Below are 67,656 nucleotides of genomic sequence, written 5' to 3' on the forward strand. Positions count from 1 at the left end.
ATGCCAACTAAAATTATAGCTTTGTACACTTAATGCCTATGAGATTTTTTTTTAATTTAAAAGTCATTTAACTAGCCTAGTTTCAAAACTATAACTCTTATTTGAAAACAGCTGCCGCAGCTAATTACATCAAAACCTCTTAGCTTTGGAAATGAGAAATTGTGGGTCAGGCAAACAGTACTTGACTGTTTTTTGGTCCAATCTGGCAACAATCACTGATGGCTGCTTGAAGTCCTAAGTGACAAGTTTATGGGGACCTCTGTAATAGATCATTTGGTAACACCAAATTCCAGTGAATAATCTAAACATCACTAAATATGGGATACCTAGACATTATGTTGCTTCAAGTGTGATGCAATAGGAAGTACATACTACTGCCTATGAAATACTTTTGCCAAGATAATTGAACCTTAATCTAATTGTACTTCTAGATATAACTACCAGTTTACAAAAAATATGGAGGCTCATGGAACAAGAAAAACAATACTACGTGGATACAATCAGCTAAATCCAGAATGTGGGAAAATCTAGAGAACAAATGATTCAGTTTATTCACCCAAAATATAGTATAAAAAAGAGATGGGGAAGTGTTATAGACTAAAATAATCTTAAGAGACATATCAACCAAATAAGTGATATGGATGTCCTCTTCCTGAGTTCTTCAGGTACAGAATAAGGTGTAATATATGTGGTAATACTATCAGTTTCTAAAATGAGTGAACACCTTTGGAGTGAATTAAAGTTTTACTCAAAACATTCCCAAGGTGACTTTGTGCTCATTAAGTTAGAAGCTGTAGATACAAGTAACTGCATTTTTAAGAGATTCCAAGGAAATCATTCTAATCTATAAATTCTGGAGAGAAAAGAGTTAATTATTTTTATTACTTTACTTCAATTACTAGTAGACACTGTTTTCCTTCTCAAGTAGAATACATATCAATGAGTAGGAGTGTATTTTAACAGTCATTGTATTGCTCTGTAACCATAAAAACATACTGATCCATTTCCATTTGAGCACAGAAGCTAAATCAGGTCCAAGTGAAATACTAAGAAAGTCATCTCCAACTGGGATGCCAACTGAAGCTTCAGGTTTTCATGACAGATCTAAAGTTCCCCAAAATCCTGAGTAAACAGAACTTTGGAGTCAGGCATACCTGTAACTATTCCTAGTTCTGATATATGATAATTTGATGAATTTGGGCAGGTAACAATTTTTAAAAACAACTCTGTTGAATTTACAAGGTATCATTTACAAGTCTGAAATGTACAGTTTCATGATTTTAGTAAATTTATACCGTTGTGCAACCATCACCAAAGTCTAGTTTTAAATTTCCATCACTCAGCCTTCCCTGGTGGCACAGTGGTTAAGAATCCTCTTGCCAGTGCAGGGGACACGGGTTTGAGCCCTGGTCTGGGAAGATCCCACATGCCGTGGAGTAACGAAGCCTGTGCGCCACAACTACTGAGCCTGCGCTCTAGAACCCATGAGCCGCAACTGCTGAGCCCGCATGCCACAACTACTGAAGCCCACACACCTAGAGCCTGTGCTTGGCAACAAGAGAAGCTACCGCAATGAGAAGCCCGTGCACCGCAACGAAGAGTAGCCCCCGCTCGCCGCAACTAGAGAAAGCCCTGCTCAGCAGTGAAGACCCAATGCAGCCAAAAATAAATAAATAAATAAAATTTATTAAATTTCCATCACTCCATAAAAGTTCTCTCATGCCTATATTAAGCCAAACGTGGCTCCCAGCCCAAGCAATCATGGATGTGCTTTCCGTATCTACAAATCTACTTTTTCTAGAAATTTCATGTTAATGGGACCATACAATACATCATCTTTTGCAGCTGGTATGTTTTGAAGTTTCATCCATGTTATGGTATGTAGTTTCCTTTTTATTGCCAAACAGTGTTCCATTTTATGGATATACCACATAGTTTACTCATTCACAAATTGAAGGACATTTGGATTGTTTCTACTCTTCACCTATTATGAGTAATGCCACTATGAACATTTGTACGCAAGTCTGTGGATATATGCTCTCATTTCTCTTGGATATATACCTAGGAGTGGAACTGCTGGGTATGGTAATTTTATGTTTAACTTTTTGAAAAACTGCCAAACTGCTTTCCAAAGTTGCTGCAGCGCTGTACGTTCCTACCAGCAATGTATGAGGTTTCCAGTTTCTCCACATCTTTGCTAACATTTGCTATGTTTTCTTTCTGATTATAGGCATTCTGGTGAGTATGAAGTGATATCTCATTATGATTTTAATTTGCATTAAATGATCAATGATTAATGATGTTGAGCATATTTTCACGTGCTTATTAGCCATTCATAAATCTTCATTGGTGAAATGTCTATTCAAATCTTTTGCCCATTTTTTTTTTTTTTTTTTTTTTTTTTTTTTGTGGTATGCGGGCCTCCCTCTGTTGTGGCCTCTCCCGTTGCGGAGCACAGGCTCCGGACGCGCAGGCTCAGCGGCCATGGCTCACGGGCCCAGCCGTTCCGCGGCATGTGGGATCCTCCCAGACCGGGGCGCGAACCCGGTTCCCCTGCATCGGCAGGCGGACGCGCAACCACTGCGCCACCAGGGAAGCCCCTTTTGCCCATTTTTAAATTAGGTAATGTGTCTTCTTATTGTTATAATGTTCTTAATATTTTCTGGATACAAGTGCTTTGTTGGATATATGATTTGCAAATATTTTCTTCTAGTCCATGGCTTGTCTTTATCTTTTCTTCATACATGAATTAAAAGTTTTAAATTTCTATTAAGTATAATTTGTCAATTTTTTTCCTTTATGGATCATGACTCTGGTGTCATATCTTAGCAATCATTAACTCAACATCAAAAGATTTTTCTGTTTTCTTCCGGAATTTATAGACTTTTAGCTCTTTTACATTTAGGTCTATGATCCATTTGAATTAATTTTTATGTATAGTGTGAGGTAAGGGTCAAAATTCTCCCCACCACCACCACAGATATTCAATTATCCCAGCACTATTTGTGTTAAAAAAAAAATTTTACTCTTTCCCTTTTGAATTGTTTTAGCACATTTGTTGAAAATCAAATGACCATAAACGTAAACGTTTATTTCTGGGCTGTCTATTCTGTTCCATTGATCTATATGTCTATCCTTGTGGCAATACCACACTGTATTCATTAGTGTAGTAGCTTTTGTTTTGTTTTGTTTTGTTTTGCGTTACGCGGGCCTCTCACTGCTGTGGCCTCTCCCGTTGTGGAGCAGAGGCTCCGGACACGCAGGCTCAATGGCCATGGCTCACAGGCCCAGCCGCTCCGCGGCACATGGGATCCTCCCGGACTGGGGCACGAACCCGTGTCCCCTGCATCGGCAGGCGGACTCCCAACCTCTGCGCCACCAGGGAAGCCCAAGTGTAGTAGCTTTATAAGTTTTCAAATCGGGTAGCAGAAGTCTGTCACCTTTGCTTTTCTTTTTCAAAATTGCTTTGGCTATTCTGGTTCCTTTACATTTCCATATAAATTTTAGAATCAAACTTGTCAATTTCTAAAAAGAAAAAGGGATGCTGGGGTTTTGATAAGAGATTATATATATATTTTTTCAACATCTTTATTGGAGTATAATTGTTCTACAATGGTGCGTTAGCTTCTGCTGTATAACAAAGTGAATCAGCCACACATATCCACATATCCCCATATCCCCTCCCTCTTGTCTCCCTCCCACCCTCTCTATCCCACCCCTCTAGGTGGTCACAAAGCAGTGAGCTGATCTCCCTGTGCTATGCAGCTGCTTCCCACCAGCCATCCATTCTACACTTGGTATTGTATATATGTCCATGCCACTCTCACTTCACCCCAGCTTACCCTTCCCCCTCCCCATGTCCTCAAGTCCATTCTGATAGAGATTATATTGAATCTATAGATCAATTTGGAGAGAACTGTCAACTTAACAAGTGTTCAATCCATGATCATGGTATGTTTATTTACCTAGATCTTTGATTTCTCTCAGCAATGTTTTGTAGTTTTCAGGGTATAGGTCTTGCATTACTTTCATTACATTTATTTGGATTTTTCTGATACTCTTGTAAATGGAATTGTTTTCCTTACTTAATTTTCAGATTGTTAGCTGTTGGCATATATAAATATATTGATTTCTGCATGTAGATCTTGGTAGACGTAATTTTTTAAAGCCCCCATTTTGTCATGTGTAAAAAGGAAATAGCTGCCTAGCAAGCTTTTGTGCAGAATAATATACATAAAATTTCAGCAGAAGGCTAGAAATGAAGCCCTCCCACACACAAAAAAATTCAGTCACCTAAAATGTGAGGTCACATTATTTTGAGGAAAGGGAAATGACCAGGGTGAGCCTGGTGCAGAAGGCAGGAGCCAGTTGCCAACAGCATTATATCTGTATTTGCATAATCAAGGCATTTTGCTGCATTTTCATTAGTGTAGCAAATAGATGTTTGTTGATATTTTCTCTCATCTGCATGTGGTGATTTTATAATCAGAAGAAAACAAATGTTACTTCTTAAAAAGTAAAAATTAGTAATCCATTTAATTTCATAAAGAGGAAAAGTAAAAGGACACAGAAATGCTTGAATTCAATTTGCTGAGACCAATTAAATATAATTCCATGAAAACTACACAGTGCTAGGCACTGGGGCCAGAAAAGTAAGACATGTAATTTATGAACTACTGCAAAGTTCAGCAGGCTGAGGTACCTCAATGACTACTGAAGCAGATGCAGGGAAGACAGATTCCCCCGAGGCCTCCTACTCATCCTAACTTTTCAAACTTCCAATAACTATGGCAGCTTTATTTTGATCTTTCTTTTCTTTTCTTTTTTTTTAAATTTTGACTGTCTAGCTTGCGAGATCTCAGTTCCCCCACCAGGGATTGAACCCTGGGCCTTGGCAGTGAAAGCGAGGAATCCTAACCACTAGACCACCAGGGAACTCCCATACTTTGCTCTATTTTTATATGTTGGGTTTCCATATAAGATTAAAGTTGAATAAAGCATTCTATGCCTTTATAAGGTTTGAAAACCACTGTCTAATAAAAGAACAAAGTGAAACTGAGAAGCAGTCTGGTATAATATTGAACTGAGGGCTCACGTAGGGGGGGCCCAGATCACAGAATTCCTGAGTGGCAGGGCCATGTTTGAAACTGGGGTTGTCTGATTTCAAAGCACAGAGTCTGGGTTCAGATAGGTACATATACTGAAGAGGTGTGAAGCAACATCATGCTGCTGCAAGGCAAGTGGTGAGCAATGAGGCTGGAATCGTTAAGCACCTACTCTTGTTCACTCGACTAAAGGCAACCTGGGCAAAGACAGATTGGGCTGGAATTGGAGGAATCGGTATAAATGCACGATTTCATGTGTCTACCATCGCAGCTCTGTCCACTGAAAAGGCCTACAAGCAATGATACACCAAGCCTCATTCAATGGTGGGGTTAGCAAAGGTGTCTGCCGCCTCCCGCCCTCCCGGCAGGCTTTTCTGTCACATTCCATTGCGGTCTCGCCACAGACCAGATATCTTTCATCTGCCTCCGCCTCCTTCAGCCGGGTAAGCGGAGCCCCCAACTCCTGCCACGCCTTAAAGAGAAGACCGCAGCGGCCGCCACCTCGGCGGCCACCTACGCCCGGCGAAGCGCCGAGGACGAAACGCCGACAAGAAGAACCTGCATGGGCGGCAACCCTGAAGGCGGAGCTGGAACCGAAGCCGGAAACGGCGATGTGGGCGGGACCTCGGGCTCCTTTGTTTCTTATTGGAGCTCACCGCTGCCAGTCTCTTCCTCCTCCCTCCGGTCCTCACCTCTTCCGCACAGGCAGTCAGTAGGTGGCGGGCAGGGGCGGGTAGGGGCGGACGGCCACTTCCGGGTGGGGGAAAAAAGCTGGGCCGCGGGAGGGGCCGGGAAGAGGGAGGAGGAGGAAGAGGAACCGACGGACGGCGGCGGCTGTAGGTTGTTCGGTGGCGGCGGCTCCGGCTCTCTTACGGGCGTACTATGGACAGCCAGGGCCGGAAGGTGGTGGTGTGCGACAACGGCACCGGGGTAAGCGCTTCGCGGGGAGGCTGCAGCGGCTACAGGCTCGGGCAGGGGATGAGCGAGGGGCGCGCGGGCCCTTGGCGCCCGCGGCTGCACCCCTGGGCCCCCGGGGCCAAGGGGCCAGGGCCTCGCTTCCCGCCTCCGTGGGTGTGGCGCGCGAGTGGGTCGGGCCCCATAGTTTCCCCGACCCCGCCACTCCCGCAGCTCGGGGTCAGGACGGCGGGCGAGGCCGGCACTGGATGGGGTTCCCACCTGCTGCCCGGCCGGGGCCGGCCCCGCGCTGGAGCCGCGGGATTCTGGCTAAAGGGCCGGAGGGGTAAAACGCTGGGTTTGTGTGTTCCAAAAGGGCTCCATTCCCCGGGGTCGCCGGTGTGTAAAAGGAGAAAGATCAAGAGGCCTTTCTCTTCCTGTATAGTTGAAGATACAGAACGGGAGGCAGGAAACGGGTTTAAAGAAAAAAGGGAAGTGCTGTCATGCAGTGAACTTCAGTCCTTTCGCAGTGTTTGTTTTTTTTGTTTTCTTGTTTTTTGAGGGGAAGGGAGACCAGATCGGCAGCGCATCATTTACTTTTTGTTTTGCATGCTGGAAATTTGGCCCAGGTGCAGCCCCGCAGAGACCAGTGTGTTCCAGTGGTTGATCTTGCACCCTTGAAGGCCCAAGTGTTAATTCCACTAACCTTAGGGGAAGTTAATCAGTTTGGGTACCCCTCCTCCTTCTTTTCCTTACTTGCAGAATACAGGTAATGTTAGTATTTAAGATTCTAAAATGCAAATAATTTTTAAAATCTGAGTAAAACACTGATTTAGAAATAATTTGAAAGTTGTTTCTTTCAATCGCCCCCCCACCCCATTTTTAAAAATGTATTTTGGGCAGTAAAGTCAGCAAATTAGAAGACAGAAGTGTTACTTATTTTGGTTGAGTTCTGTAGTGATCACTTCCCCCTACATTACAATTCCTAACCATCTTGGAGCTGCAATATTTTGTGACTTTTATCACCTTCCTTCCATAAATGTGATAGATGAATTAAAATAGATTTTATTTGAACTTTAAAGCCCTTTGGAAACTGGATTGTTGAGGGGGAAAAAAGAGCTGATATTCACTGCTATAATGGTGCCCTTGATTGAATTTGTAGACTTTTACAAGCAATGATGATATTAGCTTTATCTGACCTAAGTTAAAAACGGATGAGAGTAAGAAGAGTGTTAATAATGGGACATCCATACAAAATGGAATAGTACTTAAAGAAAAAGAGGCAGGTCCACCACTATAGAAACATTTTTAAGATCTATTGTTAAGTTTAAAAAAAAGTTTTATAGCCATTCCATTTATGTGTGTGTTCTTTATTAAAGATATTTATGTGTCCACAAATGTATGTGTATATGAAAGTTTTGGCGGAATTCATAAGAAATGTATGTTCATAGTGGTTACCTGTGAGACTAGGGATAAGAGTGAGGTAAGGTGGGAAGGACTTCATCACCCTTCTGAATTATTGGAAAACTGTTCTTTGTTTTTTTAGCAAACCATGTATTGTTAAACTATCTTTAAATGAAATTAACTATAAACATGTATTACTTTTACAGTTAAAACTCAGTTAAAAGTGCTTTTAAAAAAATATTAGCCTGATTCCCACTGTAGTTTCAAATTGACCTCTAAATAAATGTAAATCTTTAAAAGTTGATGTTAAATATTTTGTTTGTGAATATGTCAGCTTTTTTCTTTAGAAATTGAAGTCAGTTACGTTTTAATGGATTCCTCCTCTTTGAAGGACAGTGAACCCTGTTTTTGTAGTATATGTTTTTTCATAATACTTAGGGTTTCTTTTTTTCTTCTTTTTTAAAAAAATTTTCTTTTTGGCTGCACCGCATGCAGGATCTTAGTTCCCCGACCAGGGATCGAACCTGCGCTCTCCGACGTGGAAGCGCAGAGTATTAACCACTGGACAACTGGGGAAGTCCCATAATATTTAGGTTTTTATGTTACTATTTCATTAGTTTATCTGTGTTAGAAAACTGATTGTATATTATTGATTAGTCTTATGTCTAATCCATAATTTAAGAATCTTGTTTCTTAAGACAAAAGATCAGTTACTATGACATAAATAGAAAAGTGTAGTTAATTCAAACAAAAACTTACATATTTAGTGTTATGTTTCTAGTTACTTTAAAATTTTTATCCAGATTTTCTATAGGACATGGTAGACTTCAAATGAAGAAACAGCTCTGATGTGGTAGGTAGTCATGAATGCTGTGATATTTCTGAAAATTTAGAGAATTAGGAACCACTTAGATTCTGTATTTCTTATGGTTATACTTCATAGTCATTTTGATTTTATTTAGGTACCTGAAGGTCTAATGATTCCTCTATGATTAAATAAAGAAGATATTAAAATTAAATTTTTAAAAACTTATGGGAATAGTCGTTACTCCAAAGCAATTTGCCCCTTACACATTTTAGGTGTTAAAATTATAGGTATTTGAGAACTTGATTTTTTTTTTTTTTTTAATTTATGGCTGCGTTGGGTCTTCGTTGCAGTGTGTGGGCTTCTCATTGCAGTGGCTTCTCTTGTTGCGGAGCACAGGCTCTAGGCGCGTGGGCTTCAGTAGTTGTGGCACGTGGGCTCTAGAGCGCAGGCTCAGTAGTGTGGCGCATGGGCTTAGTTGCTCCATGGCATGTGGGATCTTCCCGGACCAGGGCTCGAACACGTGTCCCCTGCATTGGCAGGCGGATTCTTAACCACTGCACCACCAGGGAAGTCCCAAGAACTTGATTTTTTAAGCCCCTCTGGCAGGCCCTAAATCGAAGCCCTAAGAGTAGGTGAGTTCTTGTGATCACATGCCAGATGTTGGCCCCGCTCTTCTTCCTCACTAGCTCCCAAGCTGACCACTGTCTCTTTTCCTCCTAGAGGAGGAAAAGCTCATCCATTTCCAGTACTTTATGCATTTCACCTTCATAACCATTCAAACCTAAAATGGAGCCTTCGTCCAAACCTGCACCTAAAATAGAGCTGTGGAAAGTGGCCAGATAGGTGGAAATGTGGAGATCTGCTTAGGCTTGGGTGCCTTTCAAGAGTTGGGCCTGGGCCCCTGGTGTTGTATATTCTTTTACCAAACTTGGGTGATTTCATCAACATTGAGTTGGTTCACCAACAGTGAAGACTTCTGGAGTGCCTACTTTGTGACTGGTATAATTTTTAGGGTCTAGTGATACAAAGTAGCTCATAGTGTTAGTAATTATACTTTTACAATTCACATTTGTAGTATTATGGCCTTTATCAGGCTTATACAGATTTATATGATGAATTTAGGAGTGTTTGAATTAGAAACAAATCAGAAACAGGTTTGGTTTCACCCTATAAAATGCTTTGGAATAAATATAATAAATATTTTGGTGGTCTAAGATCAGAATAATCACTGTGCAATTAAATTAATATGTCAATACCATCAATTTAAATTAATAAAGGAAAAATACAAATTAAATAAGCCCAAATGAGGCTTTATAAATCCCAGTTTATTTTTTGAGGGAGAAAGGTACTTTTAGAGCAAATGTAGATGAGCTTTTTTTTGTTGCTTGAAAGAACATTATATTGTTCATGTTCTTACCGTTTGATGACTCAGTAGGAAGTAAGGGAGCCAGTTTAAACCACAGTGCTATGAAGAGGAAACTATATATGGTAAAATCTATTTCTTAAACACAGCCTTACTGCACACAATGAGAGAACTAAGCCACCAAGTCTTAAAATGATTGGAGTGGGGGGAGGTATCTCCAGGATTAAAAATGATACCAAACAAATAATTTAGAAAAGAATATTTTCTTTGTAATTTATTACATCGTGGTTTAGACCTTTTAAAAAATACTTACTTTTTACAAGAAAGGAAATGCCAGGTTGTCTGTTGGTTATATGTTATTGAGAAATAGATCATTGTAATTATATTCTTGTTATTATAACTATTAATGCTTTCACATTTGAAATAATGTGAAATAGTGCAGCACTTGCCATTTTGACCAAACACTAGTACCCTGTAGTAATGCTAGCACTGGATTACTATGGCAGCATCTACTTCCAATAAACTACTGCTTAAGCAGAATAAATGATTTCATTAATAAGTGATTGGTATCTTTAATTTGAACTAAAAGCCAAATTTCCATTTTTTATAAAGCACAGGAATAGTAGTTTACAATTATTTTTATAGTTTCAGGAGTTCTTAATTTTTTGTCATCTTACCTCAGGCACTTGGCAAATATTTTGTCCTGTGAAGTATGCTCAGACAAGAATTTCAAGATGCAAACTACCCATCTATAATTGTTCAAATTATAATCAGTAAACATTGAGTGATGTGATTATGGATTTACTGTGTTGCACGTTTCCCAGTGTGTTTGGCTCAGAATGAGGGGAGGCACGTCAACCTTCGCAGACTCCTCCCTGCACCAGGACTTGGCTTACACCCCATCCCAGGCTCCTGCTCCCACCTTTACCTTATATTATGATTTCTCACTTAAATCATTTGTTTACATTTAATATGCTAAAAATGCCCTTACAAACTTGTAGGTTCTTTTTTCATTCATTCTGTCATTTTCTTTAAGAACATTTATACCCATGTGAGCATGTTCAGTCTGGTGAATGGACACTTTTGACCCACCCAGTGTCCTTATCTGTTCACTGTGTTAATACATAAGAATTTAATGTCTACATTGTATTTGGTTTCTATATTTGGAACATATGTATAAATTACAACTAAAGCTGGCGATCATGACAAATTTTATTTATGTAGAAATTTGGATATGGTGGGGTAATGAGAAGAGATTCTCTGGTTTTGCATCTGATTTCAGTTCACGTCAAGTGAGCTGGCTCTTGACTTAAGGACAAAAGCAAGTTTGATTTAGAAGAGAAGAGAGTGAGAGGTTTTTTCATTTTCTTTTAATTTGAATAGACTAGAAAATAACTAAGTATTATTCTTGTCCTCTGTGGCAATTGTCACTCCAACTCTTTCTGGGTCACATTGATAAATTATTTGGGAAGACATTGTGGAAAAATGGACTAGCATTTCTGTATTCTGTTGAACATTTTTTTAGGGTGGCAAGTGTATTGCTCTTTACTATCAACCACTATTCAAATGGAGAGAGAGGTATGAGCAAGCAGGTAATCTATTGCATATGTCATCATATCACAGTAACTTCTGCCTTGGAAGCTAATCCAGTAAGAATTGTATCATAGTTTTAGAAATGGTTATGTGGCTGAATGGTAAACTGAGCAGGACTAGGTTTTATGAGTTTGGAAGAAAACCTATCTGAGCAGTATGTTTTATGTAGGTTCTAAAATGTAAACGTGAACTGAGGAGATAACGAAATCAGGTGGTATTGGAAATATGCAATTTTTAAATTCTAGGCAGATTTTTCATACCAGTAGCTTTAGTCTGCTAAAGACATGACTTCAACATATTTTTAAGAGCTCTATTTATAAAAGACTTGAAATTATGCATGGCAGAATGTTCTAGACTATTTATAATTAAATGTGGTTCATCAACATCATTTCCAACAAGATTGTCTTTGCAGTAGAAAAATTTTATATTTTGGAGGGTTAGTCAGAAGTCAGTGAGTTTCAGGTAGTTGCTAACCTTTACCACTATCAAACAGAACAGTTCCTTGTATGTAACAGCTTTCTGTCCACTTTTGTTTTATTACTACCATGCGTCACATTCAGATACTGTTTTTCTCCTTAATTCTTCTAAGAGAATATGGTACCTGAAGCCATGGAACAATAGGCTTTCTCAATATTAAACATATTCTCTAGGTTAAAATAATCATAGTATCATACGAGTCAACAGCAAAACTTCTAATATTTATTGATCAGTTAAATAATATGCATTTAGTATGTGTCAGACACTGTTCTAGGTGCTTGGGATTCATCAGTAGACACGAAAATCCTTGCACAGTGTACCATACATTGAATAAAGGCTTGTTAAGGGAGAGGGTAGAGACTGATTGCATTTCCTTTCTTTTATAGCTTCTTCCTCCCACCCTGAAGTTTTAAACTGCCTTTTCCTTGTAATGGCTGCTCTTAAAAATAAGACTAAGCAGACTGTATTATTGGTATAAGAATTTGAAACCCTTGGTTCTATTTTCAGTTTTACTGTAGATTGTTAAATCTCCTAGTATATCAGTTTCTTATTCATAAAATGGAAGTATTATTAGAATCAGTGATATGTCCTCATTGGAGAAGTACACTATCTGACTATGAAATTATGTCATTTGGTATTACTGAATATGTTTGTCTAAATATAAAGATGTAAATAGCTCAAAATGCATAATAAATGTTTATTTTAACTTGATGCTAGTCCAGATGCCATTTGATTTTCCCATTTTCAAAAATGGGGTTGCTTAAGTGAACTGCCAGACATGAATGAAAAGCTGCTTTAGTTCTGTTCATTTCCTGACATTTCTCTTTTAAAAATCCTTAGCATTTGTTGAGTGAACTTGTCCCTTCCCCGCTGTGCATCAAGGCAGTGAGCTCCAGCATGAACTGCTCAGTTTAGCTCTCTGTGGTGGGGAGACCTAGGCACTAAATAAGCAGTTAACCAGTAAGGAAACAGGAACTCTGGTAGTAGTGCCATAAAGGAAATAAATGGAGGATATGATAGATGGGGTGACTACTTTGGGTAATTTGAAAGCAACAAAAGTTTAAAATATTGTATAAATGCAAAGCGGTACTTTTCAGATAGTTTTTAAAAGGATAATATCATTAATATCTTGACACTAACCCACTTTTACTGTTCTTTTCCAGTTTGTGAAGTGTGGATATGCAGGCTCTAACTTTCCAGAACACATCTTCCCAGCTTTGGTTGGAAGACCTATTATCAGATCAACCACCAAAGTGGGAAACATTGAAATCAAGGTAATATTTTATTTATTGATAAATGAGGAGCAAAACCTGTGAGGTGTTCTTTGAATTAAGTAGTTTTAAAATGTGATGCCTTGAAAAGCAAAGGAGGAGGGCCGAATTTCTTATATTTAAAATTTTTATCAACACCTGAAGAAAGGCACCAGAAACTGAAGTTAATTTCATCTGACTTTAAGTATAGCTTGATGCCATTACCCTCTGAATGAAGTAAAATATACTTAGTAAGATTTTTATGTTGATGTGAATACTGTATTAGTGACTTAAAGTCCTATTACCTAATATAATTTTTAAAAAGAAATCAGCCTGGTATTTTTATGTCTTTCAGTTCCATATATTTTTCTATGTTAGTGTCTCTTTGGGACCTAAGATTTTTCCTTCCTATGTTCTCATGGCCTGATCTCCCTACATTTTTATATAGCTAGTCAGGAAACACAGGATATAAATCTTATTGGTTCCTCTTTTCACCCGTGTAACTGATTTCCATAGTGTGCAGGAGGAAGCTGTGCAAGTCTTTATTTGGCCTTGTATTTATCTTAGCACGAGGAGAGGGGAGGGAATATTGTCATTGCCTACCTACTATACTTAATCTGAGAGACCGGATGTTAAGGGTGATAGATTTTTATCTTCTATTAAAGGGATTGGAAATCAGGTGGGAGTAACAATATTGTAGAAGAAAAAGAACAATCAAAAGTCAGTGGTCACCAATTGACTTAAATTTTTCAGGTGGCCTAGGGATCAGGTTATACAAAATGCAGTAGCATTTAGGGGCCCCTTTACTGAATCATTTGTGAACGGACTAGCAATGTTGGTCCTATCTGGACAGTCCTTGGCAAGACTTCACTGAATTGTTAGTGTGTGAGTTAGCGTGTGCCTCTCTGGGACGTTTATTTGAGATGTCTAGGAAGGCGGTAATAGGTGGTAGAGGTTTGCTACTTGGTGGCTCTCTGCTCTTAGGACTAGAGAATTGAATTACACAATGAATAAAAATACAAACTGAAACTTAGGTTCTGTGTTAATTTTTTAAAGACTTAAAAGAGTGAATGGGGGTTTCCCTGGTGGCGCAGTGGTTGAGAGTCCGCCTGCCGATGCAGGGGACACGGGTTCATGCCCCGGTCTGGGAAGATCCCACATACCGCGGAGCGGCTAGGCCCGTGAGCCATGGCCGCTGAGCCTGCGCATCCGGAGCCTGTGCTCCGCAACAGGAGAGGCCACAACAGAGTGAATGATTCTGGCCTCTGTTTTGTTATGTTACAATCAGTAGGGATACTCAGTATGAGAGGTTTTTTTTGTTTTTGTTTTGGGGGTTTTTTTAGGGTCTTTTGGGAATTTTATGGAATTCTGTATTCTCTTTTTGTGAACTTTCGTTCTGATTGAATTCAATCTTAAATGAACTCAACTTAAAATTTAGCTAATAATAGTGATAAGGATAAACTTTTTAATGATGTTGGAAGTCACACTTTTATTCAGTATCAGCCTTTTAAAGAAGAATGGCTTTTTTATATACTTTATGGCTAATAACATTTTTGAGGTATTAAGATGCATACCATATAGCTATTTTTATTGACCAGCATAGTCACAGTAATTACCACTTTCTTGCTTTTTAAGGCCAAGTGATAGAAATGAAACTAGATGATATTCTAATAAGACATTTTTGCTAAGGAATTCCCCAGTAGCATTTGCTTGTATGGTTTGTCAGTCTGTGTTCGGTTGGCTCACTTTTGTTCAATCTGCTTAATCTTTTAAGTCTTTCAAGTTAATTTGTTCTTCCAGTAGAAAACAGTGAAAGAAAACAGACGTGTGTCAAATTTAACTTGACTACTAGAGCTTGGAAAGTCAACTCTAAATACCCTTTACCTACTCAGCTAGACCTTTTCTGCTATTTATTTTCCTTAATTAAGGTTCTTAAATTCAGTAATGAATTAAAGAAATTTGACTTTTTTGGAATTCCTATGCCTAGTGGATTGATTTATACTTTTTGTGTCTTGTTAGCTAAAATGTGGTAGACTAAAAACTGGAAATTTAAATTGTTTAATGAGTTTATTTTCATTCAGGAGTAATAACTGTCCATGCTAATTCGGCCCTAATTGTTAACTCCGTAAACTGTAGTAGTACTGCATCTGACCTCGACCTAATTTGTCTCTATTGCTTGTATGTTTAAAAATTTCAGTGAGGATTTTATTTAGGCCTTTTCTGACTCTTACTTCTACCTTCTCTCTCTTCACCTTTCTTGACCTGTTGAAGTAGAATAACAAAAAGATGGTAAGTGAGGTTACACACATGCTCTCTGTTTGTTTTCCACTTTTGCTTGGTGGGACAGTAGTTGTTGTTTTTGTGTCCCTTTGGTATTGGGGAGGGGGGTAATTCCATATTTTAATTTTTAAGTACTTTGATTTTTAACCTTTTTCATTGCTTCAATTTGGTAGCAACTAATTAAGTCCTATACTTTCCTGATTGCATACAATGGACCAAATCAGAACTAATTACTAACATAATTTTGAATTGTTTTCCTTGTGTTTTTTGTAGATGAATGTTACGATTAAAATGGAATGTGGTGTGCATTATATTAGAAACCAAGTGGCTTTATTTAGGATATGTGTGATCCAGAAAATTGGGGTGAAGTTGTTGCATTTGGATAAATCCACTTTATTGACTATTGTTAAATTGAACACTGCCTGTCATAGCCTCTATATATATGTGTATATATTTGCATCCAGTACAGTATCATATGTGTATTTAATAAACTGAGTAAAATTTTAATGTGCCAGTGAACTATAAACAGTAAAGGGGGAGAAAAAGAGATTGACTTGTTTCCTATATTATCCTTATCGATGAGCACATTTAGCATTATCTGAGTATAAATAAGAAAAAGGTGGAAGTCTTGTAAGACTTTCGCATAGACAATAGATTCTTCTTCTAAATAAATACCATTGTGTGGCACCTTTTTCTTTTGAACTAGAACTAGGCGCATCCCAGGCAATTGACTCTTCTACCATATTTTTCTGTGATAGTCAAAGTGCTTTCTGTAGTAGATATTTTCAAGTTTGTTTGTTTTTAATATTATTTGTAAGCAGCTTTGACAGAGATTAATATCAGGCCTTTCTAGTGATATGTATTTTAACTAGTAACAGTAACTTTGTGAAGTTTTCTTTTGAATAAACAAAAGCATTTAAAAGTGGAAATTCCTACATTTATCCTAAATAAAAGATCATGCATTTGTCTAAAATCTGAAGGAGATTAAGAAAAAAGTGTACTTGTAGAGAACAGTGTAGGCTTAATTTAATGTTTTTTATGAAATTTTGTTCTAGGAATTTAATTGTGGTTTTAAAGTATATTTGCTCTACTTTTAATTAGAGGTGACATTGTTCAGAATGATTCTTGGCAAATCTCATCTACACTGCCTGCTTTTCATAAAATATAGATGCCTTTAAAACAGCATCTCAGACAGTTACTGTGATTTTTCATTCTTTCAGGTAATAGGTGATGGTTTAGGCTTGAGGTCCAATGATGAGGTGGATGGTAAAAAACTAAGGCCTCATCTGATGGCTCTTAACTTTGGTCTTGGAGATGCGGGCAAGTTACATAAAGCTTTTAGCATTTTGGGGTTTTGGAAGTTAAAATGTTCTAAGGAAAACTATATGTTTTAGGGTTTTTTTTAATAAAATTTTAGATATGGATACATTTTTAAATTAGGTAGCTTGAGTTAGTCAAGACTATTTTCACTAATTTGATAAGTTAATACTTGTTTTCTTCCATTTTAAATGTCCTCTTTGTTCAGAGGGATGGTAAGATACTCAATGCCAGATGTTTTTTTCAGTTAATTATTTATGGTATGTGTGCCCTAGAAGTAGATCCATGACGCTTTTATTTTGAGTTGGCATTAGATCAGACATATGTAAGCCCCTATTCTTGCATGGAATAAAAACTAAACAGTCTGGTGAAATCAGACCAGACTTACACTAAATTTGTTGAAATGTAGTTGTGAATATATATTGATGATATAAACCATCTAATTATCTGATCTGTTATAAAGATATATTCTAGAAGAAATTAACAAAATTGTATATTAAGTTACATTGATGGCCAAAAGTAATATATGTACTTGGAGGTATAAATTCCTCCCCCTAACATTTTATTAAGAAGTGTTTAGAATACACGGCAAAGTTGAAGGAATTTTGCAGTGAAACCCATACATCCACCACCTAGATTCTGATATTAATGTTTACTATACTGATATATCACATATCTATCCATTTATCCATCTGTCAGTCCATCAGTGTATCTTGTCTTTTGATGTATTTGAAATTTTCAGTATACTTCTCCATAAGTAATTCAACAAAGGCATGTCAGTTACTAGAGTTCACAAATACAGATTTTTACTTTTGCATTTTCCTATCAGATGATTCTAAATAGTTAATATTTAAGCAATTTGAGTAATAAGTTATGGTGAATTAACTTTATACAAAATTAGTTGCAACAGAAAAGTTTTAGTGAACATTTCTAGCATGTGCTTTAACTTTGTTTTTCCTTTTTGTTGTTGCTTTCAGTGGATTTTCCAGAAATCTGTTTGGTTTTTTTTTTTATTGTTGTTTTTAGAGTCTTCACCCTTGTTTATCTTGTCTCTTTTTATTTAGTTGTTATTTTAAAAAGTTTTAAAGTCATATATGTATTTAAACCTCTGTTTTAAAATGTCGTAAGGTCTTATAGCAAATAGTAGCTATTTCTGATACTAGGGTTTTTTTTTTAAATTGAATTCATCAGTATATGTAGAAATCAAGATTATTTAGTATTTTGACTAGCCGATTTCTAAAATAAGTTTAAATTCTGGGACATCATTAGCCTTATTATACACACAAAATTTGACTTTTGAAATGTGGGTCATCTTAAGTATGCTGTCATTGGAGACAACACTTGTGAGTATTCTGCTTCATGTGTAATAGCATAGTTTTCCAGTTTTATACTTTAAGATCGAAGATGTTGCTCATGAGATAATTTTAAAGAAGAATTGCTTCTCTTTGTCTTAATTTTTTGTATCTCTACAAATTATCATTCATCTGAGGCATATTGAAACTTAATTTCAATTCTAATTGAGGCATATATAGGTAGAAGTTTGTGAAATTTACAAGTTATGTGGTGCATATGTCCATTCTTATAGTGTAATAAAAAATCCTTTTATTTTTTGCTTCTCATTATGCTTTATAGTACTTACACTTATCATTTTGATATTTAGTACAAAGAAATGTGCTGCATGCATTGAGCATTTTTCTACAAGTTTTTTTTTTCCCTGATGTGCTATCTCACATATCACAGGCCTTATTTTTTGAACATTTGAGCAAAAGAAACAGATGAAACCTCATACAAAACCCTCCAATATATGAAAATGTGGGGTTTATTTGTGCTAATGCTCTTCTTTTGGAAACATATGTATTAAAGGTAAGGTCAATTTATTGATTTAAACCATGCTGTACATAAAAATTTATTATTCATGATTAAGATTTGCAAGGCATTGTTCATGCAAGAAAAGATCTTTTTTTATTTTATTTTATTTTTTTAAGAAAAGATCTTTTTAACTTGTGGAATGAAGAACTTTGTCTGAAAGTGCCAGAAAGATTAAAGTTAATTATTTCCAAGTTTTCCAAAATATTATGGGAGGATAATTTTCTGAAGGTATTTTATACAAAAATTTGGTCTAAAGCTTTGATATTATAATTTTCTAGGATCTTATGGTTGGTGATGAGGCAAGTGAATTACGCTCAATGTTAGAAGTTAATTACCCAATGGAAAATGGCATAGTACGAAATTGGGATGACATGAAACACCTGTGGGACTATACATTTGGACCAGAGAAACTTAACATAGATACTAGGAATTGTAAAATCTTGCTCACAGAACCTCCTATGAACCCAACCAAAAACAGAGAGAAGATTGTAGAGGTAAGTTTTTAGATGGGTTGCACATATATGTGTTTCTGTGATGTGATGTTAAAGCACATGTTTTTTCTTTTATCTTACCATTGTCCTTAAGAATAAAGGGAATAAGAATAATTATTTTCTCCCAGATCCTATTTATTGAGCACCTAACTATGTTAGTCATTACTTATAAGTAGAATATACCAGTAAACAAAGTGAAGTCCTGCTCCCATGGAGTGTATCCTCTAGCAGTGGAAAACAGACCGAAAGAGCAAAAAGTGAGTTAATTGAATGGTTTGTTAGAAGATAATAGATGCTAAAGGGAAAAAAAAGAGTAGGTTAAGTGGGATGGGGAATGTAGGGAGGCTGCGTTTTTCATAAATGTGGTAGTATGTGTCTGTAAGAAGGTGATATTTAAACAAAGGGAGTTAGCCAGAATATACTTGGGAAGAGCATTCCAGGCAAAGGGAGTAGCCAGTGTAAAGGTCTTGAAATGGTAGCAAGCCTGGCATATTAGAGAGTCAGCAAGGAAACCAGTGTGGGAGAGCAACAGGAGACAAGGTGGGAGAAGTAATGGGGCAATCTAGGGCCGTGTAGGCTCTAATAGGGAATTAGATTTAAACTCCAAGTGAAATGTAGAGCTATTACAAGGAAGGGACATGCTCAGATTTAGGTTCCTGTGGCTGCTGTGTTGAATGTAGATAGAACATAAGGAAGCAAGGGTACAAGAGAGACCAGTTGGAGACTTTTTCAGTTACCTGAGCACAAGATAATGATGGTTAGGATTAGGGGTAGTAGCAGAGAAGGTAATGAGAAATGGCCAGATTGTGGCTCTGTTTTGAAGGTAGGGCCAAAATATATTCTGATTTCTTAGATGTGGGTAATAGAGGGATAACTGCAAAGATTTCGCTTGAGTAACTGGAGGATGGGGAAAAACTGAGATAGTAGAACAGGATTTGGGAGGGAAATGGATCAGGAGTTCAGTTTTGGACATGTTAGGTCTTCATTAGACATCCAAGCAAAAATGTCAAGTAGATGGTTATTAAGATCAAGTTCAGGAGAGAAGTCTGGGACTGGAGATAAAAACTTGGGAGAGTCATGAGGATATAGATAATATGGTTCACCAAAGAAGTGATAGTAGACAGAGGTGAGAAAGCGAAGGGCCAAGGAGATAGGGGAGAGCTGGGAAAGGAGGTTGAAATGGCTAATGAGGTAGGCAATTACAGAGAGCAAAAAGTCTACATTCTTAATAGTTTAGATAGGTAACTTTTCAAGGTTGTCTTTCATTTTGTTATATATGAGATAGAAACTTTTAATTGCTTTGTATTTTAGTAGCTTTCCAGATACTACTTAATGTAAATATCTTGTTTTACTCAGTGGCTATGTTTAGATGTTGATGGAAATTTTGGAAGAGAATTAGAATTTTTATATTAAGTGTTTTAAAATTTTGAGATCATGGTTTTAGCTACAGAATCCATATCATTTCTTATGGTTCGTATTTTATTACTTTTTTCCCCTAGCCACCCCTAAAACTATGAAAGATGGGCTTTATTGTATTAGCTCATATTTTAATTGCATTTTGCACTTTCTGAATGGTTTACAATCACTAATACTTTGTGATGGATAAGTAGTCATTTGTAATTGCTATTTATTTTTAGTAGCTTATTACAAAATCAGAGTGCAGAGATATTTTTGCATTAAATCAAAAGGTTACTACACAAGGAAACCTCTTTCAGAAAGTAACACAATACCAGAATGAAAACCAAATTTTCTTTCAGATGAAAAGTTAGGGAGATGACAGGTATAGTGTCATCCACTAACTAGCTATTTGACTAGGACATATATTTTTTTAATCTGCAAAAATGACAAGAATTAGTCTTACTGCACTCTAAGTTCTCATCTTTAGTTTAATGCTCTTTTTTACTCACGAGTGCAAATTTGGCTATGACTGATAATGCCCTACTTTAATCTCATCCAGAAAGTTGTATTAGAACTACAAATACCTTTTAATGATCTTATAAGTAAAAACAAATTCTAACAGACTGTCAAGTTGATAAATGCAAATACAGTTGACCCTTGAACAACACAGGGTTAGGGGTGCCAACCCCCCTCGGTCAAACATTTGTGTATAACTTTACATTTGGCCCTCTTTATTCCAGTTCTGCATCACTGGATTCATCCATTCTCGGATCATGTTGTGGTATAGTATTTATTTACTGAAAAAAACCTGCAATTAAATGGACCTGCGCAGTTCAAACCTGTGTTTTCAAGGGTCAACTGTATAGCATTACTCTTCCATTTTCATCCCTGTGGTGGGGGAATAAAGGATGATGGAGTAGAATACTACTTAGAATATCTAGTTGCTTAATTGATGAGTATGTGTTTCAGAGATGTAAAATTTATTTATGTATGTATGTATTTATTTTAGAATTTTTTATTTTTTTAATTGAATTTTATTGAAGTATAGTTAATTTACAATGTTGTGTTAGTTTGAGGTGTACAGCACAGTGATTCAGTTTTGTTGGTTTTGTTTTTGTTTTTGGCTGCGCCACGCTGTATGCAGGGTCTTAGTTCCCTGACCAGGGATCGAACCTGTGCTCCCTGCAGTGGAAGCACAGAGTCCTAACTGCTGGACTGCAGGCAATTCCCCAGAGTTGTAAAATTTAAATTCTATATAATTCTTATTGTGGACAGTTGTAAAATTTCTAAATATGAGATATTCATAGCAGTAGTCAGCACTGCCAATCAAGGAATGCTCGGTGTAGATGACAGAGAAAATCCTATAGGATGTTCCCAGCCAACCTGCACTACAGAGAATGAGCATGGTTGTGAGCAGAGAGGGCATGAGGGGACTCCTCCCTGCAGTGTACCTTGGCAGAGAGTGGAACGCAGCCTTGGCTCCAGTGAGGAGGGCAGGCTCAGCTGCTGAGCATTCAGGATCTGCCAGCATTCAGGAGTTACTGTGTTTATTTTTGTTTTCCTGCCCTACTGTTTTATTACCTTTTTTTCTTTTTAAACTGCTGGAGGTAGAGCCACAGTCTTTCTTGGCCCAGGTTGAGGGAGAGGGATGCGAAGTAAGCAGTTAAGCAATTTCTATAGTTTGTCTTTAAATTAAAAGATATTTCCTTTAAGGGACATCAGTTGAGAAGAAAACCTTGTTCAAAAGCAGAATGCTTTCCTTCACTCTAATTAGCTATTAACTAAAACACTCAGAAATCTTTGCTTTGTAGCACTTATGAAATGCGTGGGGACTTAGTGTGTATTCAAAAATCTGTCCCCAAAATTGGAGCTCTGTGACAGCAGGACTTCAGTAGAGGCAAAAAGAGCTAAAGAGAATGGAGGATTCTTTTGGGTTCTTTGATTTTATTTTGGATAGCTAATCCACTCTGACCATCAAGAAACCTTATACATACTTATTATATAACTTCTAAATACTAATTTTTTCCCTTTCCTTTTGCATTTTCAGGTAATGTTTGAAACTTACCAGTTTTCTGGAGTGTATGTAGCCATCCAGGCAGTTTTGACTTTGTATGCTCAAGGTAGGTAAAGCTTAACTTTTAGTATAATCAATTCAGCAAATATTTATTAAATATGTTTGATGTCAGAGGAGTTTGATTTTTCGGTAAGTTGTAAGTCCCAGAAGAGCACAATATTTATGTATTTATATTTATTCAAATATTTTAAATATTTATTCAGATATTTCCACAATTTCTAAAATTTGTCAAATAAAATATACACATTTTTATCTTCTTTACTAAACAATGAAAGACTTAGGTAAAAAGAAACTTCTCAATTTTTTTAAAAGTAGAAGGTTCCCTCTTTTAGGCTATTTAAAGTAAAAAATGTTTTATAAAGTGGAGAATGAAAATGGAATTTTGTCCTCAGAATTGGCAGTTAAAAAAAAATAGAGCCAAAAAGATTAGTATAAATCATGTTTGTCAAATACATAATAGATTAAATACAAAGGAAAAGGCAGACATTTGAGAGTGCCTTCCTAACTTTTGAGGTGGATTTAATGGAGGGGAGCTACTGTGTTTTCTTGGTACTGCTGTTAGTAACTGGCTTGCTGTCCATTGGGAATAAAATAGTAGCCATGTAGGGAGAATTCTTTATATCCTTATGGTCTTATCGAGAACTTAAGGGGCCATCGGATATGTGCTACAGAGTTTGTTAGGCACTTCAAATGTAAAGATGCCTCAAGGACTTAGAATCTAATGGGGAGAAGATACAGAAATTGATTCAGCATGTCAGAGAAGATTTCTGAAGGAGGTGACAATTAAGTCTCAAGCCTTAGTACTTAAGCAGTGTATGACAATACAGTTGACCCTTGAACAATGCTGGTTTGAACTGCATGAGTCCACTTATACATGGATATTTTTTAATAGTAAATACTACAGTACATGGTCCGTGGTTGGTTGAATCTGGGGATGTAGAGGAACCATGGATGCAGAGGGCCAATTATAAGTTATATGCAGGTTAACCCCTGTGTTGTTCAGGGGTCAGTTGTACTTGGGAAACAAACTAATATTGTGGTGATCCATCTGATTCTACATATGCATGAGTAAAAATCACTTTTCAAAACACATACTGGGTTTTTAAACTGTCTTTACTACTACATATAGATACTAAGAAAGTACTTGGGGAGAATTAAATTTTTAAAGAGGCTTTATTCATTCACCAAGTGTAGCATGTGCCTCGATTTCTGTTTAGTGCAGAGGATATGGCAGTGAGTAAAGTAAGCTACTCCATAAGCTATGTGTGGTCTCCTTGTCCTTAAGGCAATTACAGCCCAGCTGTGAGTAATTAGTGCTTGTGTGCATCTAGGTAATTTTATTTCATTTTTTTAAAAAGTAAATTTCAGAAATTATTTTAGAAAATACTTTGGAAAAATAGATATTAAAAATTTTGAATCTAAGCTTTGAAATTGGTGATAATAGTTCCATTTAGGGGGTGGGGATGGGACACGTCTGCTGAAATGAATTTTTGTTTTAATTGTATTTGAATGAAATTTACCTTAACAGATTTTTCTAGCAGTATTCATAAATTTATTTCTGTCCAAGGAGAAGATACCCTCTTTTAATTCCTGATATTTAGCTATTTTTGTTTAACTGTTGAATTCTTAATTTTGAGAAATTATAGTCCAGTAATACTAATCAAAAGAACTCTAAGCCGTGGAAAAATTCTCCTTCTTAAACAAGGTGGCTAGTGCTACCAGTTAAACCAAAAAAAGTAAGAAGCAGCATTCGGAGCCAGGGAAGGTTTTTGAATAAGAGAGAGGTGACACAGTGATTCAGGAAAGTATGTTTGACTGCATTTTGCAGACAGGATTGAGAGGAATAACGAATCATGGAGTCTGAGCTGGAGGTTAAAGTGGTCAGGGAAGGTATAAATGGAAAGGTAAGAACTAGATTGAGCTTTAAAGAATCCTTAGGAATTGAAGTGGAAAGAATAAATAGTCCAGTGACAGAAGGGTGTGGCACTGGAATCCGGTCAAATACGTAAGGGAAAGGCCAGTATGTAACCTACTGGGAGTGTAGAAAATAAGGTGAGGTTGGATGGGAAGGTCTATTTGGAAAATAAAATATGTAAATTGCTGCTTTAGTTGATATTACTGGGAGTATTTTTGAATTAATGATATTGTGGATTCTTCTTTTTTTACAATAGAAAGTCTCTTGTTTAAAAGAATGCAACCTTAAGAGGCAGTGTATGATTTTTATGAAACTTAAAAAATCAGTCAAGGAAAAACAGATTATATCAACTTCAGCAGGAGGTGGTTTGAATAAACGTATTCCAAGATAAATCAGTTACTTAGTGCATAATAAGAAAGAGGGAGAGTGCCTACTCAGGGATGGGACAGTGATAAAACAATGCTTGAGCAAATTGTAGATAATGCATATTCTGGTTAAAATTTTTTTTGTTGTTAAAAATATTATTAGACTATTAAAAACTACTAGAAAACATGAGTCAGAAAAAGTTTTGTTTTGTTTTTCCTGAATTAACCCTGACACAAAAGGTGAAACAGTAATTTGCAGCCATTTATAGTTTTAAATAGCACATACGAGAAACAAGGCAGCTTCTTTGCTGTTTTTATTAAGAGGTTTAACTGACATTGTCTTTTTGGTTTCTGGTGAATAATTGAAATGATCCTTCAGCTAGTCAAGATGAAGTGTTCTCAGATTTCTAGCTATCTAGTATCAACAAATTTTCCAAACACAGTTTTGTCATATGACAAAAATAATAATAAAGAACTAGATTATTTCAACAGGTTCACTGTCAATTTGTGTAATATTTACCTTTCACAATGGTTTTCGTAAAAGTTATCCATGATGCTCTAGAAAATTTTACTTTAATGGAATTCAGGGATCCAGATTAAGTTGGAAGGAAAAATAAAGACTATGTTGTATTTTTCAGTCCTATTCCTGAAAAACAGTCCTAGGGCTATCTCCTGGGGTAGCCCATGATTAGACTAAAAGTCTCACAGGAGGCATGTGAGAGAACACTGACGTTAGTGTCTTTGTATTCGAAATAAGCTGTAAAATAAGCAAATAATAAAGAAATGCTGGCTTTTAGACCATTCTGGTTGGTGACATTTCTAGTTTGTCTTCTTTACTAATATTTGAAATTTGCTGGCTTTGATTTTTCTGATTTGGCTTTTTATTTACAACCTCATGGTTCTTCCACAGGTTTATTAACTGGAGTAGTGGTGGACTCTGGAGATGGTGTGACTCACATTTGCCCAGTGTATGAAGGCTTTTCTCTCCCTCACCTTACCAGGAGACTGGATATTGCTGGGAGGGATATTACTAGATACCTTATCAAGGTAAGCAAAAAAAAAAATCATAGAATTAGATTTTGTAGTTTGTGTGTACCAACTTAACACAAAATTAAATGTATCATCTCAGGACTCTAGCTAATCTGCACCACCAGAGAAGTGGCCCAGTTCATTATTCATATAAAATCCATATGAGATTCACACACGTGATCTCTTGTATACTAATGAGAGTTCATCATTACTTAATTATATTTACTATTCCCAAGGAATGGGTAGAGAGGTATTTCAAAGATGGAGGAAGACTCTAAAACTTCCTTGAACAACTTAGGCAACCTTTCTGCCATAAAACCTTCCTTTGAACGGTTGTATGATAAAGTATACTTGTGAATATAATTAGTTATAATTTTCTTTAAAACATTGCTGGATAAAGTATATAAGGCCACTATTTGGAGGCATGTGGGTTTTTTGTAATGTGGAAAAAAAAGGTTTAGAATGTTGTCTGTACCAGAATTCTGTAGTTAGTGTATTCTCTCCAGGTCAGTGGCTCTCAGTCAGGGATGATGCTGCCCCCCAGGGACATTTTGCAATGTCTGGAGACATTTTTTGGTTGTTACAGCTTTGCAGGAAGGCTGCTAAACATCCTACAATGAACAGGGCATCCCCTGCAACTAAGAATTGTAAGGTCCAATATGTCATTGGTGCTGCTGTGAAGAGAGTGTTCTAGGATGAAATCTGTGCAATAAATTAGATTGCATTAAGTCTTCACCTTGACATTGGGTTCCTTTAATCTCTTTTTTTTTTTTTTTTTTTTTTTTGTGGTATGCGGGCCTCCCCCTGCCGTGGCCTCTCCCGTTGCGGAGCACAGGCTCCGGACGCGCAGGCCCAGCGGCCATAGCTCACGGGCCCAGCCGCTCCGCGGCACGTGGGATCCTCCCAGACCGGGGCGCGAACCCGGCTCCCCTGCATCAGCAGGCGGACGCGCAACCACTGCGCCACCAGGGAAGCCCCCTTTAATCTCATTTAAAGTAATAATAAGATTGTTAATGAGAATTATAATACTCTCAGTCTAAGCCAAAATTCTATTCGAAGGTGACTACTAAAGGAGTGCCCAAGGGATTTCTTTTGAACATAAGCACAAAGATAAAGGGATTTGTTTTCTTAAGTTTTTATATGAAAACATTGTTTATGTTGTGTATTATGTGGGGTTTTTTTTTTAACAAATGCTATTGCCCATCTAATATGTGTCAGACATAATAGAAGTTAGGGATAAAACTTCGTTAAGACCTGGGGTATTTCATGAATATGGCATTGATTGAGCAAATTGCAGAATTACAGGAGTCCAGTGTAAAATATTATTTATTAATAAATATTTTGCTCATTTTAGCCATTTATTATTCATGAACTGTTAATTCTGTCTCTCTGTGAAACTGAAATATAAATCCTTTTATGGCAAGTAATATTCCCATTTCTGAAATACTCAGTAAGGGCTAAGGCTCCACTGTCCATTGCATTTGGTATTGATGTGACATATTTAGAGAGCATTACTCGCTTTTGCAGAGTTGAACTCATTCGGATTACTTGTGGATTTACTGCTATTTTTTTGTACCAGCTGCTTCTGTTGCGGGGCTACGCCTTCAACCATTCTGCTGATTTTGAAACGGTTCGCATGATTAAAGAAAAATTGTGTTATGTGGGGTATAATATTGAGCAAGAGCAGAAACTGGCCTTAGAAACCACAGTATTAGTTGAATCTTACACAGTAAGTATTTCCAGTGTATAATATATATGCGGTTTTAAAATGGACAACTTTGACTATTGGTGCGTGCTTAAGGAGGTTTTCTTGGAATCCAGTACTTTTGGTTTGGGTTGTTAGAATATGTATATGTGTGATCTTTAATGTCTTTCTACATTATGATTCTATGATTTAATTATTTTAGGACACCGTATAACATGAAATAAGGCAAGAATCATGTATTGCTTTTCTACTTTAGGATGCAGTTAGATGTGAGATATTATTTTGAGATTCTAGTACTTGGAATAACATTTTTCAGCATGGATTTCACATAATGTTATTTCTGTGAGATGTTAATAGGTATTTCACAAAAATTAAAATGGGGGCTACATTATCAGGTAAGTTTGGGAGAGAGTTGATTTCACTTTATTAAAGGACTTCTCAGAGCCTTTGATATGCTGATTTGTACATGACCACAGTATTCCTCAGCATTTCATGGGGCTGGTGTTCTAAGATACTTTGGGAAGTGGTCATCCTATAGGATGGCTTTTATAATTCAGTAGGTGGCAGTTTTCCTGACTTAGTATTTTCTTAATGAGATGTTCAAAACAAATGTTAACTTGAAATTGAAACTAATGAGACTTAGAACCTAGTTATAGTTTACACTAGGGGAGTTGATCCTCTGTGAATTTTTAATGTATTGCTATCTTTAAGTCTGTCATTCATCTGGGTATAAAGTACTTCCATATTGTATCTTTGATCAATGCATCTGGAGACATTTTTTGGTTGTTACAGCTTTGCAGGAAGGCTGTTAAACATCCTACAATGAACAGGGCATCCCCTGCAACTAAGAATTGTAAGGTCCAATATGTCATTGGTGCTGCTAGGATCTAGTAGTTATTAAAATGAAATTGAATGATAGGCAATAAAAGCAAGTATTCTTAAGCCATTTGATTCATGTAAACTCAGCCTATCACAAATATGTACATAATAGTCATTTACAAAATAATTATAGGGACTTCCTTGGTGGTCCAGCAGTTAAGACTCCGTGCTTCCATATGGATGGCTAGTGGGAAGCTGCTGCATAGCACAGGGAGATCAGCTCGATGCTTTGTGATGACCTAGAGAGGTGGGATAGGGAGGGTGGGAGGGAGACGCAAGAGGGAGGGAATATGGGGATGTATGTATACATATAGCCGATTCACTTCGTTGTACAGCAGAAACTAATACAACATTGTAAAGCAGTTATACTCCAATAAAGATATTTAAAAAAAAAAAACGGTTACCCGGGGATGGGGGGGAGGGATAAACTGGGAAATTGGGATTGACATATACATACTACTATATATAAAATAGATAACTAATAAGGACTTACTCTATAGCATAGGCTACTCTATTCAGTACTCTGTAATGACCTATATGGTAAGAGAGTCTAAAAAAGAGTAGGTATATGTATATGTATAACTGATTCACTTTGCTGTACACCTGAAGCTAACACAGCATTGTAAATCAACTGTACTCCAATAAAAATTATTTTTAAAAAAATTGAAGAGAAAAAAAAAAAAAGACTGCACTTCCACTGCAGGGGGCATGGGTTTGATCCCTGGATGGGGAACTAAAGATCCTGTATGCCACATGGTACAGCCAAAAGAAAACAAAAACAAATGAATAGGGACTTCCCTGGTGGCACAGTGGTTAAGAATCCACCTGCCAATGCAGGGGACACGGGTTTGAGCCCTGGTCCGGGAAGATCCCACGTGCCGCAGAGCAACTAAGCCCGTGAGCCACAACTACTGAGCCCGCGTGCCACAACTACTGAAGCCCATGCGCCTAGAGCCCATGCTCTGCAACAAGAGAAGCCACCGCAATGAGAAGCCCGCACGCCGCAACGAAGAGTAGCCCCCGCTCACCGCAGCTAGAGAAAGCCCACGCGCAGCAATGAAGACCCCAGTGCAGCCAAAACTAAATAAATGAATTTTTAAAAAAGAATAAATAAAAATAATTATAAATTTTTATAAGTTATAGTATTTAATTTTAGAAGGTACTGATCCAAATAGTCAATAAGTCAATACTTTGCAACTTAATTATCTCCAGATTTGCTCTGGGGATTCTTCCCGAAGCCTTGACAGTTACCCTAGATTTATAATTTGTCACCTACCTGACTTTGGAAGAACGTGTCATGAGGCAGAGGATAAGGGAACTAGAAGTGTAAGACATATTTTATTTATTTATTCTCCTTTCTCAGAGAGTTTGAGGTAGGTTACAAAAATACATGCAACAAACAGTGAACTGATGAGTAAATGAAGAGGGATAAGAGTGGACAAATAAAGGAAAGGGTAAGATTTGGTGCAAAGAAATGGGAAGCATACAGTTTTAACAGTTCCAAGAGGTAGTAGTTCCTAGGGTAGGTGGCCCCAGGCTGGCCTGCAAATAGAGCTTTGAGAAGAGCCACACCATCAGAGGCTGGAAGGGCCAGGTACAGAGGTTTTGGTAACAGTAGTCTGCCATGTGAAGTTTTTCCATGTATCGTGGGGTGATTTCAAGTTTGGGTTTTAAGGTTTATTTTTTTTAAGGGTAAATTTTTTTTAAGACATTGATGTGATTTATAAAAAGATAATTTTGGAGTGATTGCCTTGCACATATTTGTAAACAGTCATAGCAGATGGGGGTAAATGTCTTAAAGAACTTGCTTCGTGATGCTTTGTCATATTGGAAAGTCAGTTTTGGAATCTAAAGATAATTATTTTAATTATGTTATTTTAAACAAATATACTGTTAGAAATGTTAATGTAAAACTGATTCTGGTATGTCATACAGAAATGTGTCCAATGCCAGCGTATACAAGCATGCTTGTTACTTAGGTCAATTCAGTGAATTGTGAGGGAGTTTTTGTTTAACATTTCTCATTTAATTAAATATAAACATGATGTAACTTAAGAGTTTTCTGCACAAGGTCATGTTGTAATGGTATCTGACCAGTTGTTTAAATCTAATTTTCTTAAAATTATATTTATTCATTATCATTTAAAATTTAATAGGACCTGGTAAGTAGGATACAACACAATTGCCTAATAAATAGTCTAGGTCAATATTCCTTAAGTTTTCTTGATCGTACAATTTTTTTGGATTAAATGATTTGACAGAAGTTTCACACGTGATATAAAGTGTTTTGATGACAAAATGATAGTTTCCCAGAGTAATTATTTGGTGAAAGAAATTACTTAAAATTTTTAATTGAATGTGTCTGTGCTACATGGTAAAAATATCCATAAACTCACAAATGTGTTAAAATGATAAGCAACATTGACTCCAGCAAAAATCCAGTTTCCATGGGCGATCAGCGCCACCTGTAGTGCTCTCCTGCACACACCAGTGGAACATCACACACTCGTGCGTTGGCGAATCCTCCAAGAAATTCCTATTTGGGGGCATGACGCACCATTTTAAAAGCAGAGCAGAGCATGATAATAAAAACAATTATTTTGATGTATTTAATTTACCTTTTTTGTCTTTTTTCAAAAATGTATTTTCGGAGAAATATATTGCTGATAATGATTTTGGTTCTAGAACAGGTGTTTATATAAGTACTAACATCTAAAGAACACTAGGAACTTTTAAAATCCTTTGCTGATACCTGATTGTTCTTGGTTTCTAGCTCCCAGATGGCCGCATTATCAAAGTTGGGGGAGAGAGATTTGAAGCACCAGAAGCTTTGTTTCAGCCTCACTTGATCAATGTTGAGGGAGTAGGTGTTGCTGAATTGCTTTTTAACACAATCCAGGCAGCTGACATCGATACCAGGTACATTAGAAATGGTTGTTTCAAAGTTATTTATCAGAAATAGATGGAATATAAATAGCTAGAATGACCAAGTTGTCTATTGTCTCACTCAGGTTTCTGATAGGATGACACTGGTTGTTGAACAGCATATATCACTGTGTCTCAGGCCTCTTTAGACTTATTTTGAAATAGTTTAAATGTTGAAAGTTGCAAGAATAGAATAGAGAACTCCTGTACCAGTTTTCCATTTTACTGATTTTAATATTCTGCATGTTTGTGTGCTCTCTCTCTCTCTTTTCTTTCTTGAGCCATTTGAGTAGGTTGTATGCATAAGTCCTCTTTACTCCTTAATATTCACTTTGTGTTTCTTAGGAATGAGGCTATTCTCTTATAGCCACAGTGCATTATTGAGTTCTGGGGATTGATTACTGACATACTTTTATCTACCATCCATATTTCAGTTTTGTTCACTGTCCCAATAATGTCCTTTATACAGTTTTTCTTTTCTCCAGTGAAGGATCAAATCTAAGGTCACACATTGTATTTAGTCATCATGTCTCTTAAGTCACCTTTTATCTATAATAGTTCCTCAGTCTTTTATGACATTGATATCTCTGCAGAGTACAATTTGGGTTTGAATGTTCTCTCATGATTAGATTTAGATTGTGCATTTTTGGCTAGAACAGTACTTAAGTGATGTGTCCTTCTCAGGTTATCACATCCAGAAGTGATGTCTGTTTGCTCCAAATTGGTGATATTAGTGTTAAACTCTTAATGAAGTTTCCTATTTTCTCCACTGTGTAGGTTTTTTTTTTTCCTTTCCTGACTTTTAAGTAATTTGTGGGAAAATACTTTGAGACTGTGTAAGTCTCCTGTTCCTCATCAAACTCTGGTCCCCACCCCTTTTGGCGTCTGTTGATGATTCTTGCCTAAATCCATTTTTATTGTGATCGTTGCAAAAAGGTGATTTTTTTCTAATTCTGTCATTCTGTTTTTATTAGTTGACATTCTAGCATAAGGAAGTCCTTTTCCTTTCTCCCTTGTTTTGTTTGTTTTATTATCAGTATGGTCTCATGATTTTATTTGGTGGATTATAATTTATTACTGCCTTATTTCATTTTGGTGCTAAATTGTTCCGGGTTTCGCCTGTTAGAGCCCCTTCAAACAAGCTCCTGTGTCCTTTGATGTGCCCTCATCTCTTTTTGAGCACATTCTACTTCATTCTATTTTGTGGCACAGGATATTCCCAGCTCATCTTTAATTTTGTTTTCTGAATAACTAGTGAAAACTGTACAAAAAAGTATACTCAGAAGTATTACTCTCCCCACCCCTTGTCTTTCACCCTAGTCCTCCTCCCTCTGTTTTTTATTTTCTTACACAAAAAGGTAGCATACTGTAAATACTCTTTTGCGCTTTGCTTTTTTCACTTAATGTATTCGAAACAAGCTTCTTTTTTATGTCTAAAACTGCCTTTTTTTTAATACAGCAGGTTTTTATTATCCGTTTTATACATATTAGTGTATGTATGTCAATCCCAATCTCCCAATTCACCCCCCCCCCCAGCTTTCCCTCCTTGGTCCTCACGTTTGTTCTCTACATCTGCCACTTCCTGGGGGTTGTCCTTATTCTTTGTTCCAGTTGCATTCTTTTTTCCAGTGTGATAATGCTGCAGTTAATAACCTTGTGCACACTGTATCTTTGTATTGTTGGGCATATATATTCTGAAAAAATGTCTGGGGGGAATAGTTGGGTTGAAGGATAAATGTGTGTGGTTTTGTTATTGCTCAGTTCCCTTCTATGAAAGTTGTACCCTTTCTCTTTCCCACCAGTCATATATGAGGGCACCTGTGTCCCCAACAGCTTGATCACAGAGTTTTTCAGCATTTTACTTTTATGCCAAGTCTAATTGAGAAATGATATCTGAATGTAGTTTTAATTTGCGTTTCTCTTAAGATTGAAGTTGAATATATTTTTCTATGTCTAGGGCCATTTTTATATCTTCTGGTGAATTGTATGTTCATGGCTTTTGCCTGTTCTTCTATGGAATTAAAAAAATTTTTTTCTCTCAGTTTTTGAAAAAGTTCTTTTTATATTAGCTCTGTGATATCTATTGCAGACATTTTGTCATTTTTCATTTGTCTCTTGCTTATGGTGTTTTTGGCCATATAAAATTTTGTTTTTATTTAGTTATATAAAAAGATTTGTAATCTTTTATTGCATCTAGAGTTTGAGTCATAGTTAGAAAGCTCTCCTTTATACTCAAGTTATTGAGAAATTCACTCAGAAGCATTTTATTAAGCAAGTGTTTGCCTACTTCTTTATTTAACCCTGAATGAAATAACCGCCTAATTTTTGTGGGCTGGCTGGGGAACAGGCTGGTAATGGAAATTAATAAAAATAGCAATTGGCTTATAAAAAGCTATAAATCTAATGGAAGATGATCAAAAGTCTCGTCTAGACTTCATAGTTATGATAAATTCTTATGGTAGGGATTGGGTAGATGCTTTTGTCCCTTGATTTAATGATCACTAATAGCAAAATTATATTTAAAAGTGCATTCCTGTTGGTAGTGATTAAAGTTTTGGTGTTCCTAAAGCAATGGAGTTAGGTTCAGTACCCTCTCCACATTGCTAGCATTGGAAAGCAGCACAACTCACATTTTGTTTTGCATGTCCTGTGTGTTGAAAGCATACATGTAAATGCTCATGGGAGGCTTCCCTGGAGGCGCAGTGGTTAAGAATCCGCCTGCCAATGCAGGGGACACAGGTTCGAGCCCTGGTCCAGGAAGATCCCACATGCTGCAGAGCAACTAAGTCCGTGCACCACAACTACTGAGCCTGCACTCTAGAGCCTGTGAGTCACAACTGCTGAAGCCCGCGTGCCTAGAGCCTGTGCTCTGCAACAAGAGAAGACACTGCAATGAGAAGCCCACGCACTGCACTGCAACGATAGAGTAGCCCCTGCTCGCCACAACTAGAGAAAGCCCGTGCACAGCAACGAAGACCCAGTGCAGCCAAAAATAAATAAATAAAAGTAAATTAATTTTAAAAATAAAAATAAAAATAAATGCTCATGGGCACATACCACATGTAGCTGCTTAGTTTATGTCACACTCATGTGCATACTTCTGCAATTAAATACAATACAGAACTTCTTCTAGAAGCTAGAAATATAATAGCCTGAGCCCTTGAGAACCTGAAAGTAAGTAAAAACCTGGAAGTGAGTTTGAATGAGGCCAAAATGGATGTGACTTAGCTCCTGAGTTTTACTAGGAGAAGAGTTCGTCAGACCTTCACTCGGATGATATTACTTTTAGTACATAAGCAGTTATTTTAGATTTGATTATCTGGTATGACCAACAGCATATTTAAGGAAGAAAGTGAGGACTGCTCTAAGAAGCAAGCACATCAGTCTAACCAAAACTAATAGCTGACAGCCTCAAAGCAAAGGAACAAAAGGGAAAACTACAAAAGACAAATGGAAAAATTCAAAAGCAAGAACTGGAATCGTGGTAGAATATGATTAATTATAGTAAACAACCACATCTCAGTGGCTCCATGGAAGCACTGTGATAGCACAGTCCAAGTACTGCAAGTTTGTAATGTAAACTGGTCATTACTAAAAGACTCAATTACATTTGCAAGAAAATGTTATGTGCCTTAGAAGTAGTCATCAAAATGCTAATAATTTTATATATAAAGAGGGTTTATTATCTATTAACAGTAGTAATAGCAAACATTCAGCCCTGTGGTTTACATGTTGAATTTTATTTAATTCTCTGAGTCTGATGTAAATAAAAGCAACTCTGAGACACTGTTTTCCTAATCTGAAACCCCTAATGAATACCTATTGTGTCTTTCTAGATCTGAATTCTATAAGCACATTGTGCTTTCTGGAGGGTCTACTATGTACCCTGGGCTGCCATCACGGTTGGAACGAGAGCTTAAACAGCTTTACTTAGAACGAGTGTTGAAGGGAGATGTGGAAAAACTTTCTGTAAGTATCAATCAATAATCCAACTGGTAAACATACTTTTAAAACCCTGTAAAATAGTTTGTGAATCTTGACGGCCACCAGAGGGAGCAAGAAGTCTTTCTAAACAAATGCCTAATGCAGTCTAGTGTAGCCTTGAAGAGGTAGGAAGAAGTAAATGGTTCAAGATGAGCTTTGTCTCAGAGCGGTCCTAGTGCCGGGGCACCTCTGTATTCAGTGTATCGAGGCAACTGGGTCCAGGGCCAGATGTTTTGGTTCATCTGTAACAAACAGCCTGGAGCCAGAGGTGCCTGTAAGTATATGGGAAGAACCTGTTGTACTATGGAGAGAGAAAGGCCACCTTGGGTTTGTTTGGTTTTTTTTTTAACTTGTTTTTTTAATATGTAGTCAGCATTCAGTGCTACTCTTGGACTGTCTCATGTTTCTGACTGAGTTATTTTCTGGCTGTTTCTTGCATATGTCTTATCTCCCCAATCAGATTGTAAACAACACCGTGTCTCCAGTTCTTTTGCATCCCCGTCAACTATCATAGCTCTTGAAAGAGACTTTAATTGGTAGTTGTTGCTGTGTAGAGTAGGAAGAAATTTTTAAACTAGTATGTAACAGTTGGTGGTTATTTGGCACTGATTTTTTTTCTACAGACCCTGGACTGTGTGAAGTACACTGTACATACTATGCACTCAATTAAGAGTTGTTTAATTCTAAATTAATCTCTGAGGTTCATCTCACCAACTTTGATCAGTTTAGATAATGAGATTACATCCTACAGAGGGCTGTATGTATTAGAGACACTATGTCACATCTTTTATTTGTGACTCAAATTGTTGAAATTAAATTGTGTATGGACTCATACATTAAACAAATTAAAAGACTCAAAAGGAGCCATGTTGTCTAAGTACTTCACTCATTTGTCTGACTTTGAGAATACATATAATTTAAAATCAGCCTCAGATGATTATTTAGCAAATGCTTCTTGAACTCCTAGGCGCCAAACACTTGTCTAGATGGTGGGAGAAGCAAAACTGGTGAACAAAACCAAAAATCCCCACGTTTAGTCTGTGAATAATATATCAGTAGTAATAAGCACTATGGAGAAGTCAGGTTAGGGGCTAGAGAGTGGGTAGTGATTGTGGGAGACGGTGTGTTCTTTTGTGTAGTGTGATCAGAGAAGGACTCCCGTGAGATAAGATGACTTTTGAGCAAAGACCTGAAGGGAGTGAGCCAGTGGGCAGCCTGACTCTGCGGGGAAGAATCTTGCAGGCAGGAAGAGCCCCAGGTTGGTGGGAGTGGCAGGAGTGGCTGGGGCAGAGAGTGAGCAAGGGCGGGGGCTGGGAGGTGAGCTCAGAAAGGTGGTCCGGATATAAGTCTTATTCAGCCACGGTAGAGTTTGGCTTTCCTCCTATTGAGGAAGGAGGATCTTGCGCAGAGAAGTGGTAGGATCTGACTTGTTTAAAGGATCATTAAGTCTGGGTGGTGAATAGATTGTTGAGGGAAGGGAGGAGGAAAGGTGAAATCACAGGACAGGTTAGGAGGCTCTGAGAGGAGGGAGGAGCTGGTAGAGGTTCATAAAATAGATGAGGAGGTGTGAAGTGGTGTCTTGCAGAGTGCAAGAGAGAAGAGAAGTGTCACGGGATTGCCGAGCGGCACTGAGGGGCTCATGAGCTTTGTCTCAGAGCGGTCCTAGTGCCGGGGCACCTCTGTATTCAGTGTATCGAGGCAACTGGGTCCAGGGCCAGATGTTTTGGTTCATCTGTAACAAACAGCCTGGAGCCAGAGGTGCCTGTAAGTATATGGGAAGAACCTGTTGTACTATGGAGAGAGAAAGGCCACCTTGGGTTTGTTTGGTTTTTTTTTTAACTTGTTTTTTTAATATGTAGTCAGCATTCAGTGCTACTCTTGGACTGTCTCATGTTTCTGACTGAGTTATTTTCTGGCTGTTTCTTGCATATGTCTTATCTCCCCAATCAGATTGTAAACAACACCGTGTCTCCAGTTCTTTTGCATCCCCGTCAACTATCATAGCTCTTGAAAGAGACTTTAATTGGTAGTTGTTGCTGTGTAGAGTAGGAAGAAATTTTTAAACTAGTATGTAACAGTTGGTGGTTATTTGGCACTGATTTTTTTTCTACAGACCCTGGACTGTGTGAAGTACACTGTACATACTATGCACTCAATTAAGAGTTGTTTAATTCTAAATTAATCTCTGAGGTTCATCTCACCAACTTTGATCAGTTTAGATAATGAGATTACATCCTACAGAGGGCTGTATGTATTAGAGACACTATGTCACATCTTTTATTTGTGACTCAAATTGTTGAAATTAAATTGTGTATGGACTCATACATTAAACAAATTAAAAGACTCAAAAGGAGCCATGTTGTCTAAGTACTTCACTCATTTGTCTGACTTTGAGAATACATATAATTTAAAATCAGCCTCAGATGATTATTTAGCAAATGCTTCTTGAACTCCTAGGCGCCAAACACTTGTCTAGATGGTGGGAGAAGCAAAACTGGTGAACAAAACCAAAAATCCCCACGTTTAGTCTGTGAATAATATATCAGTAGTAATAAGCACTATGGAGAAGTCAGGTTAGGGGCTAGAGAGTGGGTAGTGATTGTGGGAGACGGTGTGTTCTTTTGTGTAGTGTGATCAGAGAAGGACTCCCGTGAGATAAGATGACTTTTGAGCAAAGACCTGAAGGGAGTGAGCCAGTGGGCAGCCTGACTCTGCGGGGAAGAATCTTGCAGGCAGGAAGAGCCCCAGGTTGGTGGGAGTGGCAGGAGTGGCTGGGGCAGAGAGTGAGCAAGGGCGGGGGCTGGGAGGTGAGCTCAGAAAGGTGGTCCGGATATAAGTCTTATTCAGCCACGGTAGAGTTTGGCTTTCCTCCTATTGAGGAAGGAGGATCTTGCGCAGAGAAGTGGTAGGATCTGACTTGTTTAAAGGATCATTAAGTCTGGGTGGTGAATAGATTGTTGAGGGAAGGGAGGAGGAAAGGTGAAATCACAGGACAGGTTAGGAGGCTCTGAGAGGAGGGAGGAGCTGGTAGAGGTTCATAAAATAGATGAGGAGGTGTGAAGTGGTGTCTTGCAGAGTGCAAGAGAGAAGAGAAGTGTCACGGGATTGCCGAGCGGCACTGAGGGGCTCAGCTGAGGTAATGTTTAAAGCTAGATGTTGAGTTTCTCTGACACGTGTTCAGTTGCTTGAGGGCAGGGGCAGAGCAAGAGAGTTGATCACCCGAGTTGGTGTTCTGCCGAGTGAGGGAGAGAAAGACAGGGTCACTGAGGATGATGTCAGGACATGGTGGAGAGAGCACGCACACGTGCCACAGAGCAGTTATGAGGAGGAATAACCTGGCAGCTATAGCTGCCCTGGGCAAAGAGGGGTGGTGGATGGAGTAGTCAGATAGGATGAGTTTCTGAGGGGCTGTGGAGTTGCAGGGAGGAGGGAGAGAACAGTGAACAAGAATTACTGTTACCAACCTCCAGAGTTAGGCAGGTAGTGAGAGAGAGAGAGAAATAGCAGCCAGTTGAGAAAGCTGCAGGGGCAGTGGTGTCCTCAGGGGCTAGCCAGGTGTCCCTGAGAGCGGGGTTGCCAAACCATAGCCCTGGACCAAACCTGGCTGTTTTATAAAGTTTTTTGGAACACAGGCAGACCCATTCTTTTGTCACATAATATGTTACCTATTGTCACATATTGTCTCTGGCTGCCTTTAGGTATTTCCAGAGAGACCTGCAGAGCCTCGAGTACTTACTCTCTGGTCCCTTGCAGAAAAAGTTTGCTGACCCCTGCCAAAGAGTAAGAAAGTAACTAGAACAGTTAGAACAGTAGGTTAGCCTCAGAATTAATAAGTAAACGGATGTTTTTGTATGTCATGTGTTATGACAGATCCTATGGTTCATTTATGTGATGTAAAGACAATGTAGAATGACATAGTTATTTTGAGTCTTTTTGTGGGATTTGTGACTTTGTAAATAAAACTGCTATTTCATTTTGAGGTTTCTCTTTCAGGTGTTGACTGACCGTACAGATGGGGAGGTCTGTCTTTGTTAGACAGTTAATAGTGGCTGCAGAGTATAAAACTTCTCCTGCTTGTCTTTAATTTTGGTTACTGTGTTCATTTTTTCCAACATCCTCATAATTTATTTTGACCGTATTTGGCCTTGTTTATTTTGAGAACATTTCGTTTGAATTTGAGAGAATAGAAAATGAGCTTTGCTTGTAAGAAAAGAACTTAAAGCTTACTCTATTGCACGCGACTACAATCATAGGGGCGTGAGACCTTGAAGAAACTATAGCAGTCCTCTTATCCCAGCTCTTCATTTGACAGCTGGCCAGGTGATTTGCCCATTAGTGGGAAACCTGTCACAGTCAGGGCTCTGGTACTTGGGCTCTTGGTAGGGCGAGCATGGAATTCATTGTTCAAATCAGGCTGCTTTTGAGAGTGATGAGTGTAGTTAACGATGGGGCCACAGGTGTACATTGCGACTGTTCTAAGCACACTGGGATGGACGTGTGATCTCCTGGCTGTGAGTTTTGGGCAGATTACAAAATTTCTCTCTCTAACTGAGATACTTACATCACAGGACCTTTGTGAGAATTCGACAAGAGAATATAAGAAAAAGTCATTTTCATAAAGCAGAAAGCACTATGTGTGTGACGTTTTGTCATCTCCTCTTTCTCCTTTAGAAATTCAAGATCCGCATTGAAGACCCACCCCGCAGAAAGCACATGGTATTCCTGGGTGGCGCAGTTCTAGCAGACATCATGAAGGACAAAGACAACTTCTGGATGACCCGACAGGAATACCAAGAAAAGGGTGTTCGTGTGCTGGAGAAACTTGGGGTGACTGTTCGATAAACTGCGAAGCTGGTTCCCATCACGCCCCTAATGCTTTCTTTTTTCCTTTATTGCCAATCTTTGAACTCATTCAACTCCAGGACATGGATGAGGCCTCTCTGTGCCCTTTGACTGGAAAGGTCAGGTTTTATTCTGGTGTCTTGCAGAAGTTTTGTTAAATTTGTGTTGATGTGGGTAAATCTGACTGCTTAATTCCACCACTTCCCTGCAAACACAAGAGGGCCAGGGTCCTGTCTGCTGCTCTGTTTCTCCTAAGTAGGCATTTAGATCATTCCTGTAGCCTTCCTATTTTCACTTTCCTGTTCTAATGCTGCTAGTTTTAGTCTTTAGCACACTAGATGGTATGCCTTTGTTAGCATAAGAAAAAACAACTTCCACAGGAGCTTTTATGTGTTATTGGGGTGGGGTGGTGAGGGCTGAGTGGGTGGCTGCTGAACCCTTTGTGGTGTTTCCCCTGTGGTGTGGCGCTTTCTATGTTACTGCTGCAGCTTTAAGTACCTTAAAGCTTCTGGTATTAACATTTTAGGGAAATGGTAGGCTCAGAACTAAAGTGTTTGGGGTGGGGTTTTGTGTGGTAGAAAGGGGGGGTTTGATTTTAATTTTTTGATTTTTGAGCTTTTCTGCTCTGGGGTACGTAAGATGAACTTTATTTACAATACTTTGATTTGGCAGGTTTTCTTCTACTTTTGGTCTGCCTGGAACTGTTTCCATATGCTGTAAAAAGCAAGTGTAGTGTCCCATTATTATGTATTTGTATTTTAAAATCAACCGTATCAGCTGGGACTAGACTCCCTAGAATCTACCAATGGAAAAGTAACATTGAAAAAAAGCTTTTGGAAATTCAAATTACAGACAAAAAGTGCTTAAGAGCTGGTATTTTTCTAAGTGCTTCTATTAATACCAGAAGCATTAAGGTAACCCAGTGCCAAGTACCATTCTTGCAAAATTCTTTTATATAACCGACCAGTGCTTATTTAATAAAAACAAGTAGATACATATAAATAATTACTGGCAGTAGGTTATAATTATTGGGTTAAAATAACATTGAAATATGGGACTTGTGCCAGTTGGGTAATTTTCACTAGTTTTTTTTTGTTGCTATGTTTTCATTTAAAACCTGGAAGTGGAGTAAAATTTGACTATTTAAAATGTTGGCCAAAAAAAAGCAAGATTTAAACGCATATTTGTACTGAAAAACTAATGATAACTACTAAATCTCAGCCATCTTAAGCATGAAAGAAGAGTTGTTGGTATTTTGTAAATGTTAGCCGACTTACCTGTCAGAAAACCATATTTATGAATCCTGTTGGTATTGCTTGGTATCTGAAAAAATATCAAATAGTACCCAGACTTGAATTCCTTCTAAATTTGAAAAATAAAGTAATAAGAAATTGTATCACTCTAAGTACAAAATGCAAATTCTGGAGAAAAATGTTTTTCTTCATTTCAAAACTTTCTTTACTAATAACGACTTTGAAAGAAGAAGCATACTTTTTTGGGTGACTGAAATTGGAGAAATTATCGGCTATAGCATCTTTTTTTGTGAAGAAACTTAAAAATCAGTTTATGTGAAATAAGCAGCAAAAGAAGGTTAGTTTTAATTATGCAGCTTCTGTTAATATTATGTATTTTTTGTCTGTTTTACCTCAATTTGAACAAGTAAAAGAAGTTCGCCTGCATGCTGGACATGCTTCAGTACACGTGAATAGCCTATGAATAACGTCTGTTAGATTTTAGGGACGTGGGTATCAGAGTCACTTTGGAATTCTAAAGTGTTCCTAAGTCATGTTCTTATAAATCCCCCCGCCCCAGCCTTTTGAATACTGAGTTGTTAAAGGACACAGATGTAGGACCAGTATCTACTAGTTGTTCATTTCAGGTAAATGGATTGACTTCTGACCCTTGGTCATGATTTTAAAATATGGGGGTAGAAGACAACAAAGAATGGGATAGACTCTTAAATAAAGCAATGAAAGCATTTGTCATTTGTCCCTTGAATGTAGAATTTGGTTTTAATTTTATAATTCTGCTAGCAAACATGACAGTTAAAATGTATTAATATATAGAAAGAGTATAGTTTTTAAATTACATTTTATAATTTTCCTATTCCAAGGTGAAATAATGCATTTAGTAATTTGGGGGTGGGGTGGGGAAGTATCATGTTTAATTGGAGTTGTCAGGTATGAGTCCCTCAGAAATTAAATGTTTTTCTGTTTTAAAAGAGATCTGATATATAGCTCTTGAAAACCTTTGTCACTTAAATTTCCAATAATTAAAATTCTTTTCTTTTAAAATTAGAATTGCCAATGCCTTGACCTTTGAGAAGGGTTTCTTAGAAATAGGTCCTGCATTTAAACTTTTTTCTTTAAAATGTGGTATTGGATGTTAACTTTTACACAGTTCTGAGCACTGTCAACAATATTTGGAAAGTATTTTGAGAGATCAATGGAAAGTTAAACATTCTAAATTTAACATGAATACACTTCTTTTTGATTCAGAAAATAAAATCAGATTTTTCAAAGTAAATTTGAATTTTGTCTTTGTTTTTCCTCTTAATAGTATTTCTCTTTGGTTTCAGTTTCTTAATTTTTATTCATATTTTCGTTTTTGCTAATGCAAGATGGATCGACAACTTTATGCTAGTTGTTAGGCAAAGTTCAGTTCAGTGACATTCTACCGTTTGACAAAAAATAATTTATTTTTGGTCTGATCTTTATTTCTGATATGATTTTAAATACCTAAGGGGAGGGGGGGAAACTAGGAATAAAAGCAAATCACAGCCACAGCTCTATTAGAGACTTTTTTCCCTTTAGGAGACTGTTTTGTCTCCTGGAAGATTTAAGGAGGCTTTGGCAGTGTTAGGAATGCTCGAGAGATCTATATGGAACATGCCTCTTTTCAACAACATTTTATCTCATCTGCAGACTTTTAGGCATATTATTTTTAACAAAGCAACTAAAGACAGGTGAAAATTTATTAAGCTGACGCAGCCCTTTCTTACTTTTATACTAGCCTTTGAGGATGGGGTCTGGGGAGTAGATGTGAGTATTTTTGTTTTTCTTGCTCCATGAACTTGTGTGCTTGAACCTCATTGCTCCCTTCACGGCCAGAGTCCCCCAGGACTTCCTGAGATTCTCCTCTGGTGTCTTTTATCCAGTCTCTTCCTGGTCACCAGAAGAATGGTGTGATTGCTATGTCCATGTTACAGAGGGGCACTGTATTAGGTGTCATTGTTGATGGAATGAATGTCTCAGTGCTCTTCATTTTTTTTTCACCCACAAACCTTGACCACTGTACAACTGAGTGTGGTTATTAACTACGAATTTTAGAACCATCGAAGAGGGTATCCAACTAAAGTGAACCAGAAACTCAAGGATTGATTTTAGCTCAATATTTAACATGCTGTCTAACCTTGGACTAATTGGCCAGCTACCCACAGTACCTGGGGGTATTTTGTAGGATCACTTTTTTCCTCCAGCTCAAATTTCTTGAACTATTTAGAAGCTTGAAAATGCTACATCAGAGGTAAGTGGAGGAGGTGGGGGAAGGACCTGGAAAAGTATATTTGCAAGTGTTGAGTGCCTTGTAAAGGCCAAATTACTGACTTTAACCCCGCCATATTGCAGTTACTTTAGCTACAGAGTAAAAATAAAGTTGGGATGTAAATAAGGCAGCGCTTAGTAGTTAGTATTAGCAGGGAATTGGTTCCAGGACACTACCCACGTGTCCCCCCCAGGATAACAAAATCCAAGGATGCTCAAGTCCTTTATATAAAATGGCATGGTATTTACATATAATCTACACACATCCTCCTGTATACTGTAAATCATTCCTAGACTAATAATAGTACAATGTGAAGGCTATGTAAATAGTTGCTGGGGCATGCAGCAAATTCAAGTTTTGCTTTTTGGAGTTTTCTGGAATTTATTTTCCTGAGGTTTTTTTTTTTACCATTTATTTTATTTTTGGCTGCGTTGGGTCTTAGTTGTGGCACAGTACTCATCGTTGTGCCACACGGGCCTCTGTCTAGTTGTGGCCCGCGTGCTCAGTAGTTGTGGCACACGAGCTTACTTGCCCCGTGGCATGTGGGATCTGCATTGGAAGGCGGATTCTTAACCACTGGACCACCAGGGAAGTCCCTTCCTGAATATTTTCAGTCTGCAGTTGATTGAACCCACAGGTGCGGAACCTGCCTTACAGAGGGCCGACTGTATGTAAGTTCCAGTGACTTTTCACATTAAGCTTAACATTTAAAAAGCATCCTAAAGCATCTTCCTCTGCATTGGTTAAATAACATACAAAGTTAGGGAGAAAGAAGCTATTAATACTTTTGTTTAAATCATCTGCACTATGGCAGTGACAAAAAATAAGTCTTGTACCTACTGTAAGTATCTCAGTTTGTTACATGCAGATGTAAAATACCTAACTGGGTGGGGGGAATCCAGATCATCTTTCTCTTCCCTTTGGCAGAACAGAGTTCCTGTCCTGTCTTTCTCATATCTACACTCAGTTCCTCCCACCCACTAGAGGAAAAAGGAAAGACTGGAAAGGACTCTGCAGACAATTTCCCTTGAAATAGAAGAATTACAGAGTATTTTAACTAGGCTTGCATGGACCAGTTGAAAGGTTTGGGTTTGGGAAATGCAGAAACCAATCACAAGGGTAAGGTACGGTTTTCAAGCTCAAGGTAGACTCCTGAGAACACTGCTCTTTGCCATTAACGTCAAGTTGAGCTCTTACCTGTTGAATGCTTTTTTTTTTAAAGATTAGTAAGAAAACTAGTCAGCTGCTTTGTACTTCCTTGAATAGAGGTTTGAAAAAGGGCCCCAACTCTCAAGAGTAAGAATTCTACACATAAAAAAGTAATTATAAATATTCAAATGTAAAGGTATTAATAGCAAATAAAGGTTGACATTTTAAGCAATCATTTCAGGAAATTCTGAGGTTAAGACCTGCCATAATATTAATTTGATCTTTTTGTTAAATGAGTACCTTGATGTGCAGGGGTTGTTGGAATTTTAATTTGGGCCTATCATATGCACAAGAAAATTTCAAGGCTCGTCTTACTTTAGGAAATCAAATCTAAGGATTTCCTCAGTGATAATTATTTCTATTAACTTTTTATATTTTCATATTTCATGCCAACTTAGTGTTTGAAAAGTAAGAAAGTTGGGCCTTAGTTTACAGCAGCATGGATATCGTGATTTCACTTATATGTGGTATCTAAAAAAATGGTACAAATGAACTTATTTACAAAACAGAAAGAGACACACAGACTCAGAGAACAACTTATGGTTATGGGGGTGGAGGGTGGGGGGGAGGGATAGATTGCAAGTTTGGGGTTGACATGTACACACTGCTCTACTTAAAATAGGATAACCAACAAGGACCTACCGTGTAGCACAGGGAAGGCTGCTCAATATTCAGTAATAACCTAAATGGGAAAAGAATTTGAAAAAGAATAGATACGTGTATATGTATAACTGAATCACTTTGCTGTACACCTGAAACTAACACAACATTGTTAGTCAACTGTACTCCAGTATAAAATAAAAAAAGAAAAAGAGAAATTTGGGCCTTAACTGAGGTTCAGATGTTGAAAGTAGTAAGTTGATAATATACATTTGACCCCTTAATTTGAAATCTTCAGTGTACCTCCAAGTGTGTGTGTGTTTGTATATGTTTTCTTAGATCTATCTACATGTGAAAGTGTTTGGCATTCCATTTAAGAACCATTGAGAAGGAATGTAGGTTTGGAACCTAAAACTCTTGACTAGGTACAATTCAAAGGATCTTGATCAGTTAGGGAAGCCATTTTGCTTGTTTTGATTTTACTTAGCAGTTTAGGTAGAATTAATATGTTAAGTATCCTATAGAAAATTATGTAGCTAGAGTATAATTATATAATTTTTCAAATACTCAGATTATTGCCTCTCAATGTCTTTGAAGTCAAAATCACATGGAGTGTTTAAAAGTGCGGGTTCCTGGGCCCCACTCTGGACCCCCAAATTTGACTCTTGGGCCTGAGGATTTGCCTATTTTCCAACTGCACTGAAGGTTCTGATCCCCGCCAAAGCCCTCACTCCCCTGCTGTAGGATATTAACAGGACGAACAGGACCCACTCCGCAGGGCCCACACCTGCATGCCCTTGTCTCGCTCTTCTGAAAACTTCTGGAGCTTTCAGCAAATAGGTTCAGAAGTGAGCAAGCCCTGGAAACCGACGCTGACCTCCACCCCACCGCCCCAAACAAATCCTCAGTTCAGGTGGCGATAATATCCTTTGTTCAAAATGCAAATTCTTCTGGGACGGTTAAAGCACCATCAGTCATTTACACGTTGGTGTGAGTTAAAAGGAAGTCCAGTGACTCAAACTGACACCTAGTGAAGATTAGCAGCACTTTGTGATTTAAGTGGAGGGAAGGTCTGTAAGTTTCGCCTGAGTCCATTGGTGAAAATGGGCAGGATCCTGAGGAGATGTAAAGAAGTCAGGAGGGCAAGCTCACTTCTTAGGGGCCTGTGTAGATGCGAGTTGGGTGCTGGAAGTGGTGAAGTAACCAGAGCAAACTGCTGATTTCAGAGTGGTTTTTAGAGATGTTTTCTCCTCCCTTCTGACTTGCATGGTTCCCAGCTCCCTGAACCCAAGGTAGTACAGCTAGTACTACGATTCAGCCACTTGACTCAAGTGATCTGTAGTCTGGCCAAGGAGCCCACCTACCAGATGTAGCTTTACTTTTGGAGAGGAAATATCTGTTTCAAGTTCCATGCAACTAACATACAAGCGAACTTGGGTGCAGTGTGGAGATCACTTATATATAGTTGATTCAAGTTTTGATTTTTTTTTAAAATACAAGCTCAGTTCGTTATAAAATTTGGAAGTTTGTGGAATTTTATTATTTTAGTTGATAGCTGCTAGAGAGAGAAACAAAAGCTCGCTCTTGCATTTGCTCTTTTAGGCAGGAATAACTGTAGCCAGAGATTTGACCGGAGGGGAGGGGGGGCGGGCACTGCAGCTATTACATATTAAAATTAAGTAACCAGCTGCAGGTAAGGAGGTGGTTAGTTTTCAGTGCAGAAACCCTCTCTAGGGAGGAGGTTGGTGGATCCTCTGGGTGAGTAGGAAGTGACTTTTATCTTCTGAACCTAATTCTTATATAGCTCATATAAGTAAGTTTTAGCATTTTCTGTAGAAGGAAAGTGTGTGCTTGATGCTGGATGCATTTTCTTGCTATTTGTTTGCCTGCATATCTCATTCCTACTGTTTTTACCATGATAGCTTCTCTTAAATTTTCCATGTCACCCTAGAGCACACAGCAAATATCCTCCAGCATTTTAAGCACCACCTCTGATAGTACAGTTAGCTAAAAATGTGTATCAGATGTTTAGAGCCTTCTTTGTTCTCTGTGTTGACGCAAAGTTTGTCCAAAAGTGGAAATGTTTGTTTATGATGCCCAATAGTCGCTTTAATGACTGCTATCAATACATTTCTTATGACCTGAAAACTGACTGAAAAATCAAGGTCCCCTAAAGCAGAATGCTGTTCATAATGTGGATTTGGGGGGTATCAGTGTTTCTCATTTGCCTTTTCTTAAACACACAGGTGAAGGCTGTGCTAGGAAAACTATCTTCTGACTTTAAGCTACTATTCTTTTAAAATGGTGTGACAATTTCATGGTTGTCTTTTCTTAAGTTTTGGATAATTTTACTAATCTCAGAAAAGAGATGGCTGAGTTATCTTTCTCTTCCATTTTATATATGTAGCATTCTTATGCCTTAAAACATTTTTTCTCTTCATACCATTCAAAAGAAGCTAAGATTTGTGGTGTAAACCAATGGAAATCTTCTCCTAGGTGTTTTTTTAAAAAAATTAAAAGGCTTCCTTGAGCATTCTAAATGAAAGTTTGTTTTGTTGAATTTGTGGGTCTTTCGAGCAAATATAGGAGGGGAAAGATTTATGTAATGAAATGCCCATGTTTTAAGAGTCTAAAGAAGCTTAGATTTATGGCACTCCCACCCCCATCTCTGCCGTCAAATCACTGAGACGAAAACTTCTGAATATGGCCTGGATCACAAAAAAAAAAAACCTTTGCTGTTCCCACATTCTCTGAAATGACATCTTAAACTCTTATAGCTCAAGCTTTGCTAACTGGCAAACTAAACTAAATGGTAGCCCGCTTCACTAGCTGATTTGATTCAAACACCTGGGACCGAAGGAGGGCCTTTTCCCACTAAATTTCAGTACAATAATTACTCTCAAGAATATATCCTGTTTTCTTCAGGCGTGGAGCTTGTCTGCTAAAATAATTATCTGTGAGGCAGACAGGGAAAGAATTGCATCTGCAAAAGGCAGGATGAGTTTAGGAGACGAGGAGGAGGTAAGCCCCTTGCTGACTCACAGCTGCCCACCCTGCAAGGAGAGAGCTGGCCAAGAACATCCGCGCTGATTTATGGAGGAGAAATGAGGAAACCATTTACCCCAGATCTCTTGGATTTGTGACAATGTCAGTGTAAACTATTTCCATTCAGACCAAGAGGGAATTCCGAGTCTCCGAGGTGTTCCTTCTCCCACCTCTTCCTCTCCTAGGACGTTCAGGCTGGTGGTTCTCAAACCTTGGGGTGCCTGAGAATCTCTTGGGGAGCTAATTATGGCGCAGATACCTGGCCCCACTTCCCGAAATTGAGGTGGTGGCACTCTGAGAAGGGCTCATTTACACTTAGAAAAACATGAACCAGAAACCCCCGGGGGGTTTTGTTCAGAATTAAGCTACAGCCTCAATGATAAAAATCTGGGTGTGTTTTTCCAAAGCTTTCATTTAATTGGGAGTTTTCTAACAGAATGAAGACAAAGGCTCTCCCGCCTAGAATTTACCACCAGGGACTCTTGGATTCCCGGTTAATCTCTCCTCCCCCTCCCCTCCCCCTCCCTCTCTCTCTCTCTCTCTCTCTCTCTCTCTCTCTCTCTCTCTCTCCCATCCCCCTACTGTAAGACTAGAGAAAACCGGCTTCCGTTATTACTGTACCTTAATTTTACTTACAAAGGAAAGTGTTGCCAGTCTCATCTGTTTCAAAGGGCCTTTGTTTGAAATCCCTTTTGGAAATGGAGCACATTTTCCTGGTTTACTGCCTTTCAGAGAACAAGAATGCATCTTAAACAAGTGTTGTTTGAACTTTTAAAGCTCCTTGACTTTGTGTGAGCTGAGCCAACAGAGGTCTTCAGGCTCTACATTCATTAACGGAGTCACATAGGAAGCATTAGCGACAAGGATGCCAACATGACAGAAAGCTCTAATGGTCACCATTTATTGAGCACACACTAAGAACCAGGCGCTGTCCCTCAGGGCACTTTACCAGCATTCTCTTGTATTTCAAGTCGGATTTATTACCTTCCCTTTGTAGAGAGGAAAATAGATTGCAAAGGTAAAGGAACACGGGGACTTCCCTGGCGGTCCAGTGGTTAAGACTTCCGCACTTCCAATGCAGGGGGTGCGGGTTCGATCCCTGGTCGGGGAGCTAAGATCCCAAATGCCACACGGTGTGACCAAAAAAAAAAAAAAAAAAAAAAAAGTCAAGTAACTGGAACAAGGACGCAGAGCTCGGAAATTCAGAGGCAGAGTTAAACTCAAGCATCTCTCTGGCTGCACAACCTTTGCTTCAACACCCTGCCATGGTTCTGCGTGATGGTCATCTGAGTCTCTCTGTCTCTCTAAGCCTCGACCAGCTTAGGACCCTGCCTGGACTCCACCCCCACACTCAGAGGCCTTGGGAAAAGCACTTGTCTCTTGTGTGCCTTAATTTAACTCAAGCCGATGAGTAAAGTGCCCCAGCCTGGAGTGGTTGACATCCCAAGTGCCATTTAAAAAGCTCTTTGATATGAAGTGCCCCATAAGAGCTTGCTCTTCTGTTTATAGCAAATCATTCCCATGAAAAAAATTAAGTGGAGACTGGGAGTGAACAAGTCAGTGGTCTGCTGGGCAAAGGCATTTAAATCCAGAGGGGCTTGTCACACTTTGAGGATTTATCAAGCTCAAACTTTTTTTCGGGGGTGGCTTAGTTTTTGCCTACCAAGTGTTCGTTCTGGCCCTGAATTTAGATCACAACTTGACAAATTCATCAGTGGAGATTTCAAAATCTCCACTCACCACAGGAAGGCAAGAAATGGAAAGAATGTCAGTTATTAGGGTTAGCAGTGGCCCCTGGAATCTAAATGGCCCTTGAAAAGAACACTTGGGGAGGGGAAACATTTGAATCACTTAAATCTGCTAAGGACTTGCCCTGTATGGAATGCTCTGAGGGTGGCGAGTGCATGGGCAACGCTCTCAGAGTGACTGTCATGCATGGGGGACAACATAAAGGGAGGCCATCTGCAGAGGCTAAACTGTGGAGGGCCATTGCCTTCTGGGAGACAGTGACTCTGCTCCCATGCAGAGCAGCTGTGTGTCACTTAAGCAGCAGCTAAATTTGCTCGCTATCTGAATTCAAGGATGTTTCCCAGATCTCTGCGCCGTGAACAGCAGTGCTGTTTAAGATGGCCATTATTGCTTTCAGCCCCTTTGGCCAGGAGCAGAGGGGAGGGTCCTGGCTCTGGGTCTCCATCGCTGCTGCAGGAGGACATGATTCATGGTTAGCCCATCTCTAAAAGCCCTGGGGAGCCAAGGGTAGGAAAGAAGGAGGGAAGTTGTGTAGCATAAACGAAAGAAAGGAAAACCAAAAAAAGCGGCAAGAAAGTACTTCAGATGTGCAAGGATCTGTAATTCACGTACTCGTGGGACAGCTGAGGGTTAGGACCTGGATTAAATGTTTTCACATGGAATGGAAATACCAAGAAAAAAGCAACCCAGCGTTGGAGGGCCTGGCTTGGTTTAAAGAGGTCCTGGAAACAGATTCCTCTTATGTTTCTGGATGTTTAGACACGTGAAGTCCTATACATAAATTGTTTAAAAATATATGTAGCAGGTTATCCCATAAAGACATTTATATTGCCAGTCTGCCTTCAGTTTTCCATGAGAGGATGAAATACATTTTATGAGATTTGGTTGAAAATAATTGATCACTTTTTTAAAAAAAAAAACCTATGGTTTAAAAGAAGTGAATATACGGATAAAAAAGTATGAAATGATCTCTTGAGTGTTCATCAAAACCCATTCCAAATGAAGGAGTCTCCAGCAGCAACTATTTTAGAGTAACTGGGCTGTTGCCTGGTGACCTTCACAATTCAGTGCTTTTATAATCAAAAGAGAGGTTCCTCAGGATTGATGGTGTGGGCCACACCTCAGAGATGGGTTTTTTTTTCCCAATATCTTAATGACCCTTTGGATAGAACCAAACAAACACCTTTAAAAAGTAGGAGTGGTGGACGTTTTAATAGGCTGCTAAATTATCTCAGTCTGAGGTGCGCCAAGGATTACTAAGCCAAACGGTATGTTGCAATTGGAAGTGGTCAGCCTAGCGCAGCTGTTCTGGTGAAGGGCTTGAGGGCCAGCTCATGTGGGAGCCAAAGTTTTTGCAAGTTTTGTACACGTATATATGTTAAATTAATTTGAAGGTGATCTGTCAAGTTGAACTTGACAGTGAGCCAAAAACCAAAACAAACATAAAAAATAACAAAACCAAAATCAACTCATGACGATGTTCGTTTCGGTTTGTGCAAGATAAGCACATTTGAAAGTTCCTGTGTATTGAACTGACTTTGTAGGAAATACCTTTTTTCCCTCACTGGATAACATTAGCCTGTGTTATTTATCCTGTATTATTTAGCCTGTGTTAGTTACACTCATTGAATCTTAAAGCTTGCATGTAAGGTTAGGGGTCCCATGGTTGAAAGCTCTCAAGCTGCATTTCCTAAATCAAACGGCGGGGTGGGGAGGTAAAGCAACTTCCCAAGTCATTCAACAGAACTTGAAAGGGGCTAAATGTCTGCAGGTATCATCCCTCCTTCCCTTTTCAAAGTAGCCCTCAAAGTTGGTCTGAAGCCAGTGACATTTAAAATCACTGTATTTGCATGAAAGTCTCTGAGCTTTGAATTTGAAGAAGTTAACTGTTCTCTGGGGCTCTAACCTGGGTGAGAGGCAGCCTGGGGTAATTTCGCTAAGAGTGTTTGGTGAAACCCAAGCAAGACACCTTACAGCCAAGTGTTCTCTGTGGTCCAGTGAGTTAGGGCATCGCTGCATGAACCTCCCTTGCAGCATAGTAGAGTCTCAGGGAAGTCCTACAGGAAGGAAATGGAGTGGACTTTTATTTGCCCGGCACAAAGTCCTCTCTCCTCCTCTCTCTGGCCACCCATCTATGAACACTATGCAAGGCACGTTCTGGAAAATTATGGTCCTGGCCAGCAGCATAGACACAGTAGCGGTGGCCACATCCCACATTCCTGGGCCCCTTTTTTTCTCATCTGGAAACAGCAGGTTTCCAGGTGCTTGAAATAGTTATTACTTCCAGTCTCCTCCTCAGAAGGGACTGGGACATACCACCACATTAGTGGAGGAGGTTGCAGAGGGCAATGATGAGAAGTGGCTTAAATCCTGACTGCCATTCGCTAGCTGTGTGACCTTGGGCAAGTCACCTAACCTCTCAGATCCACCTTTCCCCATCTGTAGAACGGAGTCATAATATTTCCTGTCCAGTGTTGTCAAGAGGATAAATATGTAAGGTGCTTGGCGCACGGGAGGCATTGCACAAACATTAGCGTACTTCTCCTTCCCTCGCTCCTTTTAAACTTTTTAAAAGTAGCCTTTTAAAGGTTACTTTAGGGCGGTGGTTTGTTGATCTCACTATTGTTTCACTTGCTATCCAGGGACATCAAGGACAGGTAAGACATACAACGCGACACATATGGCAAGAGGCAGGAAACACCAGATATGCTCTAGAGGCCTAGGGGGAAATGTCTGGAGTTCTCTTTGGAAGTGCCAGGAGCAGGCGTGGAGGGAGCCAAGGTGCGTGGTCACGCTCAACTGGAGAGTCGGCTATAAGGAAAGTGGCCAGTGGGACTCAGGTTATGAGACTTGACTTGGGCTCTAGGACTCCAGCTCTGCAACCTCAAGGACCCAGGGGTTTCACCCCACACCCAGACCAGAATCTGCTCTGTGCCCCACCACCAGCTGTGTCCCTGGGACAACCATCCCTCTGTTCTCAGCCTCCATTTCCTTATCTGTAGAATGAGGGGTTTTGACCAAATCTGTTGTTCTCAATCCAGGCTGGGCATGAGAACCAGTAGGGGAATTTTAAGAAAATGCCAGTTCCTGGGCCCATCCCCAAACCAATGAAATCAGAACCCAGACATCAGAATTTTTCAAAAGTTCCCCAGGTGATTACACCGTAAGCCAAATTTGAGAACCACAGGACTAACCTCAAATGTCCTTCCTAGCCTCCAGTGTCTATGAGTACTTGAATGGAATATTCTGAGGAACTGAGTTTTCTGGCGAACTTAGAATTCGCCACCGAAAATTCCTCCTCGTTTCTATTCCTATTTTTGAAAACATTTCTAAAGTGAATAAGTCTAATTAATTGTGAAGGTCCTTCTTACCTTGATGTTTCTATGGCTACGTGAGAAGGATATTCTGAGGAGCTGGAGTCTTCTGGTTAATTTAGAACTGCACCAAAGATTCCTTTTCATTTTTATTCCTGTTTTTGAAAACTTTTCTAAAGTGTACAGTTTCCTGCCTAGGGAAACAGGGACAATAACTTCCTAACATGGGGGCTACTGCATGCCCTTTCCTGAGCCAGGGCAGACATTACTAATTGATGATGACACCTGCAACTTGCCTTAAAAGTCCTTCTCAACCTTAGCAGCCACAACCAGTCGATCAGCTGACACTTGAGATGAATCCTATCTGCCATTCTGGGTATGGTGAATTTAGCTCGATATTTCTTTCATAACCAGGTACCTTTCAGGGCTTCAAGGGCAACATTCCATCAGCCCTTCCTCGACTCCAGTTCTTCCAAGTGCACAGGACTATTGAACAGGTGGTGTAGGGAGCTGTGCCACATTACTGAGTCTCAATAAACTTTGGGTATAAACACATACAAATTTTTATAAAAGTATGCTTTGTGACCAGCTACTTTTAAAAATATTTATTTATTTTTGGCTTTGTTGGGTCTTCGTTGCTGCATGAGGGCTTTCTCTAGTTGTGGCGAGCGGGGGCCTGTGCCACATTACTGAGTCTCAATAAACTTTGGGTATAAACACATACAAATTTTTATAAAAGTATGCTTTGTGACCAGCTACTTTTAAAAATATTTATTTATTTTTGGCTTTGTTGGGTCTTCGTTGCTGCATGAGGGCTTTCTCTAGTTGCGGCGAGCGGGGGCCTGGTGGCTTCTCTTGTTGCAGAGCACAGGATTTAGGCGCACGGGCTTCAGTAGTTGTGGCTCATGGGCTCTAGAGCGCAGGCTCAGTAGTTGTGGCGAACGGGCTTAGTTGCTCCATGGCATGTGGGATCTTCCCGGACCAGGGATCGAATCCGTGTCCCCTGCATTGGCATGTGGATTCTTAACCCCTGCGCCACCAGGGAAGTCCCTTTTTTCTTTTTTTTCCTTTTTTAAATGTTGAAGTATAGTTGAGTTATAATGTTGTGTTAGTTTCTGGCATACAGCAAAGTGATTAAGATATATTCTTTTTCAGATTCTCTTCCATTATGGTTTATTACAAGATATTGAATATAGTTCCCTGTGCTATATAGTAGGACCTTATTGTTTATTTATTTATTTATTTTCAATTAATTATTTATTTATGGCTGTGTTGGCTCTTCGTTTCTGTGCGAGGGCTTTCTCTAGTTGTGGCAAGCGGGGGCCACTCTTCATCGCGGTGCGCGGGCCTCTCACTATCGCGGCCTCTGTTGTTGCGGAGCACAGGCTCCAGACGCGCAGGTTCAGTAGTTGTGGCTCACGGGCCCAGTTGCTCCGCGGCATGTGGGATCTTCCCAGACCAGGGCTCGAACCCGTGTCCCCTGCATTGGCAGGCAGATTCTCAACCACTGCGCCACCAGGGAAGCCCCAGTTGTTTATATATAGTAGCTTGTATCTTCTAATCTCAAACTCCTAATTTGTCCCTCCACCTCTCCCTCTCCCCTTTGGTAACCTTAAGTTTGTTTTCTATTTCTGTGTCTGTTTCTGTTTTGTAACTAAGTTCATCTGTATCATATTTAGATTCCATATGTAAGGGATATCATATGAAATTTGTGTTTCTCAGTCTGACTTACTCTGCTTAGAATGATAATCTCTAGGTCCATCCATGTTGCTGCAAATGGCATTATTTCATTCTTTTTTATGGCTGAGTAACATTCCATTGTGCGTGTGTACACGTGTGTGTGTGTGTGTGTATACACACACCACATCTTCTTTACCCATTCATCTGTCGACTTAGGTTGTTTCCATGTCTTGGCTGTTGTAAATATTGCTGTTATGAACATCGGGGCATTTCTTTTTGAATTAGAGTTTTTGTCTTTTCTAGACATGTGCCCAGGAGTGGGATTTCTGGGTCATATGGGTAATTCTATTTTTAGTTTTTTAAGGAATCGTCATACTGTTTTCCACAGTGGCTGCACCAATTTACATTCCCACCAACAGTGTAGGAGGGTTCCCTTTTCTCCACCCCCTCTCCAGCTTTTACTGTTTACAGATTTTTTTGAGGGGGGGAATTGTTTTACAATGTTGTGTATTGTTTGAGGACTTTTTAATGATGGCCATTCTGATGGGTGTGAGGTGATACCTCACTGTAGTTTTGATTTGCATTTCTCTGATAATTAGCGATGTTGAGCATCTTTTCATGGGCATGTTGGCCATCTGGTATGTCTTCTTTGGAGAAATGTCTATTGAGGTCTTCTGCCCATTTTTTGATTGGATCGTTTGGTTTATTTTGTTATTGAGTTGTATGAGCTGTTTGTATATTTTGGAAATTAAACCCTTGTTGGTTGCATCGTTTGCAAATATTTTCTCCCAGTCTGTATGTTGTCTTTTCGTTTTGTTTATGGTTTCCTTGGCTGTGCAAAAGCTTATAAGTTTGATTAGGTCTCGTTTGTTTATTTTTGCTTTTATTTCTCTTGCTTTGGGAGACTGACCTATGAAAACATTGGTACGATTTATGTCAGAGAATGTTTTGTCTATGTTCTCTTCTAGGAATTTTATGGTGTCACATCTTACGGTTAAGTGTTTAAGCCATTTTGAGTTTATTTTGTGTATGATGTGAGGGTGTATTCTAACTTCATTGATTTATATATGGCTGTCCAGCTTTCCAAGCACCGCTTGCTGAAGAGACTGTCTTTTTTCCATTGTATATTCTTGCCTCCTTTGTCGAAGATTAATTGACCGTAGGTGTGTGGGTTTGCCATTTACTTCTTTTGCTTAAATTGAATACAGGGAAGACAGTTCTGGGGAAATAGTATAGCAAATAGAGTAAGAGCCAGGATTCCAATTCTGGTTTTGTCACTCATTAGGTCACTTTGGACCAGTTTCTGAAACTCTCCCTGTAAAATATGTCTAATAATAGTATCTACTTCATAGGGTTACTGTGAAGTTTGAATGAAGTAACAAAGCTAACCCACCCAGGGTCTGACACAGAGTGAACTCTCAACAAATGTTACCCATTTACCTTGTTAATACCATTAATCAAAGGTGTCATTGAGTTATGGTTAATAAAAATTGCATATAAGTGTTACAGATAGTAAAGATACTAGCAGTGGAGATAATAGAAGTACCTATGTTGTGCCCCAAACACCAGCTGATGGGAGGGACATTTGAATCTGTGTCCAAAAAGTGGATGCTTGTCAGTGAGGTCTTGGGTGGCAGTGACCCACATCTGGGATGTAGTCATATAAGTCTGGGGTAATCTACAGGAGCTGTGGTGTCCCAGAGGGGGCATTTTGGAAATTGGTGGGTGTAGTTTTTGGGTGATATGCTCATCGGCATCTGGGGATGAGGAGGAAGCTAGATGTCCTGCAGTGTTTTGGAGAGTCCCACGTGACTTTTGAATGTTCTCCCAGATTAAACTCACTACAAATGTAAGTCAGCAATACTTAGAACATGATAATTCTGAAAATAAGTTCTAAAAAGTTACTGGAAAAGTCCAGTAATTTAGAAGACCATTCCATAGAGGGAAACTTAAATGGAAGAAAGATCTCGTCTGGCAATGACTGTATAACTTACTCATGCTGTGCAGCTTGCTCGTTCTATGCATTAAGCATTTCTAACTACAAATTTTCCTGAAAAGTGTTTCAATGCAGTAGGGCAGTACTGTGCAATGAAACCAATTGAAAATATGTAACAGAGATTTGAGATTCCTTTGAATAGATCTTGAACCCGATAGAAATTTGTAGACTCATGTAATACAAGGATCTCATTGAATTCCATTGTTATTTTAAAAATATTGTTATAACATTGCCATCTATATTCATACAAACACACGCACACACACATAGGCACAATGATAAGAAATCTAGGTTATAAGAATTTCACTTTCAAATTATTTTTCAGTTGGTCTGTTCTTTTTCAACATTATTCTGATTCCTTCCCCAGAGGTCTTCCTACCACTTGGCCTCTTTCAATCCATCCTCTCACAGGATACAGCCCCAAGTTCTTGTTAAATACCAGAGATTCTATCACTATAGTGACACCCCCGGTCATAAAGTAGGGAACTACCCTGATGCTGTACTTATAAATAAGTCCCAGCTCATTTTTGATTGAGTCTGTAGCTGATCTTAGTATGCTGTCTCTATTTTAATTATAGTTATTTTATTCTTTCACATATGTACAGTTAAGTGTTCTCTATTATTACTTAGCCTAACACTCATTTTTCTTCTAATGTCCATCCATACTTCTACACTTACACTTTCCTGTTCTTCTTATAGAAAGAGCTCCTGATCTTCTTACTTCTCTTAAATCCAAACCCCTTCACTATCAGCAGGTGCAGGCAGGTGGCTGCTTCATTGCGTCTCCCAGTACAGCCATGCGTGAGCATTTATATTTTGAAATACATGTTACTTTATTACACATTATCACCTTTTTATTTATCCTTTATGTTAGAGGAGTGGTTCTCAATGGAGGATGATTTTGCTCCCCGCAGGGAACACTTGGCAGTATCTGGAGAACTTTTTAGTTGTCAGGTCTGTGGGTAGAAGCCTGGGATTCTGGTAAATATCTGCAAGTGCACAGGACAGCACTTCAAGAGTTACATGGCCCCATATCAGTAGTTCTCACATTAAAAACTCTGTGTTAGAGTGAGGGTATTACATTAATCTTTTAAAAATGTGTATAGATGACTTATATAATCCATGAACTTCATTTGTCATACAAACAAACCATATAACAAAAACAAAACTTAAAACATATAAACCACTGGCATAAATCATAAAAAGCAGTAGTCTAGGTAGACTTTGGATTCCTCACCTCCACCATCACCCTTGAACTAGTTATGTAAATAGAAAATGACTTTGAAAAGTTTTCTGTCCCTTAATCTCGTGTGGAAGCCAAAGGTCAAATGTGAAACTCCAGTGTGTCTAAATGGCTGAGCACCCACCCCCCCAGCTGTGTTCCTCAAGTGACTGTCACCAAGCATCCTCGTGCCAGGAAACATTTCTTCAGCACCTGGTGGATCTAGTCTTCTCCCCTCCCATTTTGACGATGAGTTTTTAGGGAACACTCAGGAGGCCCCAGGTCACCCACAGGATTTGGTAGAAGCACCTCCCCTTCAGTCAGCACCTAGTTCTGGGTCGCTATCACAATCCCTAACCTAGAGGAACACAGCTGCAAGGAGGCAATAATGGCTTCCGCCCTGTGCCACAAATATCCTGAGAGGAATGTCTCAGAATTGTTTAAAGGCGTGGCACTTAGTGTGGCTAAGCTGTGGGAGAAGTGAGTTTGTATATAGTACCATTAGCACATTCCTTCCCAAGATGCATTGAGACGTCTTTGCTACAAATGGGGTTAAACAAATGGAATGGAAAATTCCAGAGTCTGCAAAACAAAATAGGGGTGAGCAGACTTTGTAGGAGGTTCTGATTCTCCTCCGGTGGAGTAACTTGGCAGCATTTGGCCCCCGTGCCACCATTTATCATACTGTGTGGCTTTGGACACAGCCTTATTCTTCTGCACCCTGACGGATGTCCTCTCTATGAAGGGAATATGGAATACCTAGCAGATGCCTGGCACACAAAAGATACACCATGGGCTGCTTTTGCTTCGTAAATCCACTCAAGGCTGTACAGCATAGGGGAAAGATGGGCCCTCCCTCTGTCAAAACTGGAGCTTGCTTTAAGTGAGTTATATCCATGGCAGCTTGGGTAGCACTGGGGAAGGGTCCAGGCTTGAAGCCAGCCCTGAACTCTAAGCCACCTAAAGGCTACTTACTCACTTAGGACTGTCTTTGGACCCTCAAACCATCTTAAGAGGTACCGCTTGATCATTATAAGCTCTTGCTATGTGCTGACTCTCATTTTATTCTCATGATAATCCAAAATATAGGAGCTATTGTCCCATTTAATGGGCACAGAAAGTGAGGCCCGAGCAGTGATGTGAGTTGCCCAGGCTCAAGGTGGTGGGGACCAGAGGGCTGAGGCAGGACTAAACCCAGGCATGGCTCTTACCTGTTGCCTTTGCACCTGGTCAGGGCCTCATTCCTTCCTTCTGGGGAAATCACTGCCAAAAGCCCTCACACACCTCCTGAGGGGGCTAGTTTGTGAAGCCAGCCAGCCCTTCTCCAGGACTCCCAACTCACAGGGACTCAGCCCATCACTCCAGCCTTGGCTCCTAGCAACCACATCCGCTTGGTGGAGAAATGGGTGGGGCCCAAAGAGCAGATTTATTGCGTCTCCAGCACCTTCGGCTCTGTCCCAGCCACATAGAATTGGTGCGATGACAAGGATAAATGTGTTTGGCTCCGGGCTCAGTCACTGAGGATTTATTTAGCACCTGCAGTAATAAAAAATAACAACACTGAAGCGGGCAGGCCACCACACGGGCCTGCGGAAGGATGCTGAGGAGGTGTGATACAGAGGACTCTCGCTTGCTCTCCAGCTGCTTGCAATCTAGTGACGGAACAGAGACGGTTCCTGGAGAACCTCAGAGAGGGAACAAGGTGGGGCATCTCTGAGATGAGGAACCCGAGAGGTTGTGTGCTCTGAGGTCACATGGTTAGTGAGGAGTGGAATGCCAGCTGCAGATTCTGTGACACTTCCATGAGCTTTCTTTTTCTTTTTAAACACACGTGGGAAAATCAAATTTAAGGATACATCTAGCTAAACAAAAAAGCTGCCCAGAGATAACTACTGTCACCCTGGTGGAGGACACCTCCCAGCCTCCTCTTTCTCTGTGTAGATGGACATGAACATGCCTGCAACGTGTGTCCTTATTTTACAAAGTTGGATCACGCACATACTGTTCAGGAAACTGCTTGTCTCCTTTACGATGCTCGCCAGCTATTTAAGTGGCTCCCTGCAAGGGGGCTGCCAAAGGGCAGGGAAGAGGGGCACTTCCAGGAAGTTCTCCCAGCAGGGCCTCAGGAGGTAGGTGGAAGGCAGGCGGGTGAAGATGACACCTGGAGGGGAAAAGATGAGCCTGGTGAAACGTGTGGAGGGCTTGAGCACAGAGTTGCTGAAGGGAGCCCGTTCAGGTCTAGGGGGTCGCAGAGGAGGCAGAGTGTAGAAAGCAATGTGCTTCAGGGCTCCTCAGAGAGATGCAAGATGCTGGTGAGCCTGGCTTTGTGCTGAGGGAAATTCCCATCTCTGGCTTCTTTAGGTAAGCAAAGCATCCGGCTTTCCTGCAGCTTCCCACACACCTTCAGATGGCGCTTCAGGAGGGAGAAAGCATGAAACCAGTGTTTTCCAAGCTGTGTCCCAGAGAACACAAATCCCACAAAAACAGTTCTCCAGAAAAAGGGTTTAAAAAGTTTGAGAAATGCAATCTATAGTAACCCAACCTTGGAGAATCACAAGGCACAGAAGCTTACCTAGGCCCTGGGAAGGAAGGAGATTGGTTTCACCCAGGGTTTCCCAAATGGATTTTCTCAGAATGGTGCTTACCATCTCTGGGATTTCCCTCTTGCTCCGAGCCCAGTGATATTGGAGAGGACACCACGGAGCACCGGATGGGAGTCTCCCTTCATCAAGGTGACTTCCTTACCATCAGAGGAAAGCCCCAGGCCTCAGGCGCCCACACCCCGGCCCTTGCAGGGTCCCACAAGGGCAGAAGTCTGCCATCTCAAGGGCTCTTCCGGCTCTAACGTTCTCCTTCTGAAATTCATGCCAATTAAATCTCACTTGGAGAGAATACTTAGGGGGGTGGGATAGCCTAGGCAGTCAAATATGTTGGTTAACTTCACTCATTTATTCAACAAATATTTCTTGAGTTCCTATTATGTGTCAGGAACTGTTCTAAGCATTGGAGATTCAGGAGGGAATCAGATAAGAACTTTTCTCTTATTGCTCTCATGAGAAACAGACTACAGATAAATAACTGTATCATATATTTGTCATCTAAACATTATGAAGATAAAGTAGTATAAGCACTGAGTGTGGGATGGGGGGATGGAGAGGGGTAAAGTGATCTGGGAAGGCTTTTCTTTTCTGGCTGTGCTGCACAGCTTGCGGGATCATAGTTCCCCAACCAGGGATTGAACCCGGGCCATGGCAGTGAAAGCACCGAGCCCTAACCACTGGACCACCAGAGAATTCCCAGGGAAGGCTTTTCTAAACAGGTGACATTCAGCAGAGATCTGAGGAAGTAAAGGATGAAGCCATGCCTAGATCTCAAGGCAGAGCATTTCAGGCAGCTGGAATAGCAAGTGCAAAGGTCCTGAGGCAGGAGCATGCTTGAGGAACAACAAGGAGGCCAAGGTGGCTTAAGGGAGTAAAAGACGGGGAGGGTATTAGGAGATGAGGTCAGAGAGATGGGGGGGCCAGATCTTGTGGGACTGTGAAGGTCATGGTAAGAACTCTGATTTTTTTCAGAGTGAGATGGGAAGCCATTGGAGGGGTGGAGCAAGAGAGTGACATGTGATACAAGGGAGGATTTCTGCTCTCTCATGGGGTGAACGATTTTCTAAATGGTGAGAGAATTCTCTCTGCCTTCGAGAATAGCAGAACTTATGAAAAGTAATTGAATTTTCCTCTGATGACTGAAGATCTCACAAGGCCTCAGGACTGGTCATTCATTCATTATACACCTACTATGTGCCAAGATTTCTGCTAGGCACCAGGGATACAAATATAGTTGATATGACTTTTAGTTCCCTATTATTGATGCAAAACCATCACAATTACTTTGTACCCCTAATTAAGTAGGACTCCAAGCTTCCACTGGCCGTGGTGGCAAGGAGTTCCATCTCAGTCATATTTCAGGAGGCAGATGTTCTCCCTTTCCTCTGTGGTTCCATATGAATCCAGTAGCTCACAGGTGCCTGGGAGGGGAAGGGCCTCTGGTCTCCAGTCTCTCATGGATGACGCCAAGATGCTCATGGTCCAAGCCCAGTGATATTTTCAAAGGCAAGCAGCTCCATCCCTCTGTGCCAACTAGGGCTTCCAAGATGCTTTCCTTGGTTCCATGATTATAGCTCGTAAGAACACAGTCTCCCTGGGATGTACTTCCCACTCTCAGCGATCAGGTCATCAATGGATGCTTCGTGGGTACGTAAGCAGTCCCCTTCCTCAAGCCTCTTATAACCTTTGGTCCAACAGACAAGTAAGGCAGTTGTGGCTGGGCTCTGTTGAGCCGTAGTATAGACTAGAGCTATTTTGCTTACAAAGAGTAAGCCAAAGTAGGCCATAGAACCCAAGTTCTTAAGTTTTTTTTTTTTTAATAAATTTATTTATTTTTGGCCGCATTGGGTCTTCGTTGCTGCAGGTGGGCTTTCTCTAGTTGTGACGAGCAGGGGCTACTCTTCGTTGCGGTGTGTGGGCTTCTCTTGTTGTGGAGCACGGGCTCTAGGCGCGCAGGCTTCAGTAGTTGTGGCGCACGGGCTTAGTTGCTCCGTGGCACGTGGGATCTTCCCGGACCAGGGCTCGAACCTGTGTCCCCTGCGTTGGCAGGCAGATTCTTAACCACTGTGCCAGCAGGGAAGCCCAAGGTGTTTTTTTGTTTGTTTGTTTTTAGTGTAATGTTCAGTTTTTAATGTGATTAATACAAAAATTATTCATTTTCAGTTTTGTGCAACAAGGGAAGGTGTACAACAGTCTGCTTCTGTTCTTGGGAAAGATGCTGTATTTCTTAAGACTGTAGAACAAAATCAGAAGTTTATATTTTTACTTTTTCTTGGAGGTAGAAGGACTTTCAGGGATCATCTAGACCAGATGAGAAAACTGGGTTTGTCCCTTAACCTCATCAAGTACTTGACCTCTCTAAGCCTCAATTTCCTCGTGTCTTGGTTTTACTCCAGAGGATATTTACCATATATCATAGTCAGTCTTTTACTAGAAACAATAACCAGTTGAGTAGAATTTCCTTTGCGTATTCATGTATGTTCTGTTTTTGCTTCATTCCCTAGTTACTTAGGGAAAATTTCTCTCTCCTTCAACTCTCTTCTTTCTTCACTCTTTGACTCTCCTTTTTTCTTTCTTTACCCCCTTTAAATTTGTTTACCAGTTTAATATAACGGATACAGATGAACAGCCAGGGCAAGGTCCGGAAGGGTCCTGAATGCAGGAGCTTCTGTCCCCAGGGAACCGGGGTGCCCCACCCTCCCCTCATGCGGATGTGTTCACCAACCTGGGAGCGCCAAGGTTGTTTTTAAGATCACTTGAAACTCTGGGTGATGGGAACCAGGCTGGGGTAGGTTGTACTGGGCCCTACAACCTCACCTGGGCCCTCCTCTCAGCCCAGGAGGCCCCCAGTGCCCTTTGTTCAGGAAGCAGAAGTGCCACAGTGATCTGCCACGATGGAGTTTGTCCTCTGCTGTGTAGGACGCTCTCAGAGAAGGGTCGATGGCAGCAGTGCTGCAGCACTAATGAAGTTTAGGAAGTGCTGAGCTGAAAAGGGCACGGATGGGGTAATTGAATCAGTGTCAGACATCTAATGGCTTCGAGAGACTTTTCTCCCTTATTTGGTAAGAAGAGCCCTTTCCCTCACATCTTCCGTAAAAGCTCAAGGAGAAAAGGATGTTCACCCAGCTATATATCAACCCTGTATATTGAGCAGGAGTTTTGGGAAACCATATGGAGGAGCACAGTTTTAAAGAAGGCTTTGGAGACTGTTAATAGCAGACTGGACAGGGCACAGGAAGAGGCAAATGAGTGTTTTCTACAAGATCCTGCCAGGTGCTAAAATATTAAAACCAATACCAACACTCGCTCTTCAAGGAATGGTCTTAATGATACTGTCAGCTATCTGGGCCCTGTGGTCAAATGGACAGTGAGCTTTGTGCCTGATCAAAAATAGCTTAATAGGTGCCATGAATGGTTGCCAAGAATGCTTAATGGGTGCCAGGCCCTGGGCTAAACTCTTATGTATGATCTCATTTAATCCTCACAACCATCCAGTGAGGGAGGCACTACTATTATCCACATTTTACAGACGAGGAAACTGAGCTTTGCCCAAGATCACACAGTTATGATGACGTGAAGATTGGCTTGAAATCTAGGACTGGAATCCAAAGCCAGTGTTCCCTTTCTTTACTTCTTTGACAAAAAACTCTAGGGAAAACCAAATATATCCATATATGGTAAAAGACAGTACAAAAGAATTTACAATGAAAATTAATTTGGTCTCACCAGACCCCAGTCCACTGCAGCCACCATTACTGGTTTCTTGTGTTGCCTTCCAGCTGTATAGAATACACACACAGATGTGTACATGCTTGTGTGTCTAAATGTGTGTGTATACAAATGGTTGTGTGCTCTCCACACTACGTGCACCTGGCTTGATATGTCTTGGAAGTCTTTAGCGTCAGTACAGAGACACCTGCCTGGCTTTTAATTTTTTTTTTTTTTTTTTTTTGCTGTACGCGGGCCTCTCACTGTTGTGGCCTCTCCCGTTGCGGAGCACAGGCTCGGGACGCGCAGGCTCAGCGGCCATGGCTCACAGGCCCAGCCGCTCCGCGGCATGCGGGATCCTCCCGGACCGGGGCACGAACCCGTGTCCCCTGCATCGGCAGGCGGACTCTCAACCACTGCGCCACCAGGGAAGCCCCTGCCTGGCTTTTAAATGGCTGCATAGTTCATAGTATGGATATATTGAAACTTAACCAGTCCACTCTTTAGGAACATTTAGGACTTTCTAGATTTTTCTTGGCCTTTCTAGATTTTTGCCATCAGTAACAATGTCTCAATAAGCATCCTCAGGCAAATGCCCCTGCACATATGTGAGAGCAACGTTGTGTGGGCTTTTGATCACAAGAGCAAGATGACATCCAGGAACAGTTGGGGTCACTCCCAGGTTGCTGAAGGAGAGATTGCACTTCTCTCATCTCCAGGGCATTGGGGATGGCACCCAGGGGGCCATGCAGGCTCTTGGCTTTGGGACATTCCATCCATACTGCCCTCCAGTTTCAATAGTAACAGACTTCAGCACTGCCGGGTGCCCCAGTGACATTTCTGAATGAGAACAAGAATGTGGAGAGCAAAGGTTCCTCTCTCCAGCCACCATCTCATCCCATCCCCCTTGGGGCAGTAAAGGTCAATTGTTCTGCCTGCCACCCCAGGCAGGTGGAGATCTGTCACACCTAAGGAGGCACGGGCTGAAGTACAGAGAGGTGAAGCAGCTTACCCAAGGTCACACAGCATACATGCTGGGGAGGGCCGTGGGATGGGGCCGTGTCTTCCATCTCCTCGTGCACTGCCCTCTCCACTGCCTCCTCATGTCTCAAGAAGGTCTGCTCAACAGAGGTTTGCCTCTTCTCTAGTTCGTATTAAGACTTGAGAAGATCCTGAAGCCCCTCCTGGGCTCAGGGGAGAGTGTGCAGGACTGATTAGCAAGTGGGAGGGGGTCATCTTCTCACTTTTTTGCCTTCCCTTCACTGAATGAAGCTGGCTTTTTGTCTCATGTTGAAGTTTCTTATGTTAACTGCTGCTATATTTGTATCAGTCAGGACAGTCTTTGGTGGTAACAAACAAATCCAAAATTATATTGGCTGAATACCAAGATTTATTTTTTTCCTTATTCATTCACTTCCTGATCCAGGCCACTCCCCCATGTCAGCTGTTCATCTTGTAGTGACTCAGTGACCCCATCTGCTTTCACCTTGTGGCTTTCCACCTCAGTGGGTGGCCTCTATGATTGCCCTGGGGGGGCTGTGTACAGTGCTTGGGGGTTGTGTGGGGAGAATGTTGGAGGGTCACACTAAGAGATGACTCTTAAATGCCTCTCTAGGTCACTTCCACTCAGCCCAATGGCCAGAAATAGGCACATGGCCACACCTAATTGCAAGAGACCAGGCAGTGGCGAAGGGCCACATGGGTAACCCTGAGTAATATGCATCTCTGCCAAGGCCACAGGCTAGTGGGGCCAGGTGAATGTGGGCTACATGAATAGGCCTGAGGTCATTATTGTTAATAATAGACTTGGGGACAAATAGTAGCTTTTAGGTGCTACTCAATTGCTAGTTCTTCTGTAGAGGACTTTTATTTTTCTTAATCATCTTATTGCCAAATAAAACACACGTACAGAAAACCCCACACAACAATCGCAGAGCTGAACCTTAGAAAATTATTATTAGGCAAATATTCTTTTTTTTTCTATATTAATTGAAATTTATTAGTATCAGGGTCAATTTTATGCCTTCAGTATGGATTGTGTTTATTTCTGATTGTGGTACACTAGCACATTTTCAAGGTTTAATATAATTTCAAGTTGCTTTTTACATGACAATAAGTGTAATGAAGATAATGTCATATTTTATGACACAAATACTTTTTTTAAGTCTTAATAATTTTTTAATTGAAGTATAATTGATTTATAATGTTGTGCTAATTTCTGCTGTAGTGACTCACACATATATATATTCTTTTCCATTATGGTTTATCCCAGGAGATAGGATATAGTTCCCTGTGCTATAGAGTAGGACCTTGTTGTTTATCCTTTCTAAACGTAATAGTTTGCATCTACTAACCTCAATTTCCCAATCCATCCCTCTCCCTCCCCCAACCCCTTGGCAACCACAAGTCTGGTCTGATCTCTATGTCTGTGAGTCTGTTTCTGTTTTGTAGATAGGTTCATTTGTGCCATATTTTAGATTCCACGTATTAGTGATACCATATGGTATTTGTCTTTCCCTTTCTGACTCACTTCACTTAGTGTGATAATCTCTAGTTGTATCCATGTTGCTGCAAATGGCATTATTCCATTCTGTTTTTATGGCTGAGTAGTATTCCATTGTATGTATGTACCACATCTTCTTTATCCATTCATCTATCTGTTAATGGACATTTAGATTCCATGTTTTGGCTACTTTTAATAGTGCTGCTATGAACATAGGGGTGTAGGTATCTTTTTGAATTATAGTTTTATCCAGGTATATGCCCAGGAGTGGGATTGCTGGATCATATGGCAGGTTCTATTTTCAGTTTTCTGAGGAACCTCCATACTTTTCTCCATAATGGCTTTACCAACTTACATTCCCACCAACAGTGTAGGAGAGTTCCCTTTTCTCTACACCCGCTCTAGCATTTGTTATTTGTAGACTTTTTAATGATGGCCATTCTGACTGGTGTGAGGTGATACCTTATTGTAGTTTTGATTTGCATTTGTCTAATAATTAGTGATGTTGAGCATCTTTTCA

The 67,656-nt window shown here is 39.7% G+C and overlaps 1 protein-coding gene across 2 annotated transcripts; it reads left to right on the plus strand.

Annotated features, from left to right (window-relative positions):
• Positions 1–5,890: 5,890 nt before the first annotated feature.
• Positions 5,891–42,489, plus strand: ACTR2 (actin related protein 2). Of its 2 annotated transcripts, XM_028496703.2 has the most exons (10): positions 5,891–6,035; positions 12,808–12,918; positions 15,169–15,183; positions 18,639–18,854; positions 22,297–22,369; positions 25,514–25,650; positions 27,212–27,361; positions 30,990–31,135; positions 34,978–35,110; positions 39,797–42,489. In XM_028496703.2, the coding sequence occupies exons 1-10, from the start codon at positions 5,988–5,990 to the stop codon at positions 39,965–39,967; spliced, it is 1,200 nt and encodes a 399-aa protein (XP_028352504.1). In that variant the 5' UTR covers positions 5,891–5,987; the 3' UTR covers positions 39,968–42,489. The 2 variants fall into 2 exon arrangements, with proteins under 2 accessions (XP_028352504.1, XP_007124951.1); XM_007124889.4 differs by lacking the exon at positions 15,169–15,183 and having other exon boundaries at positions 5,892–6,035.
• The last annotated feature ends 25,167 nt before the right edge of the window (positions 42,490–67,656 follow it).

The sequence above is a fragment of the Physeter macrocephalus genome, chromosome 12 (genome assembly GCF_002837175.3).
Source record: "Physeter macrocephalus isolate SW-GA chromosome 12, ASM283717v5, whole genome shotgun sequence".
NCBI lineage: Eukaryota > Metazoa > Chordata > Mammalia > Artiodactyla > Physeteridae > Physeter > Physeter macrocephalus.

Coding starts and splice junctions, on each gene's coding strand:
- ACTR2 (XM_028496703.2), top strand. CDS start 5,988: ATGGACAGCCAGGGCCGGAAGGTGGTGGTGTGCGACAACGGCACCGGG. Junction 6,036..12,807: donor TGTGCGACAACGGCACCGGG/GTAAGCGCTTCG, acceptor GTTCTTTTCCAG/TTTGTGAAGTGTGGATATGC. Junction 22,370..25,513: donor TTTGACTTTGTATGCTCAAG/GTAGGTAAAGCT, acceptor GTTCTTCCACAG/GTTTATTAACTGGAGTAGTG.